We start from the raw sequence: 72,089 nt of genomic DNA, 5'->3' as shown, positions 1-72,089 counted from the left end.
AGGCAGAGACTGGGGTTATGCAACTGCAAACCAAGGCACACCAAAAATTGCCAGTAAACCACCAAAAGCTGGGAAGAGGCAAGGAAGGACATCTCTGCAGTTTCAAGAGGAAGCATAGCCCTGCTTACACCTTGATTTTGAACTTCTAGGTCCCAGAACTGAAAAGACAATGAGCATCTATTGTTTTGTGGTACTTTGTTATGACAGCACTAGGAAACTAATACATGGTGTGTTTTACCCATTTCTTGTTGCTCTGGTTCATTTCTAAAAGAGATGAAACTTTGGATCTAAGATGTCATCAAGTTCATAGTGTCAACAATTCTCCACATTTGCAGTAGAGTTATGAGATTAGAATTGTCTAAATGATTGCCCTAAAAGGAATGGGTTTCTATTCCATCTACTAACCCACAAAAGATCCTTAATAAATATATATGAGAAGAATTTTCATATATGGAGGCAACTAAACTTCTCCATAGTGTGTGACTGCAATTTGGAAGGTGTTTGAATTATTGTGAGATCATTTGTGTCCCAGCAAAGTTTTTGCCTTCTTAGAAACAGAGGCTCCCCGTAAGTAAATATAACCAAGTTGTGCTAAAAGTCCATGATGCCCTCCCAGTCCCATATGGGGACACAGACTTATGATGTTAGAGAAATGTGGAATTCTGTTTTCCACTGAAGACTGTGGAGGCCTCAATGTATTCACTGTTCTGTACCTTTCTTACACTCCCACTACTCCCTACAAGGAGTAGCTCATTGGAGGGTGAATATTTTATAAAAATGTGTACTTCTTGAGGCTTCAACTTTACATAAAGAAAGGCAAGAAGTGGAAGGTGCCCTTTCAAATGTGGCTTGACTGTTCTGAATCATGATGACACTTGGCTTGTGTAAATCCCAAACATCCATTGCTTAATAATAACATTCCCTTCTAGTTACTTTCCCATTTCTCTTCTCAATTTTTAAAAACTAGAGGTGGATATTTGTGTTGCTTCCACCTCTTGGCTATTGTGAATAATGCCACAATAAACATGGGTGTGCAAGTATCATTTAGAGACCTTGCTTTCAATTATTTTGCATGTATACCCAGAGGTGGAATTGCTAGATCATATGGTTTTTCTAATCTTTTGAGGAACCTCCATACAGTTTCCCGCAGTGGCTGTACACTACCACCATCAATGCACAAGGGTTACAACTTCTCCACATCCTCTCCAACATATATTATTCCTGTTCTTTTGATAGTGGCCATAATGATATGTATGAGGTAATACCTCATTGTGGTTTTGATTTCCATTTCTTTAATGATTTGTGATATTGAGCATCATTCTGTGCATTTATTGGCTATTTGCATATCACCTCTGTAGAAATGTCTGTTCAGGTCCTTTATCCAGTTTTAGCTTTATTATTATTTTTTTTGTCGCTGAGTTGTAAGTTCTTTATATATTCTGGATACTAACCCTTTATCGGGTACATGATTTGCAATTATTTTCTCCCATTCCACAGGTTGCCTTTCACTGTTTCCTTTAATATGCTAAAGCATTTAAGTTTGATGTAGTTCCATTTATCAATTACTGCTTTTGTTGCCTGTTTTTGGTGTTGTATTCAATAAATACTTGCCAAATCCAATATTCTGAAGGCTTCCTAGCATAATTTTCTAGTTTTTTAGTTTCTAGGAGTTTTATAGTTGTAAGTCTTAGAGTTCAGTCTTCGATCCATCCTTTTTAATTTTTGTATGTGGTATAGGGTAAGGATCCAACATCATGCTTTTGCATCCAGTTTCCCCAATGCCATTTACTGGAGATACTCCTTTCCCTATTGTGGAAAAGTGTGGTCTAGATACAGTGTCAAAGTTCATGAGCCATATGTACAAAAACTTATCTCTGGGCTCTCTAATTTGTTCCATTGTTTTATATATCTATCTTTATGACGTCATCACATCATCTTAATTGCAGTTTTTGTGGTATGTTTTGAAATCATTTAAGTGTAGGCCTTCCACTCAGTCCTTTTTCAAGATTGTTTTGCCTATTTGAGGTCCCTTGAGGATCCACATACAATTTAGAACTTTTTCTATTTTCTGTAAAAAATGCATTGGGATGTTGATAGATATTGCATTGAATCTGTAGATTGCTTTAGGTAGTATGGATATTTTAACAATATTAAGTCTTCCAAGTCATGAGCATGGGCTCTTAATCCATTTATCTGTATCTTCTTTGATTTCTTTACAATGTTTTGTAGTTTTCAGTGTACAAGTCTTTCATGTCCTAAGTATTTTATCCTTTTTCATGTTATAGTATATGGTATGTATTTTTAATTTCCTTTTCTGATTGGTCACTTAGTGCATAAAAACTCAAATGACTTTTATGTGTTGACTTTGTGTCTTGCAATTTTGCTGAAATTATTAGTTGTAATTTTGTGGTGTCTTTAGAATTTTCTAAATATGAGAGCATACTGTCAGCAAATAGAGGTAATTTTACCTCTTTTCCAATTTGGATGTTTTATATTTCTTTTTCTTAATAGCTCTTGCCAGACTTCCCACATTAAATATTAGTGGTATTAGTGGCAAGAGTGGACTATCTTGCTTTATTCCTAATCTTACAGAAAAAGCTTTCAATCTTTCTCCACTGAGTGTCATATATGACCTAAATATACATATATATAAAGAGAGAGGGTCTCACTATGTTGCCCAGGCTGGAGTACAGTGGCTATTCACAGGCGTGATTCCACTACTGATCAGCACAGGAGTTTTGACCTGCTCCTTTTCCGACCTGGGCCAGTTCACCCCTCCTTAGGCAACCTGGTCGTCCCCTGCTCTGGAAGGTCACCATACTGATGCCCAACTTAGTACAGACACCTGATCAGCATAGCGCACTACAGCCCAGAACTTCTGGCCTCAAGTGATCCTCCCGCCTGCCTCAGCCTCCTGAGCAGCCAGGAATACAGGCATGTGCCACCATGCCCAGGGGACCTTTATTATATTGAGGTAAATTCCTTATCTGCCTATTTTGTTGCTACTGAATCCAAAATGTTGGTCCATAGTTTTCTTGTGTTTTTGTCTGTTTTCGGTATCAGGGTACTGCTATAGACCTCTCTCTCACTTCTACTTCCACTGCATTCCATAAGTGTGATATGTTGCCTTTTTATTTTCATTTGTTTCCAGACAGTTTTTAAATTCACTGTTTTCTTCTCTGACCCATTCATTAAGAGGGCACTGCTTAGTTTCCACAAACTCGTGGACTTTCCTTCTGCTATTGATTTCTTGTTTTATTTCATTGTGATTGGAGTAGATACTTTGTATGATTTCAATCTCCTTAAATTTGTCAAGATTTGTTTTATGGCCTAACGTGGTCTATCTTGGAGAAGCCTCCACGAGTACTTAAGAATGTGTATTCTGCTGTTGATGAGTGGACATCAGTTACAGCCAACTGATCTATACTGTTGTTCATGTCTTCTGTTTTCTTGTTGATCTTCTGTATGGTTGTTCTGGCCATAAATGAAAGAGGTGTATTATGTCTCCTGCTATTATTGTGTTGCTGTTAATTTCTTCTTTCAGTCCTGTTAATGCTTCACCTATTTGGGAGTTCTAACATTAGATGTGCATATATTTATAGTTGTTATATGTTCCTGATGAATGGACCCCTTATCATTACATAACATCCTTTTTTGTTCTCCTGAGTTTCTACTTAAAGACTATCTTGTCTAATATTACATATGGCCACCCGCTCTCTTTTAGCTTCCCATTTACATGGAACTGTTTTCCATCCCTTCACGTTTAGACTTTGTGTGTCCCTAAGTCTAAGGTAAGTCTTTTGTAAAAAGCATACAGTTGGATCTTTTTTTTTTTTTTAAATCCACTCAGCCAATCTGTCTTTTAATTAGAGTTCATCACATCTACCTTTAAAGTAATTGCTGATAGGAAAAAACTCACTATTGCCATTTTGTTGTTTTCTGTATGTCATGTAGCTTTTTTGTCCCTACTTTCTTCCACTGCTTTTTTGTTTTGTTGTTGTTTTTTGTTTGTTTCTTTTTTTTTGTAGTGACATGCTTTGATTCCCTTCTCATTTCCCTTTGTGTATATTTTATAGGTATTTTCTCTGTGGTTGCCACTGCAATTACATAAAACACCTAAACATTGTAACATCCTATTTGAAACAGCTAACAACTTCATTCATGTATAAAAACTCTACTCCTTTACATCTCTGCCCCCCTCCACTTTGTAATTAATAACACAATTTTCTTTTTATAATGAGTATCCATTACTCAGATATATAATTACTTTTTACACTTTTGTTTTCTGTATTCAAAACTGGTACCTGGGCATGGTGGTGCACACCTGTAGCCCCAACTACTCAGAGGGTAAGGCAGGAGGATTACTTGAGCCCAAAAGTTCAAGACCAGCTTGGGCAACAAAGCTAGACCCCAACTTTAAAAATAATAAATAAATTCGATGCTAGAATTAAATGTAATTTACACACCTACATTACCATATTATAGGACTGTATATATTTCTATGCATTTACCTTATCAGGAACTTCTATACTTTGAATGTATCATCCCATTCCCTTCTAGTCTGCAAGGTTTCTGCTGAGAAACATGCTAATAATTGATTAGGAGCCCTCTTGTACATGATGAGTGCTTTTCTCTTGCTGCTTTCATGATTCTGTTTTTGATAGTTTATTATAATGTGTCTTGGTGTGGTCTCTTGAGATTTATCTTTGCTGGCATTTTCTTAGTTTCTTTTATATGTCAATCTCTCTCATATCTAGGAAATTTTTTGCTGTTATTTCTTCTAATAGGTCTGTGCCTTTTTCTCTATTTTTCTTCTGAAACTCCCATAATGTTGTTCTATTTGATGGTGTCCCATAAGCCCCTTAGGCTCTCTTTATATTTTTTCATTCTCCTGTGCCTCAGCAATTTTGAAAGTCCTGTCTTTGAGTTCACTATTTCTTCGGCCTTTCCAAGTCTGTTCAATCCCTCTAGAGATTTTTTTTTCAATTCAGTTATTGTATTCTTCAGTTGCAGAATTTGTTTGGTACTTCTTTACAGTTTCTCTTTGATGATATTCTCAATCTGTTTATGCATGATTTTCTTGGTTTTGTTTAGCTATCTATGCTCTATTTTAATTAAGCATTCTTATAATGGTATTTGTTAATTCTCTGGCACCTCATTTACCTCCATTTATTTCAAGTTGGTTTCTGGAAATTTAACTGGTTTCTTAAATGTGCCATGTTTCCATTTCTTTGTTATGTCTCATTAATTTTTGTTGGGATTTTAGTATTGAAGAATCAGCCAGATTTTCTGGTCTTGTTTTCTATATCAAAGACTTTCTCCATTCAGCCTGGCTAGAGATTCTGGAGGCTTCTTAAGCCTTTTCTGGGACTGCATCCTCTTTAGGCTTGTGTGTGAATTCTACTTGAAGAGGTTTGCAGGGTTTCTAATCAGAAGTTCCTCTGCAATACTGTGGCGTCTTGGGTGCTATAGCAAGTCATGGTACTGGAGCTTCGCCTAGTGTCTGTCTGTGGTACTGCAGACTCCGGAGCAGTGTGTTCCCAGAGCTTACAGCTGGTGCCCCCTTGCTGTGCTCAGATTCAGGCAAAAATACAGAAAGCGGTCCCTCAGCCAGGTCCCTAAAACTTAGAATGTTGGATATATGTTCTAGTCCTTTTCCTCTGCAGATAGAAGTTTGAAGGTTTCCTCCCAATTGCTCCACGCTGTGCAGAGGTTGGGGGCTGGGAGGCTCTGGCAAGCGACAGGTAGTTGAATTTTCCTACCTGGCTTTGATGCCGTTGATTTTAGTCTCACTTGTGGTAAAGCAACCTGTAACCGGTTTCTGGATTTCTCACAGAGGGATTTGGTCTATCATTGTTAAATTCATTTATCCATGACAGAAGAAGGGTCTTGGGCTTCCTGTTCCATCGCCTTGCTGACATACTACAGTACTCTTCTAAAGACCATTTCTGGGATGGGCACAGTGGCTCACGCCTGTAATCCTCACACTTTGGGAGGCCAAGGCAGGAGGATAACTCGAGTCCAGGAGTTCAAGACCAGCCTGGGCAACATAGTAAGGACCTCATCTCCAAAAAAAGTTTTAAAAAATTGTCAGGCTTGGTGGTGAATGCTTTTAGTCTCAGCCACTTGGGAGGCTGAGGTGGGAGGACTGCTTGAGCCCAGGAGGTTGAGGCTGCAATGAGCCATAATCACATCACTACACTCCAGCCTGGGTGACAGGGCAAGACCCAATCTCCACAAACAAACAAAAAAACTGTTTTCACTATCTCCCCTCTTATTCCCTCCTCAGTTCACTCAAATCACCCTTTTGTCCTCACCACTCCATTCAAACCATACTGCTCAGCCACTACTGAACTTAATTGTCAAATGAAATGGTCAATTCAGTCTTCATCTTAGTCAATCCTTCAGTAGTACGCCAGACACTTAATGTTTCTCCCTCTTTTATGAAACTTTGCTTCAAGGCCCCCCATGCAAATTTAATTTTTTTTTTCTCCTTCTCTCTCAGCTCTCTTACCTCACAGGTTGTCCCCTCAGTCTTATTGAGTCACTCTAATTTTGTCTATCTTAAATATAGGAAAACCCCGGGGTTCAGCCTGCTGACCTTTTAACTATCATTCTCTCAGTGAGCTCATCCGGTCCCACTGCTTTAAATACTATTTATATACCCATACTTCCCACACTTTTTTTTTTTTTTTTTTTTTTTTTTTTTGAGATGGAGTCTGTCTGTCTCCCAGGCTGGAGTGCAGTGGCACGATCTCGGCTCACTGCAACCTCCACCTCCTGGGTTCATGCCATTCTCCTGCCTCAGCCTCCTGAGTAGCTGGGATTACAGGTGCCTACCACCATGCCCAGCTAATTCTTTTTTTTTTAGTAGAGACGGGGTTTCACCGTGTTAGCCAGGATGGTCTCGATCTCCTGACCTCATGATCCGCTTGCCTCGGCCTCCCAAAGTGCTGGATTACAGGTTTGGGCCACCACGCCCGGCCCTATACTTCCCACAGTTCTATCTCTAGCCCTGACACTGACCTTGAATTCCCAATATGTACATTCAGATCACTACCTGGTGTGTCCACTTGGTGGTCTGTTTTCTCAAACTCAACATATCCAGCATGAAATTTTTGATACCTACCCCCTCAAAAGTTTCCACCCCATTCCCCAGTCTTCTTTCATTATTAGATGACTTATTTTTTCCTTCTTCATTTTCTTAGGTCAAAAACTTTGGAGATGTTCTTTATTTCTTTTTCTCATATTCACCTATACAGCAACAGATGAAGTTAGCTTTACCTTAAAAATAAACTCGGAACTTTGTTTCCACTGCTATTACCCTAATCTAAGAAACTATACTTTTTTCTCTTACCCATATTAAAGCCTTTGCTTTAATTCCACTTAGTCCATCTGCTTCTGGAATTGTTCCCTAACAGCTTATTTTTCAAATAGTAACCAGTGATAAAATGTAGGATTATACCTTATCTGCTCATATGCTTCCAAATTTTGTCATACCATGAAAAAACCTGAAATCTTTACCATTCCCAATAAAGCCCTACAAAATCATGTCCCCAAATATCTTCTTGAACCCATTTCTGACCATTCTTCTCTTCCCTCATTCTACCAGCCTTTTGATGCCTCAATTAGGGCACTTGCACTATTACTTCGGCGAGAATGTTTTCTCTGGCTGGGCATCATGGCTCACACCTGTAATCCCAGCACTTTGGAAGGCTGAGGTTGGTGGATCACCTGAGGTCAAGAGTTCGAGACAAGCCTGGCCAACATGATGAAACTCCCATCTCTAGTAAAAATACAAAAAAATTAGCCGGCATGGTGGTGGGCACCTGTAATCCTAGCTACTCAGGAGGCTGAGGCAGGAGAATCGCTTGAACCCGGGAGGTGGAGGCTGCAGTAAGCCGAGGTCGCGCCATTGCACTCCAGCCTGGGTAACAAGAGCAAAACTCCATCTTAAAAAAAAAAAAAAAAGAATGGTTTTCTCCCTGATAGCCACATGACTATCACTCCCTCTCTATATTTTCATCTCTGTTCAAACCACACTTCATAAGGATCTTCCCTGACAAACATATATAGTAATACCTTGCTTTATACTGGTTAATAATTTTTAACAGAAACTGATATATTTGATCATTGTCTGCCTTTCCTCACTACAGATAATCTTCAAGAGATGAGGGATGTTATGTTACATTCATGGCTATATTCATTTTGGCACCCGGATATGCGACCAGAATATTTGTTAAATGAATCCTACCTGAAGAGAGATACTAACTATATCTTATCTGATTTAGATCCCATAATGACCTCACATAAACTCTTCTTCCAAGACATAAGACATCCTGAATACTGCAGCACCACCTCTTTTTGGCTAACCCTGAAAAGTGCATATATGTGAAAGCCCAAAAAATGAAATTCCTGAGCTACGTCTTTTCTAAGTTATCTCTATGAGATTCAACAAGATCTCAGACATAGCAGATTGGGAGCCCTACAGATCGAGCAAAATCAGTGGCACGCACCTGTGGTCCCAGCTACTCAGGAGTCTGAGGCAGGAGGATCACTTGATCCTAGGAGTTCAAGTCTAGCCTGGGCAACATAGTAAGACCTGTCTCTAAAAAGATTAAAATATCCACTGCTTCACGCAAATATTAGCTAATCTTGAGGTGGAGTTTTTAGTTTGACCCTAGCACAGTGCCTGACATCTAATGGGCAACTCAGTAATTCTGAATGAATGAATACACAGAACCCAATAGTACTTAAGGTTTCTCAAATGTTGGAAGACACTATTCATCACCAAAATCCTGGCTTCCCCAACCCATCTTGGCAAGCTGTCATGTAATGGTAGTTGCTTTCAACAATGCTAAGGTTTAGTCTGTCCTGGAATGACTCTGGTTCTCGTAACCTCTACCTTGGCCAATTTCTCCAGGAAGCAGGCTCCAATTGAGGTCATCATTCTGACATCTGAGAGCTAGCTGTTAGGACTCCGAAAAGTATTTGAAAAAAATGAGATATCACACCACCATAAGGGCAGAAATGGTTTGGCACAGGTAGATTACCACCAGGTGCAAACGTGTCAGGAAGATATACAGGCTCACCAGAGTGGCCCCAAGTTGCGTGAAATTCTACAGCAGTCTGCTTCATAAGGGAGGATGACTGTTAAGTCCCCATTCGGGTACATTACTTGTACTAATCACTGTGTCCCAACCAAGACAACAAATAGAGAAATTTTTGTGTGGCATCAACTGCAACTCAATGTTTCAAACTGTTTATCTTGTTGTGGACCTAGAGATACCATAATTGGTAACTGAAGTCCTCCCAGCCCCCAGTCCAGTACTTGGTACACTGGTGACCAGGCCCTTGGCTTCCTCCACCTAGTGCTGTATGAAGACTAATTTTATGGCTATCTGGAGAGAAAGTGGTGTTAAGCCTTACAATCTCCTTTGATATTATTTGAAAGAAAATATATCAAAGCAATAATAGTTTCAAAATATGCTTTTTCAACCTACATGTTCCTCTCTTTCATGTTGAGATTCTCTGATAGAGCAGAAGACTCTTTATAACATTAACTACTTGTTACTTCCATGCCCTCATTGGACTATTATCTCCCATTTCAAGTAAAATGTACTAAAACAAAATTTCAGATAATATAAATAGAAAATTTTAAAGTAGTATTTGACATGTTTTTGGAAAAACACCTAAGTATTATTTTAAATATTTATTACTATCACCTTCTAGGTATGATGGTCACTTAAACGATCTAGAATTCAGCTAGACTTATACAATAGTAAGCATATTTCTATTATTTTGATTATAAAATATATCATACTTGTGTATTAAAATATATACCGTCCAAAAAGTAAAAATGCTTGGATGCCAGCAGTTCTGGTTGGTTATGGCACACTAGATGCCCTGTGAGACTTCCTCCTTGATTACATCCCTCTACTTTCTTGCCCCTAGAAAACTATGCTGAATTTTATTAATGATTTCTTACGTTGCTTTTCTAATGTCTCTAAATGTTAGAATCTCTAATATAAATGGAATACTGTGTGAATTAGTCCGTGACTTGCTTATTCCAGTCAAGATGTTAAGTTTTTTATTTTTATTTTTTTTTTGAGATGGAGTTTCGCTCTGTTGCCCAGGCTGGGGTGCAGTGGTGTGAGCTCGGCTCACTGCAACCTCCGCCTCCTGGGTTCAAGCAATTCTCTGCCTCAGCCTCCCGAGTAGCTGGGATTATGGGCACCTGGCACCATGCCCGGCTAATTTTTGTATTTTTAGTAGAGACGAGGTTTCATCATCTTGGCCAGGATGGTCTTGAACTCCTGACCTTGTGATCCATCACACCCTGCCAATGTTAAGATATTTTTATGTTCATGTAACTAGTTCTTACATTTGCAGGCTCCATACTATTTTATTGCATGAATGTCCTACTATTTATCTATTCTATTGGTGGCTATTTGAGATGTTTCCAGTTTTCTATTACAAATGATGTTGCTATAAACATTCTTGTAAATGTCTCCTAGTGTAAAGATATGAGTTCCTCCTGGGGATATATGCACATTTACTTTACCAAGTAATGTTAAACTAGATTCCAAAATCGTCGTATGAATTTATACCCCTTCCAGCAGTATTTTCACTTGCACCGTATACTAGCCAATACTCAAATTACATTTTGAACCTTTTTTTTGCCAATATTGTAGGTAAAAAATGGCACCTGTGATTTTAATATGCACTTTCCAGAATAAAATTAAATTTTATTTCATATATTTATAAACTTTCTTCTGTGAAATGTCAGTTCATGTCTGTTGCCCTTTTTTTTTTTAATTTTCTTTGGGGCAGATCTGTTTATTACTAACATGGTGCACTGTAGTTTTAGCAAATTTAATTGTTTTAGTTTCTCAGTGACAATAATACAGATGGTCAAAAATAGGCAACAAAATCTCTTTTCTAGTTCCTCTACCTGGTCACCATTTTAAAAACACAAGTTCTTCATATATACAGATATATTTATATATTACTGTATGAAAACGCATTTTAACAGACTTTACAGCTCATTTAAAGCTTCAGTTTATAATCATTCATGTGAAAGATTTCTACATGGAATGTTCACTTAGAATTCCTCATTGGGATTCCAGTGTTCTATGTTAGAAATGCAGAAGTCCTTCTTCAGTGCAATGCTAGACATTTTACCTTTGTTCATCATTTACTTTCATTCAAGGGTTTCCTAACCTCACTTTTGTACCTTCATTTTTGTTTGCTTGACTAATTTCCTTTAGTATATTTTCAGGTAAGGCAGGTTGATATCTGTACAAATAATCATATAGACGACGATAAATGAGGTATCCTAACTCACGCATAGTTGTAGAATCAACATAGTGAAAAGAAACTGCAAGATCAGAACAAGAACCAGGACCCTCTACAGGAGGATAACTGTTGTAATTCCAGTGCCAAAAGGTTCTGGGTAAATAACCTTTAATTAAATGTTCTGGCATAAAGGGATGAAAAGTTTCTTTTCCAGTGGTATCTCTGGAATCTCCTGCTTCCACATTTATAATTTCCATGCATCGCCCCAGTGCTGTCTTCAGTGGAGGAACTAAATGTACACTTGTCTGTTTCAAATCCATCAACAAATCTCTTCAAGGCTTCTTTGCTTAGCACATATTCTGCTCCTCCACTCAATGTAGCCCTGCTTTACATATAGGGTTTTAATTTTCTCCCAAAGTAAATGGGTTCTTCAGGGTAATATTTTGAAAGAAGCCATCACAAATTGTCTAGTATGACATACGTGTCATCATCTGCTTTCAAAAACCAATCAGCATCTTCTAAATAATGTTCATGAACATACTGAAAAGCTTTGTTTTCCAGTATAGCTGATCTCTGCCTTCTTTGGTTTTCAATCCCACAGTAGGGAAGTCTTTATTTTCTTCTGAACTCATAACACTTTGTGACAATGCTGGGCCCATGTAACTTTGATAAGTTTGGCCTTTTTCTCTAGGTTTTAAGGGCTTGTCATAACCCAGCAAAGAATTTTAACTTTCTGATAGAGGTTTTCAGCGATGTCAGTGTTCTCATCTTTATGTTGGCTAGAATCAGCATTGAAGTTCATTTGTCCTTCTAGATGATTGTGCCATTATCATCTGAATGCCTCGCATGAGGATCATTATGAAGAGTATTAGGCTGGGTGTCACCCTATTCTCCCAAAATACTAAATAGCTGAGAACATTTAAAAACCCCCAAAAATCCTATTGCCGATCCACAGAGGAAGGCTAAAAAATTCAGCCAGGATTTAGAGGCCATTTCCCGGAAGTCTATTTCTCACATCAACCGCGGCTCCCTCTCGCTCCTCCCGGGAGCAAAGAGGAAGATGACATGGGATCGAGGACCTCTGGTTCTCTGGGCAGCCGCACAAGTGGCTCGTGGCCAAGAGACGAAACCGCCGCTGCAGCTCAAATGATTCAGCGGCAGCGGCGGCGGCCCGAGTTGACCATTTTTCTATTGGGTTTCTATTGTTCTCATATATGTATGGTTTATTATCTATTCTTGATAACAGTCCTTTGTCAATTATCTGTGTTCCAATATCTTCTCCTAGTCTGGGACTTTTCGTTTCACTCTTTTAATAATCAGGAGTTCTTATTCAAATTTATCAATCTTTCCCTTTATAATTTGTCATTTTATGTCTTAAGAACTCCTTCTCCAATCCAAGGTCATACAATTACTTCCTATAATTTATTCTTAAGAGTCTGGCTTTGCCTCTTACATTAAGTCCACATTTAATCCACCTAGAATTGATATTTATGTATGAGATTCCCATTCTATCATAAATCTAGTTTTCATCATATGTGGTTTCTAGTCTCTGTATATTGTTCCATGGTCTATTCCTGCATCAAGTCTGTATTATCTTACTTACAATACGGCTTAGTATCTGGTAAGGCAAGTCTCACTCCACCTCCCTCTTGGTTATCATTTGTTTTTGAGCTTCCATATAAAATTTAGAACTAGATAGTCATTCAGTAACAAAAACAAACTTCTTGGGATATTATTCTGATTTGCATTGATGCTATAGATTTGGGAGGAGCTGTCATATTTAATGATACTGATTCCTCCTACCCAACAACAGGAATATTGATGTCAACGATGCCAGTCTGTAGAACACACTTTCAGGAGCAAACAAATGTCCACTGATTTGAGTCTATCTTAATGTCTTTCAGTAAAGGTTTAAAACTTTCTACAAAGAGAACTTTGCACACCTTTTATTAAATTTAAAACTAGCTACATTATATCTGGCTTCTAAATTGACTTTGTATTCATAGATCTTGCTAAATTTTTAAGTCTATTAATGTATCTGTAGATTCTTTCACAATATACATATCACCTCATATCTTCAAATAATGACCTCTAAGAATCAGTTCTACCATCACATTCTCTGGGTTGGCTTCTCTGACTCCTAACGTGGATCACTGCTCTGCTACTGAATCTTACAAAATACCTTACCTCACCTGTAAACAAGGAATCCCAATAGGACTGTTTTTAACACTTACATGAAATAACATATGGAAAAGCACATATTAGTCTCTTTAGTTCCTTTCTTCTGGACAGCCAATTGTTTTTTCTTTGTATGCTCAAGGTATTTTGCACATTGCAATCACTTTGAGTTACTCACTGAATGGAAATTATTTTATTTCCTGGCTCCTAAAAAAACAGAAGTAATATTCACTGGCTTTGTATCTCCTTCCTGAATACCACACACAGACATTCAAATGCTACATATATGTATATATATATATTTACATATATAGCCTATAATAGGCTTTCACCTAGGGCTAAAAACAAAAACAAAAAGCAGCATTACATAGCTAAGTAAAATTAAGACCACTTTCTTACACCTACCATGAGAATTCTATTCAGAATGTTAGGATACTATAAATTTCCTTTAAAAAAAAAAATTAAATGTATTCTCAGGCCAGGTGCAGTGGCTCACGCCTGCAATCCCAGCACTTCTGGGAGGCCGAGGAGGGTGGATCACTTGAGCCCAGGATCCGAAACCAGCCTGGGCAACATGGCAAAAACCGCCTCTACAAAAAATACAAAAATCAGCTGGGTGTGGTGGTGCACATCTGTAGTCCCCGCTATGCGGGAGGCTTGAGCCCAGGAGGTTGAGGCTATGATGAACCATGATCATGCCACTGCACGCCAGCCTGGGTGACAGAGTGAGACCCTACATAAAAATAAAAGTATTATCTAAGGATTCTCTAAGGTAACAATCTAAATACTAAATAACTTCCTTTTAAATGACTCTCATTATGTGCACTAAGTAAACTTAGAAACATTTTCAGTATAAGAATGGAAATAAAAAGGGTTTGATTTGATTAGCTAACTCCACCATAATAGAATATATTAGGTTAATTCTGGTTTGATAGATTAGAAAAGGATCTTTCAGATCTTTCTTGGTTCCTAAATCAGATCTTCAGTTCCTGGGTCTGCCCTTTACTGGTTGTATTACTGAACTGTTTCCTCAATTATTAAAATGGAAATACCAAATCATGATTTACCGATTCATTTCTTATGTACGCCTATCTCTAGATGGAAGCACACAACTAACATTTAAATATATTTAAGCCACTCTAACAATCACGAAATAGTTAAAAATAAGATACCCATCTCCACCACTAAAATAGATTTTTTAAAGCACTAATTACTGAAAAGAATGTGGAGAAATACACATTTTCACATACAGCTGGGGTAAAAGTAAATCGGGACAATTTATTGTGTCAAAAACTCAAATATTCATACTCTGAATCAAGCACTCCAAGAAATTCATTACTGGAAAACAGATATTTGCACTAAGATTTACCTATAAGGAAATTCATTGCAGCATCCTTTATAATACTCAAAAACCTAGTGAAATAACCTGAACACCCAGTGGCAAGAACTGGTTAAAATTATGTTACAAGTTGAAACACCAGGTAGCCATTAAAAGTAGTTTAAAGGCACAATTTGTCAATCTTTAATGTGCATACAAATCACTGGGATCTTGCTCAAATGTACATTTTGATTCCGCATGGTACATTCTGCACTTGTGACCAGTTCCCAGACCAGGTGATGCCAACGTTGACACCCTGCAGACCATACTTTCAGGAGCAAACTTAGAGCATTTAAGAAAATGTCAATATTCTAAAAGCCCTCAGTTGGCCCCACATAACCTAACTATACATTCTCTCTATAAAACTGACTTAGTCACACAAATACATCATATCCAAGAACTCATGCTACTAGTAATGTTTAGAGTCAGCTGTTTATTTCTATACTATGTCAATGGTAATTTTGCTTGTGATTTCATCTCAGTATTATGTAAACCAATGAAACATTTGAGTGCAAAAGAGAATTGGTTCAATGAAAACTAAGTTTACTTTGGTTTTTCTTTTTTGAGACAGGGTCTCATTGAGTGTCTGTCGCCCAACCTGGGGTGCAGTGGGACAATCTTCACTTGCTGCAGCCTCGACCTACCACGCTCAGGCGAGACTCCCACATCATTCTCCTGAGTAGCTGGGACCACAAGCCTGTGCCACCACACCCAGCTAATTTTTGTATTTTCGTAGAGATGGGGTTTCACCATGCTACCCAGGCTAGAACTCCTGAGCTCAAGCGATCCACCCGCCTTGGCCTCCCAAAGTTCTGGGATTACAGACATGAGCCACTATGCCCGGCAAGTTAAGTACTTTGTAAAGTCTCCATAAAAATGAGCTGCTTTAAAAATTGCCATTAACAATGAAATAACCACTTGTCCCCATTAGGATGACTACTATCAGATAAAAAGAAAAGCATAAGTATTGTTGAGGATGTACAGAAACTACAGTCTTCATGCACTGCTGGTGAGAACGTAAAATGGTATAGTAGCTGTGGGAAAGTTTCATGATTCCCCAAAAAGTTAAACATAGAATTACCATTACCCAGCAATTTCACTCCTATATACCCAGAACTGAAAACAGGGACTTACAGATAGTTGTACACCTATGTTCATAGTAGCATTATACACAATATTCAAAAGGTAGAAACAAGCTGTCCACTGACAGATGGATAAACATGTGGCATATATGTACATAAAATGGGATGATATTCAGCCACATATTGACACATGCTACAACATGGATGAATCTTAAAAACATACCAAGTGAAATAGCCGGGCGCAGTGGCTCACACCTGTAATCCCAGCACTTTGGGAGGCCGAGGCGGGCGGATCAAGAGGTCAGGAGATCGAGACCATCCTGGCTAACACGGTGAAACCCCATCTCTACTAAAAATATAAAAAATTAGCCGGGTGTGGTGGCAGGCACCTGTAGTCCCAGCTACTCGGGAGGCTGAGGCAGGAGAATGGCATGAATCCGGGAGGCGGAGCTTGCAGTGAGCCGAGATTGCACCACTGCACTCCAGTCTGGGCGACACAGCGAGACTCCGTCTCAAAAAACAAAAAACATACTAAGTGAAATAAACCAGAGCCAAAACACAAATATTGTATGATTCTGTTTATATGATGTACCCAGAATAGGCAAATTCAGAGACAGAAGTACAATAGAGATGATCGGGGACTGGGGCTAGGATGGGAATGGGGAGTTTGTTTGGGATGATGGAAAAGTTCTGGAAATGGATAGTGGTGATGGTTGCAAAACACTGTGAATGTATTTAATGCCACTGAATTGTATGCTTAAAAACTGTTAGAATGTCAACTTCTATATGCTTTACAATTCTAAACATGCCGACGCAGCTCTTACAATAGTTGCTAACAAGACAGTGAGGCAGAACTACAATTCAAGATCGCTCATTCAAATATTAACATTTGCTTGCCACAAGCTGATGTAGACACTTGGGATTTAACAGAAACTACAATAAGATCCTTGCTTTCATGGGACTTTATATTTGAACGAACAAGCAAAATACATAGTGCTAGGTCATAAATGCATGGGAAGAGTAAAGAATAAAGCAGTTAAGGGAGGTAGCAGTTTCCATTCAATAGAATGGTAAAAACAAACCTCACTGATATTCTCCTCAGGCAGCTATCTCCAGCATTCCAGGCAGGGGAAATGGCCCACACAAAGGCTCAGACACAAGATGATACCTAGCCTGTTTGAAAAACAAAGCCAGAGTGGCTAGAATGGAGTGAGCATGGGGAAAGGTATTGGCAGATCTGGTCAGAGGTAAGAGAAGCCAAATTGGTTGGGCGCGGCAGTTCATGCCAGTAATCCCAGCACTTTGGGGGGCTGAGGCAGGAGGAGCTTGAGTCCAGGAATTTGAGTCCAGCCTTGGCAAGATGGCAAAAAGCCCATCTCTACAAAACTGACAAAAATTAGCCAGGTGTGGTGGTGCACACCTCCAGCTACTCAGGAGGCTGGGGTGGGAGAATTGCTTGAGATCAGGAGGTGGAGGTTCCAGTGAGCTGAGCTCATGCTACTACACTCCAACCAAAGTGAGGGTGAGACTCTAATCTCAAAAAAAAAAAAAAAAAAAGGGGGGGCGGGAATGGGGGAGCAAATCATGGAGAGACTTTTGTCAGGACTGCCAGGACTGCAGCTTTACTCTGATAGAAATGAAGAGCGGGCTGGGTGAGGTGGCTCAAACCTGTAATCCTAGTGCTCTGGGAGGTTGAGGTGTGAGGAACGTTTGAATCCAGGAGTTCAAGGTTGCAGTGAGCTACAGTCACACCATTGCACTCAAACCTGAGTGACAGAGATCCTGTCTCTTAAGAAATGGGGCAGCACTGCAGGATTTTTAAGAAACAATATAGACTGACAGCTATACTGACAACAGACTGTGCAGTGGCAAAGGCAGAGAGCAACCCCAGCATTACTAAGAGGTCCCAGGTATTTTCTGGTGGTAGAGACAAAGTACTTCCCTGTAGATGTAGGGTGTGGGGAGTCAAGAGTGATCTGTTTTGGGCCTACACAACTAAAATGATAGTATTTATATTCGCTGTTGGGTAAGACTGTGAACGGTAGATAGTAGGGGAGAGGAGGGGCTGAAATATTAGCCCATCTGAATTGGAAATATAAATTTCAAAACTGACAGCATGTAAATCCTACAGCCATGAGACTGGGTAAGACCACCAAGTGTAGAGACTAGTCCCCTGGAAGTGCCCTCAAAAATTAAAAGGTTAGGGGAGAGAAACAGCAAAGGAAACTAAAAAGAATAAACACAAATTTGACTCCGTGTTTTTACCTTTCCTATTAACCGATCAAATAACTAGTATCGGCCAAATCTAATTAGAGGGCACATTCTGTCTGCGTGTGTAAGCAGAAGAAACAACTGTCAGAAGATAAATTACTGTAGATAACTTACTGCCCAGGTACACATAATAGAGATAAGAGGAGGTGGGCCATACGTCTTTTAGTGTTCATTCATAGTTAGATGATTTAGTAAGTCAAGGAAAACATAAAATGGACTGCTATAGAAGTAGGCAGTCTCTCACTGTGCACAAGCATACACAGCATGTGTTTACAGTGTGAAATATAAAAGGCTCAAGTTTACACACTTGGAGTAGAATGGGCTGCCAGTATCCTTGGATCAATTTCTAAATTGTATAAAAATGACTTCATCAGAAAAGTGTTTATAATACATAACCTAAGATATACTATTGTGAAAAGGCAGCCATCACTAAAATCCTTTAATAACTTTTTTTTTTTTTTGAGACGGAGTCTCGCTCTGTCGCCCAGGCTGGAGTGCAGTGGCGCGATCTCTGCTCACCGCAAGCTCCGCCTCCCGGGTTCACGCCATTCTCCTGCCTCAGCCTCCCAAGTAGCTGGGACTACAGGCGCCTGCCACCACACCTGGCTAATTTTTTGTATTTTTAGTAGAGACGGGGTTTCACCGTGTTAGCCAGCATGGTCTCGACGTCCTGACCTCATGATCCGCCTGCCTAGGCCTCCCAGAGTGCTGCTGGGATTACAGGTGTGAGCCACCGCGCCCGGCCTACCTTTAATAATTATTAGCTCCAGTTTTCACGTTCTACAAATAACTTCTGACGGTATTCTTAGGTTAGATGCCTAGGTAAGATTCTTGCATTTTGTGTTAAGGTAATTTTTTCCCATTACTTGAGGAAAGTTGAAGAGGTCATGATGCAAAATGATAACCTATTTCAGGGGGAATAAAGAGCTAAAGTGGTACACGGGACTGGTTTCTATACTGTAATGGGGAGGGGGTCCAATTTCTAGACTCAGTGCCTACATTTTCTGCATGTTAGACCCACCTACCTCATATCTAACAGCTATAGTAATTGTGTAGGTAGAACCTGTATTTACATGAGACAAGATACCACACTAAAATGCTATGGCCTATCTTACACAAAAGTATCTAACACAGTATCTTGTAGAGTAGGTGCTCAACATTTGTGCAAATGAAAATTTTAAAGTAGTAGGTTCCTAAATGGTTAGTTTGGGTATCAGTAAAGCTTAAAATCTTACAGTGGTGGTGGCTCAGTATCATGACATTCAGTAAATAACTGAAAATTTAGAATCGTAAAATCATTCTAACCTATACTCACTATATTCTGCTAGTCATAACCTTTCAGAGCCCATTACCTCCCTTTTAAAAGTAGAACACTGGCCAGGTGTGCTGGCTCACACCTATAATCCCAACACTTTGGGAGGCCAAGGCAGGAAGATTGCTTGACCCCAAGAGTTTGAGACCAGCCTGGACAATATGGCAAAACCCCATGCCTACCAAAAATATAAAAAAGTTAGCCAGGCATGGTGGCACGCACCTGTGATCCCAGCTACTCAGGAGCCCGGGGTAGGCTGCAGTGAGCCATGATGACACCGCTGCAGCCTGAGTGACAGCAAGATCTTGTCTCAAAAAAAGAAAAACAAAAAAAGAATACTAACTGTCTTATAGGATAATTAAGAAACTAATGAAGCAATAAGTACAAAAACAATTTTTTAAAAATGTCGATGGCTGACCAGGCACAGTGGCTCACGCCTGTTATCCTAGCACTTTGGGAGGCAAAGCCAGACTCATCACTTGAGCCCAGAAGTTCAAGACCAGCTTGGCCAATGTGGTGAAAAGCCATCTCTACTAAAACTACAAAAAAAAAAAAAAAAAAAAAAAAAAATTGGCCGGGTGTGATGGCTCACACCTCTAGTCTCAGCTACTCGGGATGCTGAGGCTCAAGAATCACTTGAACCTGGAAGGCAGAGGTTGCAGTGAGCCAAGAACGCGCCACTGCACTCCAGCTTGGGTGAGAGAGCGAGACTGTCTCAAAAAATAAAATGTTAATAGCAATCCCCTAAAAAACAACAGGACAGCATCGGTGATTGTGTTCTTCAGCTGGGTTGACAACCGTTAAAGTGAAAACTGATGAAGACAATTACTGCCTTCTCCGTCCCATAGCTTGATCCATCTACCCTCTCCCAGGGGATGAATGTGTTACTAGATGGACTGCCACCATAAAAATGGGAGCCTTATCTTAGATAGCAAATCCTGACAATCTCACAGATAAACACTGTTACTTCTGAACTAAGCCATGCCCACACCACAATGCCCTCAATTTCTATTTCAAAGAAAACATAAGTCACTAAATATGACATCTTAAAATTTCTACCACACACCTACAGCCCACAAACTTCTATTTTCATCTGTCCTTATCTTCTCTCCTGACAGGAAGAGGTGTTTCTCTTTTATCTATTCTTTTATCAATTTAATCTGCAGCCAAGAAGCTTTTTGAAATGCTGATTATGACACTTCACACAATTCAATGATTCCACATGACTCTTAGGACAATCTTTAATGTGACCTACAAGCTCCGGAGAGCCTAGCCTTGCCAACTGCTTGAGCTCCACACATAGGCTATGTTCTTCGCTCCCTGCTTCAGCCAAACTGGCATTCTTTCAGTTCCTACTAGCATGCTCCTCTTGTCAAAAGCCCTTTTTGCAAGTCTCTGCCTAAAAGGTACTTCTCTTTCCCATTCACCAAGTCATTTTTTTCCTACAGATCTCAGTATAACATTAAAGTAGTAAATTTCGTTTTTTAAAGTTTTTCTATAAAATGAATATAGATTTTTGAAAGGTAAAGTATATATCATTTATCTGGAAGTGACAATAGTTTATCAGAACTGATGTACCACACAAAAATCCAAGAACTGTTAATGAACTATAAATGGGAGAAAAAGACCAACAACAGCATTGGAAATCATTTCTAATAATTATTGTTTCATGGTAATGGCTCTGAAACAAAACTAGGAAGACTGGGAAAAATCTGTCCACAAATCTTTTGTAAAAAAAAGCTTCTCTCTTTCACTAAATCAGGTCTTGAACTGAGTCATATGTAGTGTGGCATCTGGCCAAAAAATATTCCTAATGATCTTCTCTTAAAGTTAAATGACCTCACAGGGTAGGGACGAGAGACTCAACTAATTCAACACAAATAGGGATTGATCAATGGAAACATATAACAAACAGTAACATGAAATCTAACAAAAACCTGAACCACAATTTTAGTGGAGGCATGGAAAGGAATCCCAGTGATGGTAGTATTATTTCTCATGTTCATATTCACTTGTTTAGAACTGTTACCTTTAATACTCTGAAGCTTGCAGGTAAGAAATCTGAGGCCTGATATTAATACCTGGCACAGAAATATCTACTGAAATCACTGAAACTGAAGTCTGTTACTGTTTCAAAAGTACGCCATAATGTTTCCAAGCTAACCAGGTAAAATATTTTTGCTACAAACATTTTTACTTGATTAAAGTCTAGTGAGGTTAATGATCCTCTAAAACTAGACAAATGCTTTCTGAATCTTCCATTTAAAAACCATGTAACAGCCTGGAAATCTGTCAGGCCTCTTAATCCTAATTTTAGCCCAATTATCAGTCGCTTTAAAGAGCACCAAAATGTCAATACACAAGAAAACCACCACTATGTGGCTTAAAGATAGAATACAGACAACAGTCCAATTTCTGCTATACTGCCTATTGCCAATAAACATTAACTACTTAAAACCATACACAATGGTCACCAAATTACAAATTAAACAAAAAAGACAAACTGCAAAGTCTTATCAAAAGTTTGTTTTATTTTCAATACAAGATAAATACCATGCTTGTTACTAGTGCAGTTTAAGGCCGACAATGGCCATATATCAAACTGCCGAACAGTCACCTAAATGCTAAAGAAAGGAAAGACAAAGTAAACATTAAACACAAAATTGCAATTACAAACATTTTAATAAAATGGAATGAGCTTTTTAATTGAAGCTAATATGAAGTCTAATTCTCATGGACAGCAAAAAAAAAAAAAAAAAGTCTATTAGATCAATTATCACCTTACCTTTTTGCACAGAAATCTTATTGTGAAGTCACCATAGAGTCAACAGCTAAAATTTTAAGACTTTCTTTGGCCTTCTGATATTAAACAAATTATTTACAAACTGTGATCAGTAATTCGTGGATATTGGTAAAATGATACAATTTTTTTTGTTGTTGTTAAGGGCTTTCCATTAAAAATTGTAAAACAACTTTGTAAGGCTGTACAGGGCTGTAAACTACTTTGCTAATATACCATGGGATGCAGAGGAAGGAATAATAGACCTTTTTTTAAGGCTAAAGTTATCAATATTATAGATGCATTCCTTAAAATACATTATGATTTATACCCAAAGGATCCTTTCCCATTAAATACCACCTGAGTACTACAATTTTCAAAGTAAAAAAATAAACATGAATTCACCAGTTATTTTAAAATAATTTAACTTACAGAATGTTGAGAAGTGTTACGCAGTAACAGTGCGACAAAAAGAACACACTTTCAAAACAAAATGTTTTCGCTAAATGCAGGGTCTGTCCAATTATGAAATTAATGTAAAACATTTACACCCATGGCAGAGTTTTAGGATACTCCCACGTGAAAAAAACTCTTGGTAGTATTTACTATGCAGTTACCACTTCAAGATGTGTGTGACTTCAATTAAATTCAACCTAGTATTTAAAAGACTCCATTACAATATGTTAATACAGCAGGAAGTCTTTAAAGACATTAAAATCTGTCGTATATAATCAAGTATTTATACGTCCCATACAAAAACCATAGTAGCTGCATACTCAGTGAATGCCACAACCTGAAATTCTAAAACAAGAACATTGGTTAAGACAAACCTAAATCAATCTGAACAGTGTTGCCTGAATATTTAGAATATTCACAAAAATTCATATTGCTTCTTTCTAATGTCAAGAAAGAAGAGTATAAGAACTTCCTCCCAGAAGCCTAGACATTTTAATACATTTTCTATTTCAACTTACAATGAAACTTTAATCCTGAATCTTGATTTATCTACATCAAAAATCTCACATTACAAACACAAGGAATGCCATATGTAAGGCCACATCTTAATAAATTTATAATTTTTGGTTGAATATTTATTGAAAAAATCAGTCTAAGGCTTCTAAGAGTCAAGTTGCTTAAAAAAATAAAACAAATACACCAGTGTTTAAACTGAAGTTAAGGTTAAAAAAACACATACACACACACACACACACACACACACTGTAAGAACAGAAAAATAGAATGCTTTGCTACAAAAATCCCACTTAATATATTTTAGCACAAAAATTCTAATATACACTGGATAAGCGTGCATTTACATACATACAACCAGGGGAAACATTTACAGAGGGCTACGGGATGCAAATGAACTTAATGAGTAATAAAAACCAGTTATCATCTGTAAAACAAAGAATCTCAATACTGTATTCTCAGTCAAGAATTAGAACATAAACTTCCTCTTAAGCTGAAGCTTAAAACACAAAATTGGAGCCATTTTAGAAAATACAGAAAATGCAATGATCATTCAGGTATGAAAACCAAAATGTCGAGAGCACTCCAACAGAAAAGTCTTGTAATGCATCTCATTGTATAAAACAGTATGTATTTAGATTGGCACAGTTAAATACATAAGGGAAAGAGAAAGTCTTTGCCCTTTCCACAATTTTCCTTCACTATAAAATATTATACAACATTCATTAAAACCTCCATGTTTATTTTAATAACAGACCTGAAACTAGTAAAAAATAAAGCAATATTCTCCACAGGAGAATTAAATGAAAATAGTATCTTAAGCTACAAGTTATCTGTGTATTCCAAATTGTCATTAACTGCTTAAGAACATTCTAGGTAAAAGGACCATTAAATGGGCTAAACTATGATCAAAAGCCACTGCAACTTACTCCAAACCTTATGAAAATTGACAAAAAACCACACATCTGCAAATTTACACTGGAATATGCTTTCCACAACATAGTTCCTTTAACCAAAAGCAGCACTTTCAATCCAAAGTGTTGCCTGAGAAGCAGTACCATTCAGGTACTGTATCACTCATCTGTTTAACTTTACTACTGGCTGAAAGGAATGTGACTGTATAGCACTAATAAATGCTATGTTTTAAAATTCAACTCGTTTGTTTTCATATCCACTACAGTTATTAACTAAGGAAAAAATGAAAAGGTCTCCGAGACACTGTTTTTGGTGTCTATGCAAGGATTTATCTCTTTGGATTGTTTTTACACATTAAAAAAAGGAAGAGTTTTCAAATAACATCAACCCATAAACAACTGAAGGGGGTATGAAGAACGAAACAAGGCTTGCAATTTTCACCTTTACTGCTATACATTCACGTGTTATCAGGTAGAGAAGGACTTTGCAAAATTACTTGGTCAAACCAAGAAGTTATTTCCTTCTGACAACACTTAAAATAACGGATTAGCAGCAAACAAATCTAGTAGTACACTCACACTGTCTGCAACAAAAGTCATGTAATGAGATCAGCCAAGCAAGGAGAAGAGTGATATAGAAGGAGCAATTAAAAGGTTCCATTGATAAAATATGAAAAGGTAAATAAAGGATTTAATTAGTATAAAATTTCCAGTTTCATTTCAAGTGCAGTTAGATTTTTGTGATTCCATTTTTAAACTGTTCAAAGAAAATTTTATTTTCATGGACATTTTACTTACCTTTTAACCCTTTACTATTAACTAATTTCTCTTGTAATATTTATATGTCCATACTTCTTCGCATTAGGGCATTGTAGTCAAAATATTAAAAAGCCAAGAAATGACAAAACAGTATACAGAAAACAGGAAAATTCTGATACAACTCTAAAATAATGTTAAAAAAGCAACCGCATTTTCAACAAAATGCTTTAAAAAATCATTTCTGAAAGCAAACAGTTCTGATAAACATCAACGATCCCATGCACAGATACTTCAAACACAAAATATTTTAAAATAAAACTGGCAGTGATATGGGTAATTCAAAACAGCTAATTTTGTCAGAAGTGGTTTGATAGCAGACAAGATGAAAGTGAAGAACAGCAGTGGAAATTTCTGGAGGGTTTCTACAGTTGCACATAACATAGTATCTAGGGTATTTTAACACTTTAAGCATTGTCCTAGAATTTGGGTACTCTTTAACAACCAATGTGTATTAACAGAAGATCTCTCAAAGATAATCAGATCTTAAAAACATATTAACGTGCTCAAGAATTTTAAGTCAAATTTCTGAAGTAGTGATTTCAAATTACATTCCCATAAAAACACCTAATCAAGTTGACACCCTGCCTCTGCCAATTTTGCAATCAAGAACACATGCTAGTCAGGTGCTTTTAAAGTGGGCCTATATGTAAGGCAGGTTTGAAAAAAATCTTTGATTAAGTAACTATAGCATGAATCAATATGCTGCATGAATATACATAGTATTCCTTAAACTGTGCAGACACGGTTTATCTGTAATTTCCCATTACAAATACTGAGGAATACAACTGAATGTTAATGAACATCACATCCTTCAAAAATTTATACCAATTGGAAAATATAAGGCTCTCTTTACTCACATTTACCTGCTGCAGGGCTGTATTTACACTGACTATGGCTTAAGAAATAAACCATAAGATCAATAAAAACAGCAAGTAATTGCAGCATCAAATCAGAATTGTCAAAATTTCTTCAATGTTAGCGGTTCACAATTAGTGTTTCGGTAAATCTGTGTTGTAATTAACCTGCATTACACATCAAATATGTACGGGTTTTTACTTATGTGTTAAAACCTCTGTTTTTTTGACCCCTTACACATTGACTAGATTGCTATGTCTGTCAAATCTCTATTTTTACAAGTTTACATACCATTCAGCAAAGTCACAAGCTAACTAGGTAAAAACAGCTAGAAAAGCAGAATATAGAAATATTAAATATCCATGTAATCACCTATTCTAATATCAAAATCAAGGGCAAAAGACACTTAATTACTATGTTTAATTCACTGAACGCAAGATTAGATTGAGGCATATCCAAAAACGCTATTGCAATGCTTTAAAGGACAGTAAAAATGTTGTCATAGTAACATTATCTTTAGATATTGCTGAACACAAGACTTTCCCTGAGGTGTAAACATCAAATAACTTGAACAGCTTTACACATCAGCCCCATTAAACAGTTTATTACAACACTACATCTATTGTAATCAAAGTGATGCTGTTTACAGACATTATCATATAAACATTTTTAACAAGAACAAACTACTACAAAAACAAGCATTTACTTGACTTTTTTTCCAATTGCTTGCACATCATAATGGCCAAATGTATATAACCAGTAATAAAGTTGCAAAAGCTATAACTTTTTAAATCACACAGGTTTCCTTCAAATAAAACAGTTAAGCAACATAAAAAATAAAAGTAGAGCTACTGGTTACCATTTATGCAGATTTGCTTTATTCAGATCTAGTCCTGTTCATTTTATCCATGAATCCTTACAGGTTCAGTTCAATCACAAGAAGCAAACTGCTGGACAAGCGTCATTTTTCCCCCATGAAGACTGTTTTGTCTTGGAAGGTGATCCTCTTCCTTCAGCTGTAATGTGTCAAAATTTGTGATGTAGATTTTGCTATTCCCCAAAATACACAGAAAAACGCTGGCTTAACTATACATACACAAGTCGTGCATCTACTTCACTGTTATGTATTCTAACACAAAATAAGAATTAACTGAAACAGTAGCTGCCTTTGTGGTGGTGAAATGTTCCAATTTACCTGATGATTAAACTGAGACATTCTGATTTCATTCTTCTTAAATATTATTGCCTTATAAATTTAATGACTGAAGCAGTAATGAAAATATAGCAGCTACTGTTTCTGTGATGATGGAAACATTCATAAGTCATTTTCTAAAATATGCATACTACAAAAATAAATGGAAAATGCTTGGATGATTTTAATGTAAATATTTTTCATTCACCCACATATCAAGTCTATAAACTCATTTAACAATTAAATGCTGAACTAAATATAAAATGCAAAATTATTTTACAAATTAATTTATTTAACAGCATACAGGAACTTCTGCAAGTATTATAAATCAAATGGTGTTCCATGTTACAAAATTTGTAAGTAAGATTTATAAATAGAGTATGGACATTTAAATTAATGACATCCACGTACAAATCTTTAGACGTAATACAAATTTAAAACATTTACTTTACTTTTACTCTATTCCACCTATATAGAAATACCTAACGTAGTATTATAAACTAACCAAAACAAGCTAAGTGGGAATCCACAATGATAGAGTTCATTTAAAACTCACATAAAAGAAAAAAAATAGAATAAAGTTGATAAACTAAAATTTAAAGAATACATATATATGCAAACTTCAGGTAGAGGTTCACAAGAAACATTCAATTAACTTGGATATAAGTAACCACTGAAACAGTAGGTAATGAAAGTATAAATGACAAGAAACCACTTCAATAATAAAGTGACTTAAGAGTCAAGAGGGCAGAAGGTTTTTTAAAATTTTTTTCAGTTTGAACATGTTCATAGGGCACAGTTTAGTGATATTTTGAAATAAAAATAACTGAAAAATACTTTTTGCTCTACAATTAAGAGTTACTTCTGCCACTGCTATAAATTTTTCTATTATGTCCTTTCCTAGGTTGTATCTTAAGAGCATCAGCACATATATGCATTCACACTGCCTAGCAGTAATAACTTAAAATTTTAAAACTGCAAAAGAAAAAAAAAATACAATCCAGACTTCTCTTTTATATATATAGTTTCTATATGCCTGTATCTTTCAGATAACTTCAGCCATTACTATTGTTATCTTTTATTGCACCTTCATCTTATGTTGATGAAGCTATTTAGTGAAACTATTTAATGGGAAAAAATCTAAAATGGCAGCTTTCAAATGTTTTATTTTTATTATCTGCACTACACTATTAAAAAACAGGTTTATGTATTAGAGAGAGACAAGGCATATGTTCTAATCTCAAATAATAATTACTGGGAAATTAATAAATCTAACTGCAAAAGAATGCTATCTCCCTAAATTTTCTGTTGCGCTGGAAGGGATAAAAAGTCATTAAGAGGGAAAAACTATTTAAAGTCATAGCAAAACAAAAATATTCAACTCTTCCATAAAACATATCACATACACTGCATCTTTGTATCATTATCACTCCAGTGGAGAATTATACTATTTTTATATAGAGAATCCCATTTGTAAAATTGCAACACACATCTTTTCCCAGGACTAATGCACTCTTTTGTTTGATTATACTTCATAGATAGATCTTTTCTATTAATAAATCTAATTTTCACCATACAGACATAAAATATGGGGGATAGTCTAGCAGTTTTTATTTCTGTTTCTAAACACTTTACATTTTATGCACTTGGAAATACAAATTTTACAGTCTTAAACGAAAGTGAATTTGAAGGCAATACAACCCATTTCCAATAATCCAATTCCATTATACTCTCAAATGTCTAAGTAGGCAACTACATCAACAAAGATATCAAAAAGAAGCTTAAAAGTGACAAATACATTCAACGTCCATGTTTTCAATGTATCATTTGGTAAAATCTGTAATGTCAAAGCCACGCAATTACTTGCTTTAGCTATTAATTATAAAAGAAAGGCCTATGTAAACAGATGTTAAAACAACTAAGATGATAAATGGAATCTACACCTTTTTAATAAAGTCTGTAAACTAAAGTGAGCACTAAGTAAAATTTCAACACACAGAGAAGTACTTGTATTTTAAGATACTATATCAAGCCATTATTAACAACTCAAATTATAACTGTTTCTGTTAGAAATTTATCTATGCACATTTGTTAGAATTAGTATTTTAAATTCATGGTAAATTCATCTTTTAAGACTTAAATAAATACTTGATAGGGCACTTTTATAGATTTTCACATTAATATACTGAATTAAAATAATTCTCATAATTTTAGAGATGTACTACTAACTCAACGAAATAAAATTCACTTTTCTCTATCTGAAAATTTCTCCTTAATAAGAGGAATGGAAATGAGGTGGGCAAGTGAAATAATTATCTACATATGAGTTAACTCTAAAATCAAAATTCCTTCTTGTGTTGACTAGAACATATTACATAAAAACAATTCTAGTTATTGTAGATATTTACAAGAAGTTCTTGCTACCAAAACATTTCATATTTTCATCCCTCTACCTCTGTACATAGTACTTACCTCATTTTAAGTAAAGCATTTTATTACTCTATAAAACACATACATAATTGCTCTTACAACCCAGTAAAATAGAAATAAACTTAATCACATTCAAAGAAAAATGAGGTTTGTTCCCAAAAGATTTACAAAATGAACATCTCAAAATAACCTGTTATTTATAATTCATGGAGAGTCAAAACATGCTACCACAAATTCATAAAATTTGGATAGCATAAGTGGCACCCTTACCCCTTTTTGGTTATTAGGTTTCTTTAAACAACGTTAACTAAATATTCATTCAAGACAGAATTTACTCAAAACAATCTATTTTACAAACTAAAACAATGGTAGTAAATTTAACACTTAGATGACGGTGAGAGAGCAAGATGACTCACACTGGCATTGAATTTTTTTTTCAACAGGGAACATTAATCATTTGTAAACAAAACTATATTCTTAAACCACAGTGAGCAAAACACACTATACATTCATTCAAGGGATCACTTCCTACTCCCTCTTGTAACTTCAATTAAGTCAGCTGTGTAGTGAGACAGGTTTTGTGAATACTCAAAGTAAGAAAAATCAGAGCTAAAGCAATGAAAGCTAGCATACATATCCAGATGAAGCAGAGCAGTTAGGATACATGGGAAAACAAGGAAACAGGGCTGGGCGCTATAAGGCAGACCTCACATAACCTAAGAGCTGCAGAAACAATTTTAAAATCTTATTATAACCAGTATCATTCACCAGGTAATTAAGAGAATTTAATTTTCACATAAGCCTCAAAGCAACACTAAGAAGAAAATGAAACATCTTTAACAGTAAGAATTTGTTTTATTCTTTTGGCTTTTTTTTTTTTTTTTTTCAAATGAACACAAAGCTAATAAGCTGAATACACAATGCAAAGCATCCTAAATCTTGGGCAATAACAAAATCTAAGATCCTAAGATCATGATATTTAAGGTAGGAAAAAAGTAATCAGACAAGACTGGGCGCAGTGGCTCACGCCTGTAATCAATCCCAGCACTTTGAGAGGCAGAGATGGGTGGATCACCTGACGTCGGGAGTTCGAGACCAGCCTGACCAACACGGAGAAACCCCATCTCTACTAAAACTACAAAATTAGCCGGATGTGGTGGCACCTGCCTGTAATCCTAGCTACTCCGGACGCTAAGGCAGGAGAATTGCTTGAACCCAGGAGGTGAAGGTTGTGGTGAGCTGAGATCGTGCCACTGCACTCTAGACTGGGCAACAAGAGCAAGACTCCATCTCAAAAAAAAAAAAAAGTAATCAGATAGCAAAGGCAAGTTATTTAATCCAGACCCCATACCCAATGCTTAAAAATTGTCATGGATAATGATTTGAGAATTGTAAAACCTCATAAAAGGGAGGGAGGAAAAGCCTGAATAAAGAGTATTTTAAAAAAACATAATTTGGTTTCAGTAAACAAAGAAAAGCTGAATTGTTAACACAAATTTGCTGAGTAGGGATGTTCCAAAGAAGTGACAAGAGGAATGTAACCTTTTAAGTAACTCAACTATGAAACTAGAATTATTTCAGTAAAAAATGTACAATCGTAAAGCACTGAACTACTTTTATTTTGCTCAGAGTGGTCTGAGAATAGAGGTAGAAATTACAGAATATGAAGCACAACGTATTTACATACTGAAATTTACAATACTGGTATTTTCTCATTGAAATATTATCTATTTGAACTTAGATATTGAATACTTTTAGAAAAACCAATACATTTTAAAATGAGAGAATGCAATTAACATTACCAACAGTTCAAACACAAAAAAAAATTAAGATGGGACAGACATTAACAGCTTGCCAAGATCATTACGTTTCCAGTTAAAAAATTAAGAACTTGCCCTTTTAGCCATTCATCATCACTTTAATAGATTACATTAGTATTTTATTTGTATACAGCCTTACTAGTGACATTCACTTTGGCTTTCAAATCACTCATTCCATTTGGTCCATTTAAGATTTACATGAAAGCTCAAAAGGACTCATATTTTAAAACTTCTAAAAAGGTCAACAGACCTTATTATGATGGTGATCAAATTTGCAGATAGCTTTTGTTTTAAAGTTTTACTTGAATATATTTAATCCCAGTCCCCACCCCTTTATTCAAGTCTACATCCACAATACTGTTTGATATAGCAAACGTACAATAATCCAGGATAACAGAATTTTTTGCACTAGAAATGCTTATGTAAAATTTTTCTTGGATGAAGGCACATACAGTATTACAACTCAATTCTGATTAATGTACAAACAAAACATGGAAATTCTGGTATGGTACATCAGTGATTAAGAAAAATGTCAACAATAGTTTGCACATTAGGAATTTGTAGTTAATGTCTGAATGTAATGAAACTCAAGTCATGATATATTTAGGTGTACCCATTACTAGAATGTAATGTTAGCTAACTCAAATAAGATTAACAATGGACTTTGTTTACTTGGTTGACTATGCTAGTTTTACTAAAACCAGTAGAAATTGTAATTAGTTAACTTTGGGCTTAAATTGGTTTAGAGGCTCCTTGATGGGCACATCCAATTTTGGAGATGAATTCAAGTTTCATTATCATGCCTTTACTAACTAACAAGAAGCTTGCTGATAACTTACAAGAAGCTTGCTGATAACTTATAAAGTCCAAAAAAATAGGTAACTTACAGAACCTGTAGCTTTCTATAATGGAAATGACTGACATAGATAAGCATTTCAACTAATAACCCAGTCACAATCCACTTAAAGCAACTGATGGATATTGAGAATTTTTTCATTAAGATGGGATCAGATGTATTTAACTCAGGGGAAAAAAGTGCTACATCTTTAAAATTTAGTGTTTAGATTTACATAATACAACATTCAATTTTTACATTCAAAAACAATATCAATTTCAATAAGCTTAGTTTTAAAAGATTTTTTTGCCTCATATTAAAAGAATGTTTTGAGATTTATATTAAATTTTGTAATACATGGAAAACTACAAATTAAAGTTTTGATATTCAATCTGCATATTCAAAATGCAAAGTATCAAAACCAGCCTTTTAACTTAAAAAGCCCTTAAAATTGTAAATAGTGTAGGAGCTTATATCTGTGTTCCATAAAAATAGCATGCTTATTTTCTAGGCATTTAAGGACCTCATTTGCATATCTGTTATGGTTAAAGAAATTGGTATTCTGTCACAGAATTACATACACTTGATAAAACCTTTAATTTTGCCCATAACAATTTAAATACTAACAATTACCATGACTGAATTTTCAGTAAGTTTCCCATGATTACTGAAAATAATCACATAAAGAGTATTTACCTATGAGGGGTTTGTTTAGCCTTAATTTAATTTGAATATGCCAACCAACATATAAAGAAAAAATATTTTAATTTACAGAATAACCTTTGTGTCACATGCATAAGCCTTATAGTGCCCTCCCCCAGCTCTTCACATGAATAAATGCTATTAACAAATATAAAAAATAAAATTACATGTGAAAATGAAGCATAAACAGACAACTCTTCCCACTTTATGAAAAATGTACACAAGAAATAGTTTTAAAATACAGAAAAAAAGACAATGATTATGATTTATGAATGAAACATCAAAGAAAATTATTTCAAGGTATTCTAAATTTGGGTATATGGCTTGACACAATTTAAAATTTTTAGATATAAATCAGTGCACCCTAAACCCATTTTAATTGATTAACTTTTACATCTTCTTTGCAAATTAAAGGATACTGTTTCTTTTAAAAACAAAAAGCAGATGTCAGGCTAGTGTCTCTTCTAAAAAAAAAAATTTTTTTGTTAAAGGAAAAGTCTATTTGAATGTTGAGAAAACACCCTCCTGTATTATAAACTATTATTGTGTTAGATTTTCTCATAAATTTTTAGGGACAAATAAAACTAATTCAAGAATAGTAACTTTCCATTTATTTTTAAAAATCCAAACACATAATATATATGTGAAATAACTCCCTGTGTTTTGTATTTTAAATTGCATGCAACCTACCTATGTGATACAAGAATCCCAATTTTTAGATTTTAGAAGTACACAATGAGTCCTCTTGATTATTTCCTTGCTTTGTTAAGACCATTAACTATTTGAAACCTGAAAGTGATAACTCAGCAATAAAATATTCATAAGATAAAGGGTCAAAATTTACCTGTCATTACTTACCTATAATTTGTTTCAGATGTTTCCAGAAGACTAAATCCACAAGTAGTTGGACCACTTAAAATGTAGGTATATACTGTATAAACAGTAGCCTTGGAGTTATAGTTACTGTTAAGAATACACACACATTTAACAGGAACAAGGAATACCCACCTTCTAACGATGACGATATTCGCGCTCTCGGTCACGCTCTCGGTCACGGTCTCGGTCACGATCCCGGTGCCTCTCTCGTTCTCTGCTTCTCTCTCTATAATAATCGTCATGACGGTCTCTACTACGGGATTTATGACGTCGACTCTTTTCTCGTGATCTACTATGGTCCCTCTCTCTTGATCGTTCACGTCTTCTAAAAGAAATTACTGGATTAATGCTCTCCATAATTAGATAGCTTAAAAATATTCAATTTTTTGATGTCTAAAAAAACTTAGGCAGCAAAAATTCTTTGTAAATCTGGTTTAAACTTACTATCCTGAGCTGCCAATAATGACTTACCAACTCACCAGTAAGCATGAACCAGAAATTTCACTATTAAAAACATTAACAAAAAAATCAGCAACCAGACACATCACAGAAATGCATCACATCATCTATTTAAACTAGTAGCCTAACACAGACGTGTAGTATTTACTGAATGCACAAATAGAAAGGTAAAGGGAAAATTTCAAAGCACTCGTGTTTCAAGCTAAAGAACATCTACAATATGGTTTTTTTAGATATAAAAGTCATGAAATCACAACACACAATGGGGCTTTAATACATGAATATGACAACCTCTTAACATATGGTTCATGAGCAGCATCCAACACAAAGAAACTTTCTAATACGCATGTTATATTCAGGGCAGGAGAAGAGGCATGGGAGAGGGCTAACAATTATGACCGGTAGCAAGAATAGATATAGTATTCACATTGTATTTAATAAGTAGAAATGTTTCATGAACTGCCATTTTTTAAAAACAAATAATTTAACCAAAGCTTACTACCCAAAAGACTTCTATAAATTCTGCTAAATTCACAGTAAGGAAATAATAACTGTCTACGAAGTAATATTTATGTCTTGTATTTCTGCACCAGACAGCTAAGCTTAGCAAACATTAGGTGCTAAAATCCTTGATCAAGACGTAAGTTATTACTTTGTTTTTTCAAGATAGGGTCTCTCTCTCTCTGTCACCCAGGCTGGAGTGCAGGGACATGATCACAGTTCATTTTATCCTCGACCTCTGAGGCTCAAGCAACCCTCCCACCACAGCCTCCCAAGTAGCTGGGACTATAGGCATGCACCACCAGGCCTAGATATTTTTAAAAATTTTTTGTAGAAAAACTCCCTATGTTGCCAAGGCTGGTCTCAAACTCCTGGGGCTCACGTGATCCTCCTGCCTTGGTCTCCCAAAGTGTTGGGATTAAAAAATTATTACTTTGGACTTCAAAACTTAAAAAGATGATACAAGATAACTATATCTATGACAAATTTGTTTAGACACAAAGATTCTTACACTGGGTCAAAAAGGTAATAATTACAAAACTGGGGACCATGTCAAAGGCAAGCTCTTTTCTCTTAAAGATTACTACCAGATAGAGTACACTAAAGACATATCTAAGAATACCAAGTGAAGATTAAAGGTCTGCCTTTCAAAAATATATAAAATTTCAAAGTTAGCAGCAATGCTAAAAAGAAAAAAAAGAAACTACCTAAAAGATAGATCATTCATTCATTCAGTCACTCCCTCATTCGAGAAATTTTTATTTAGCACTCATTCTGTACCACACACTCTGTAGGCATTAGAAATATTATAACGAGCATGGCTGAGCACAGTGGCTTATGCCTATCATCCCAACACTTTGGGAGGCCAAGCTGAGAGAATCACTTGAGCCCAGGAGTTCAGGACCAGCCTGGGAAACTTAACAAGACCCATCTCTTAAAAGAAAAGAAATATAGTAAGCAGGATAGATAAATCCCCTGCCATGATTCAACATGTGTTCTAATGAGGAAAAATATGCCTTATAACAAGAATTGATTATGGTAAGTACTATGGAAGAAATAAAAAGAACAATATGGCAGACTAACTTGGGAGAAGCCCAACCCTAAGAAGTTAGAATGAGACGTGAAGAATAAGGAGCCAGCTATGTGAAGAGACAGGGAAAACTGCTCCCAGCAGAAGGAATATAAAGTGAGGTGGTCAAACATTTGATGTACCTAAAGAAAAGGAGAAATATGGAGAAATAATCACTGGAGAACAGTGAGTAAGGGGAGAGGTACAAAATGAGGCTAAAAAGATAGGCAGGGGCTTTATCACACAGTCCCTCAATCTTTACAGTCTTGCTTTAAGACTGAGTAGGAGCCTTTAAAGGGTTTTAAGCAAGCAACTAACATTTAGAGTTAAAAAAAAAAACTGCTGCTAAATAATCAGTAAGTAAAAGCAAAGTCCTCCTTTTAAAGTCTCACAGCATTTTTTCCATTTGTAAACTAACAGTTTTTTTAAACGGAAATGAGACAGGAAAGTTTTACCTTGATCCAGAACCATAAGACTTGGACTCAATTCCATGAAGGCAATCTTGTAAAGAACTAATAAGAACTTTGCAACGATCATCAGCGGATACTTTGGATTGTTTAATTAAAGAAATTGCAGTTACCAGTGTCTCAATAGCACTCCCATAATCACCTGTGAGGGAAAGGAAAGGGTCTGAAGTCAAACAAATTTTGTTTTCGAAACACCATCAAACCACTTGGGATAAGAGTGATAAGGCATTTTACAAAAGTACTGTGCTATAAAATAACTATGCAAGACAATGTCTTCTTTCAGTGTTTCACCATTTGCAAAAGCCTTTCATGCTCATGATATTAACTCAACTTATTATAGGTGTGTGAAGCACACTATCATTTTGCAAATATAAGAATAAATAAGGTGTCATGAGGCCCCTGAACCATTAAATGTCAAGGGTAAGACTTAAATCTATACCAAATAACTTAAAATTTGGATTTTCCCCACTACACTGTGACACACAGCTTTTTTCAATGCTTTTTAAATAAATCGTAGGTAATGATTTGGGAATATAAAAAGAACTACTACATGTAAATGACCTATCTTCTAGATTGTACTTACATTTTTAGGTCATTCCTAATAACATAAATAAGAAATATTAATACAAGAAATACACAAACCAGCACTGGCATCAGACACAGCTCTCGAAATAGCACTGCTTGAGATTGCCCTATTTCTATTCATGATTTCTTCAAATTCAGCTTCACTCAATGGCGTTCTTGCAGTATCCATTTCCCTGTAAAACAAAAACATAAACCTTAACTCATACTCAACAGATTTCCTCAGTTAGTCACAACAGTGTATAGCAATTCATACTAGCTGCTTCTGACATGTGCTTTAGAGATAGTAGTTACTTTTCCATATTGAAGCATGCTACTTTTCCCACAAAGAGAACACGTCTAAAAATTCTCCTATACCAGTATCTTTCAGCTAAAACAGGGTAGCAGCTTAAACACCTCATCTTCTTGGAAGGCAGAAATAACATATTTATATACCTACAATCTAATATTTACAGTCATTGTTCCTATCTTTTATCATCAAGTACTTTCACAGATACACACTAACTTACCTTCCAGGGGGGCCATAGTCACCCCTATCATATGGCGGAGGTCGCCCATATGGATCTGTTGGTGGTGGACCTCGGCTATCTGATGTAGGCATGCCACTGTTAGTTGGTGGAGGAAAGAAAGCTGGGTTCACATGCGGAGCTGGCGGTGGGGCACCTGGAGGTGGTCCAGGAAGATGCGGAGGAGGAGCTAGTGTAAGGGGTGGCCCAAGTGGACCGGGTGGACGAGGTGGAAAGGGGCCTGGAGGTGGAGGTGGTCCCTGTTGTGGAGGTGGTGGGCCAGGAGGGGGGCCGTAGCCTGGAACTGGAGGTGGAGGGCCAGGAGGAAGTGGACCCAATGGAGGCTGCCCAAAAGGTTGTCCAGGAAAAAGAACTGGTGGTGGAGGGCGATCTCCTCGATTAGGAGGCCCAGCTAGAGGAGGAGGCAGAACCTGACCAGGAGGTGGAGGACCTGGTGGACCAGGTGGGCCTGGAGGACCTAAGGGTGGACGTGGTGGAGTCTGTCCAGCTAAAAAACAAAGGAGAAAGAGAGAAAAAAAAACACTTCACTAATAAGATATTTTAACTTTTATATGCCAAGATTATACTTTAAATGCATAAAGCATACACCAAGTCTTTGTCTTTAAATAAAACCCGTATGGTAAATGTCACACTACCAACTACAATGAAGTATACCCTTACAAATTTAACTAGCTCAATTTATGCTTAAGAAAAATTATTGAAACGAAAACTTTAATAAAAAAAATTACAATGCCTAGAGATATTTTCCATCTTTCCGTGTACACACACTTCTTACAGTGAAATCACCCACCTTATATTCTACTCTGATGCCAAGCTAGAAAGTGAAACAAGGAAAAATGATCTTGAAAGGATTTTTTTAAGAGGTAAGAAAGTAAGACGGATGTAAATATTCTATATATAAGTCAAGCAAGTTTGGAGAAAAATAAAGACCTTTTAGGCCAAAAATGGGTATTTCCTCTATGCTGTGCCCCATATGCCATGGAATCCTAGTTTCCAGGAACAAAGGCCGAGTTCCTTTAACAAGATGCTTGATCAAATTTCCTGGATTCCAAAAATAGCATAACAAGGAGAGTAAGTCACATTAATAATGCATTACTTGAAAAAGAGAGAAAAGGAAAAGAGGTATTAGGTAGACATGTTTTATCCATGGTAATTTAAGAAAAGTTTTACCTGGAAAAGGTGGGGGTGGCCCTCCTGGTCCTGCTGGCCCAGGAAATCTGTCCCCACCAGGAACAGCCCCTGGAAAACGGCCCCGTCCTCTACCACCTTGTGGAAATGCTGCACGGGAACTGCCTCCTGGAGGACCAGCTTTACCTTCCCCAGACATTTGTCCTGATTGTGTAGCTGCAAATATCCAAATACTCATAAATAGCACTTATTAAAAATAGTTTTCTGAAATGTAACCACTGTTATTAAAAACAACTCTATTTCTAATATATTAACTTGCAAATGCCTTGTGCCTATGCAAACTACATGAGAAAGTATGGTTTAGGAAAACATTCACATCTATTTGGGTACTTTTAAAGACTCAAAATATCCAGGTTTAAATATATTTTCCATAGGTAATCGTGAGTTACTTTCAAAATACCAGCACTCTGCAGCAGCCAAGACCGAAATTCTTCAACAGAGATCTTAATTTCAGTATTACATCATTTAAATTTTGTAACACACTTCTTCAGTTAAGTCTTAAGTGCTAAAACATTAAAAGAAAAGGAACCACTTGAATTTCTGTTAATTACATGATCATCCATCTCATCTCTTTAAAGATAACGTACTTAAATGTATAATGACAAATCTTTTCTATATTCAGTTTACCAAGTGGTGAAAGGTCTTGTTGCCAAGCAGAAAAATCAATGAACATTTTCTGGGTATCAGTGATCTCTCCCCCACCATAATACACATCCACATAGCTCTCCTTCAATCTAAGAATTAGAATGTAGTTTCTTTCTGTATCTAAGATGGAAATAATAGGACAAGAATGGCAGGGCTATAGAACTTGCACATTGTTGTATAGTATTGGGTCTGTTACATCTGGAGAAAAATGGAACAGGAGTAGGTTTCTAGTACACAGGCCCACAGTCATAACCAGTGATTAAATCTAATTCAAAGCATGGACTTTGTGAAATGGAGTTTCTAGTGAGCTAGTATTAAGATGACTTCTCTAGTATAACACCTAACAAATGCACTGGTTAAAATGTACATATTTTAGTAAAAGCCTCTGAGGATTGCTTACTTTTCCTGGACTGCATTTCAAATTGACTCAGGAACTGTTTATTGCATGGAGTTACAACAGGATTCTGACCATGAAGTTCTCTTTTAGGCAACAGATCCATTAACTTTTTTGAAGATGCTTCAGATCCAACACCAACAAGGGCAAACCTAAAAAGTGTTTAAGGGGTGAGGATACAAAGTAAAAAGAGATCAATATTATTACTGTTATTCTTCTGTAAAAAGGTCTTAATCTGCTTTTATCTAAAACAACAGCTGGGCACAGTGGCTCATGCCTGTAATCCCAGCTGCTTAGAAGGTTGAGGCACGAGGATTGCTTGAGCCCAGGAGTTTGAGGCTACAGTAAGCTATAATCACACTACTGCACTCTAGCCTGGGCAACACAGTGAGATCCTGTCTCTAAAAATAAATAATTTTAAAAACTATTTCTTAACTATACGAGTACACATTTTTGTTCATCCTGTATAACATACCATAGAATTCAGTCATTCAAAATATATAATTCAGTGGTTTTTAGTATTTCACAGTGTTATAACCACTACCATAATCAATTTTAAAACATTTTCATCACCCCAAAAAGAAACTCCATATCCATTAGCCATCGCTCCCATTTCTTCCCATCCCTGTACCCTATGGAACCACTAAACCTAATTTCTGTCTCTGGACTGGCCTATCCTGGACATTTCATCTAAATGGAATCATACAACAGGAGGTCCCTTGTGACCAGCCTTCTTTAACTAGCATGTTTTCAAGCTTCATCCACTGTTACAGCATGCATCACCACTTACTTTTATGGGTGAATAATTTTCCATTATAAATATACAACATTAAAAGAAATGTATCCATCAGTTCATGGACATTTGGGTTGCTTCCACTTTTTGCTACAATAGAAAGATGTACAATATCATTAACTATTGGGGAAGTGCCAATCAAAACCACAAGATACCACCCCATACCCACTAGGGTGGCTATAATCAAAAAGACAAGTATTAAAGATGTGGAGAGGCCGGGTGCAGTGGCTCACGCCTATAATCTCAGCACTTTGGGAGGCCAAGGCAGGAGGATCATGAGGTCAGGAGTTCAAGACCAGCCTGACCAACATGGTGAAACCCCGTCTCTACTAAAAATTCAAAAATTAGCCAGGCATGGCGGCGTGTGTCTGTAGTCCCACGCTGGGAGGCTGAGACAGGAGAATCGCTTGAACCTGGGAGGCAGAGGTTGCAATGAGCCAAGATCGCGCCACTGCACTCCAGCCTGGGCGACAGAGTGAGACTCTGTCTCAATAAATAAATAAATATGTGGAGAAACTGGAACCATTGCACGCTGCTGATGAGCACGTATTAATAAAATGGCACAATGGTTCTGGCAAATAATCTGGTAATTCCTCAAACATTTAAACATAGAGTTACTATATAACCCAGTAATTCCATTCCTAGGTACACATCCAACAGAACTGAAAATACATGTTCACACAAAATGGGTACACAAATATTCACAGGGGCAGTTTCCTTAATAGCCAAAAGTGGAAATAACCTAGACGTCCATCGACTGATAGATTAAAAGAAAAAAGTGCTATATCCATGTAGTGGAATATTAGCCATAAAAAGAAACGCTGATGCATGCTTCAACATGGATGAACCTTAAAATCATTATGCTAAGGAAAAAAGCCAGTCACATAGGACTACGTATTTTATGATTCCATTTAGATGAAATGTCCAGAACAGGCATATCCAGAGCACGTTAGCGGTTGCCAGCAGATAGGAAGAGAGGAAATGGGAGTGACTGCTAACCGGGTACAAGGTTCCTTCTTGGAGTGATGAAATGTTTTGGAATGAGACGGTGGTAATGGTTGCTAAACTTCATAAATATAATAAATATCACTGAATTGTACATTTAAAAGCCTGCATTTTATGGCATATGAATTATACCTCAAAAAGAAAAACAAATTTAAAATAGTCAGAATGATTACCAATTCGTATAGTTACAGGATATTCTAAATTATTTGAGGGAGGGAGGGTCTTAGTAGCTTAAGAAGCTTAAGCTCCTTCCCCCCTAATGTTCAATACGATCTTTTAAATTATACTTCTTATTTTAGTCAACAAGTTCTGCTGTTTGCACCAGGATTATCTTGGGTCACAACATTTAGAAAAAACTAAATTAATTTAACAAATATTTATTAAGCACCACTTCTTATACGCAAGGTACCATTCTAGAGCTGGAGATGTAATAGAGAACAAAACAAAATCTCTGTTCTCATTAAGCTTAAAGGCTTGGAAGAGGAGACAACAAACGAGTAAAATATATCAGAGCAGAAATAAAGGAAACAGGATAGGAAGGTGCTACTTTGCATAAGATGGTCATGGAAGAAAACTCTTAAACAGCTGGAGTCCTGAATGAAGTGAAAGAGTAAGCCATGTGGATATTTGAGGGGGAAAAGTAAACCAAGAAGAGAAAACAGCTAAAGGTCCTAGGTAGGAATTGGTCTGGCAAACAGCAAAGAGACTAATGTGGCTGAAAAAGAGTGGTAGGATACGGTTAGAAAGGTGGTGGGAAAACAGACCAGAAAGTACCCTGTAGACAATGGTAAAGAATGAGACAGACAGGAAACCATGAGAAGATTGAGTAGAATGTCATTTTTTTTTTTTTAGAACTTCTGTTATGTGGAGTACAGACTGCAGAGGGCAGTCTATACTTCCAGTTAGGAAGCTACTGCCAAAGTTTAAGTAAGAGATGATAGTGGCTTTGACCAAGTGGTATAAGTAAAGTTAGTGAGAAGTGTTCAGACTCTGCATACATTTTGAAAATATTCTCAGTTTAGTATAAATTGGTATAATCTTCTAAGATAAGTAAGCAATGTAAGAAATAAGCATATTCTTTATTATTGTGCATCTAACAATTTATCCTTAAAAGAAATTCCAAAATCTGTACCAAAAGACTTATACAAAATGATGTCTGCTGCAACATTATTTACAATAGGCAAAAGTGGAAACCACCACGATAACCAAAAATAAGAAAGGTAAATTACAGTGGCATACCAGGTATGATGCAAAAGAATTAGACATTAGAGAGGATGTGTGCTTATTTTTATTCCTTATATCAAACATATAAAACACATGAATTATAATTCCATTATTTATTTATTTATTTATTTTTAGGAAAAAGCCCAAAAGAATCTTCACTAAAATGTTAAAAGTAAACATCAATGAATGGTAGGACAGTGGTATTTTATTTTCTTACTTTTAGATATCTGTATTTATAATGTTCTCATGCTGAGGCTATCCCACTTGTATAGTTTAGTAGTGAAATAAAGCAAAATATCCATGTAACACATTATTCAGTTGCCCATCTTCTCCCATCTCTTAATCACAGGGAGAGTAATGGTTCTTAAACTGTCATTTCAACAACCATTTCAACCACAGATAGAGAAAACTTGGGAAAAATAGAAAATACATCTGTCCACATTTCCACTCTACTGGTTTTAGTGTGTTAGGTAATAGGGTAAGTAAAATGAAAAGTATCAATCTTTGCCCAAGAACCTCCTTCCAATGTAAACAATCATGTGTTGTTTGTATACATGTGTAATTAACATTAACTTAAAGGAAAGTTAACTTGTAAAAACTGTATCACTAGCTACTAAATCAAAAGAAAGAAAAAAAAAACTTACCCCTTTGACTGGCCATTTGCCCGATTTTCAAAAAATTTTATCTCCAAAATATCATTTACTCCCAAAGAATGAACTGCTTCAGTTAAGTCTTCATCTGTTGTCCACTGCAAGATATTTTCCCCCTCATTAACCATTAAAATATAACCAAGATTTTTATTATCCCAGTTTAGTTTTTAAGGGGAAATTTGAGACATAAAAGAGAAAATAAATGCTGAGTGCAAATCTAAGTCTAGTTACGGCCAGTCAGGCTCCAATTTTTAAACAGCAAAAAAAACATCTGGGAACCTAACTTCATTCCCTGATAAGTATTTCAGAAACTAGAAGGTATATACCCTTGGGGTTACAATAAGATTTGACTCTCAAGAGTTTCTGGTCCCTTACAGCTTTAAACTGCTATGATTTTAAATTGTGAATAAAACCAATTTCACTTCCTCCCATTAAAGGAAAGTATTTTGAATTTCATCTTGTTTTTGAATTAAAATGCAGATAAGAAAAAACTAACATGTATTTAATATCTACCATATACTTTATGTATCAACTATTTAACTCTTATAACAACCATATAAGCCCTATTATTATCCCCATTTTACACATGATACAATAGAAGTTAAAGAGCTTTAACTCTTTAACAAGGTCACAAAACTAATAATAGATGGTGGAGCTAAGATCCAAATATTTACTTAGCAACCATACTTTCATAACTACACTGCTACTGTCTCCAATTTTATAGAATACTCAGACTGGGTGGTGGGAGATCTGTTACATTTAGTTTTAAAAGAAATGTAAATAGGCTGGGCACCATAATCCTAGCACTTTGAGAGCTTGGTTAGGAGGATCACTTGAGGCCAGGAATTTGAGGCCAATCTGAAGCAATATAGCAAGAAGTCAGCTCTACAAAAGTGTTTTTTTTGTTTTGTTTTCAATTAGCCAGGCGGAGTGACACGTGCCTGTGGTCCTAGCTACTTGGAGGCTGACACAGGAGAATCACTTCAGCCCAGGAGTTTGAGGCTTCAGTGAGCTATGATTACACCACTGCACTCCAGCCTGAGTGACAGAGTTTTGCAAATTCTGTCTCCCCCCAAAAAAAGAAATGTAAATAAAACGTTTAAAAATACAGTGTTATTAAGGAAATGCAAGGGTGCCAAGTTTTATTGATTTTTGGATATACAAGTTTTTAACTTTCAAGTATACATATAACTAAGTAGAAATATAAACATTCTATAGGTCTATTTTAATGATACTTAAGATGTAATATTAATAAAAAATAAATATACATATGTGCATTTAATGAAGCTCTAAATCAATAATCTTAGTCTCATGACAACCCAAATTAAAATATAATACACACAGCAGTGCTTCTATAAATCAGATTTCAAATTTAAGGGCAGAAATAAAACTCAAATTTGTAACACAAATTAAATAATGAACACTATTTTTAAACCAGGAGTGATACTATGTCTCTTTCCTTTTACACTTGAATCCTGGTTTGAGACCCCATGTGAGCATTATTTTTAGTGAAACTGGGCTATCTGAAGCAAGGTAAAGTGGTAGCATAAAAAAGGTAACTGAAGACAAAACTAATTTAACTATATTTAACTAGTATCTCCACCAAGAAAAGTTGAATGACCACAAAACTCAAAACTAGAAGAATTCGAATTAATGATTATGTTGCAAAGATATTTGTATTTCCCTCCTCATTGGACAAGCAAACACATATAAAAAAACACAGTAACTTCAAACTTATAAAAATCTGGAGAAAAACATTAATTACTAGAGCAGTTCAAAATCAATTACCAATAATTTAATTCTTATGTTAACTTCACTTACCCATGTTAGATTTCCAATATATAATGCAATTCTCTTTCCAGTATACGTATAGACAACATTTGGTGCTGCTCCTTTACCCACATCATCACCAACAGTCGGTGGGAGAGTATCCATGTAATCCCGGTCTTCTGGGGCATCTCCATTATTTGCAGATGGAGATATGACATCGTCATACAAATCTATCTGATCATGCCCACCATATTCAGCTTCCTGAGATACAGAAATAATGCTCTAGATTATACAAAAGTCAAAATACTACTAAAATAGATTTGAATACAAATTCAACTTTTTGTTTTAAAAATCTGATAGAAAAAGGCCAAGGATTTCAGTACAAATCTTTTTCCACTTTATGCAATAGATGTATTCTTGAACCGGCCTAAAAAGTGAATTTCTTGCCGGGAGTGGTGGCTCACACCTGTAATCCCAGCACTTGGGAGGCCGAGGCAGGTGGATCACTTGAGGTCAGGAGTTCGAGACCAGCCTAGCCAACATGGTGAAGCCCTGTCTCTACTAAACATACAAAAATTAGCCAGGCATGGTGGCACACGCCTGTAATCCCAGTTACTCAGTAGGCTGAGGCAGGAGAATCGCTTGAACCTGGGAGGCGGAGGTTGTAGTGAGCCAAGATCGTGCCATTGCACTCCAGCCTGGGCGACAGAGCAAGACTTCATCTCAAAAAAAAAAACAAAACAAAACAAAAAAAAAAACAAAACAAAACAAAAAAAGGGGGTTTCCTTTATTTCTTTTCTTTTTTTTTTTTTTTTTTTTGTAGAGACCAGGTCTCGCTACATTGCCCACGCTAGTTTCGAACTCCTGAGTTCAAGCAATCCTCCTGCCTCGGCCTCCCAAATATAGGCTTGAGCCACTGCACCCAGCCTAAAGTTAATTTCTATATAATGAATCCTACTTTCCCACTGATATTTATTATAATATAAAAAATAAGTTGTTTTGGAAAAAGACATGGAAACAAATTAAGTAACATGAAGCTTTCCTTGGAAAAATACTCTTAACTAGAAGTAATAACACACAAATGCAAATAGACAAGTTTTTTTTAAACTGACAGTAGAAAAATCACCCCCAAATCCAAAGCCATTATATCTTTAATATGACCACAGAAAAATAGTTATTATTTTCTATAGTATTCAGATCTTGTTTTCCAACCTTGAGGAAGCTACCAGTATTTAAAAAAAGCATAGTGAGCTGAGCCATAAAAGAAAGAAGAAATATGGGTACGTAAATAATTCAAAATGTCATAATAAATGAACAAGGTAAAGAGAAATAAACGAAATACATGTAGAACGATCCAAATTAATTATCTTGCAAGTTGTATCATTCTCAGTGAACAAAGAGCTAATGCTTACCTGAATTCTTAGTTATCTAGTCAAGCAAATTAGCAAGAGAAAAGCAACAGACAACAAAAAGAGTATAGTAAAGCTTTGGCACTGTCACCAGCAGAATTAAAGCAATGCTACTGGGTGTCACTTACATGCCTAAATGATAATCAGGGAAAAGGAAAAGTAAAATGAAACAGAAACAGGAGCAGGAAAAAAAATAGAAGAGGGTTCAATTTGTAACTAAGTACATGAAAAATGAAATGCAGGTAAAAGCAGAACACTCAACACTATTTAATTGCCTTTGATAACCATTACTAGACCATAAGCTTGACTAAGCCTGTAGCACAGGAAAATCTCCATTTTATCTTCTACTCTCCCTTTCCACAACTAAGTACTTGTATTGGTGTGAACCATTTTATTCTTATGACATAGAACATCTGACATAAGGAAAAAGACAATTATAAGACAACCTGAAAGTTCAGACATAACTTACAGATTCTCCCATTAATACAATTTACTAAAGAATTATACAAATGGCATATATGGAGGAGCTAATGGTTTTAGGGACTATTAGCCAAAATAGTCCCTAAATGGATAGAGAATGACCCAGAGAAAAGCATTTGTTATATGATGGTAAACAGAGCAACAAGACATTATGGGCCCGGGCTACTGTTTTGCTATTTAAAAGAGAGCCAGAATAAGATCTTTTTTAATTTATTTTGTATTTTTTTAATTTTTATTTTTATTTATTTATTTTTTTGAGACGGAGTCTTGCTCTGTCGCCCAGGCTGGAGTGCAGTGGCGCAATCTCGGCTCACTGCAAGCTCCGCCTCCTGGGTTCATGCCATTCTCCTGCCTCAGCCTCCCGAGTAGCTGGGACTACAGGCGCCCGCTACCTCGCCCAGCTAATTTTTTGTATTTTTTGTAGAGATGGGGTTTCACCGTGTTAGGCAGGATGGGTTAGCCAGGATGGTCTCGATCTCCTGACCTCGTGATCCGCCCGCCTTGGCCTCCCAAAGTGCTGGGATTACAGGTGTGAGCCACCACGCCCGGCCCAGAATAAGATCTTTTTAAAAGAAAAAGAAAAAAGCCTAGAAGGGGAAATATCATTTATATACCTAAATAAAGGGACCTCAAGTAATCATCAGGTAATCGTTTATGTAATTAATGACTTATCCAATTTACTAGTTACAGAATCTTTACATACCAATTTTACTTGTTATGAGGGAGAATGTCTATAAGACTTATTTAATAAGGGGTCTGGGATCTCAAGGTTAAATCAAAGAACAAAGCTAAATTTAACAAAGGGCAGAAACTAAGACCACAAGTCACCGAATAATGCCATAATTTTATTCTGTTTGTACAGCAATACTAAAATAATCTTTAAGAAATGAGTTTTTGTTAAACAAAGTAACATGCTCAAATTGCAATGACCACAGAAATTAGGAAAAAAGAGGGTAAGTTTTGTTATGAAGTTTCAGTGTAGCTGAAGCTTCAGGCGGTGTGGCTGCAGCAGTAGTTCCATGCACTTAAGATACTAAAAAGTTTCCCACAAGGGGTGTTGGGCACTTTAAACTCTCTTGCAATCCGGTTCTGAACATCAAGTAGAATTACTAATATTATTCAAAGGGAGTTGAGTTTCCATCCTCCTCAGCAGAAACTATAATCACAATATATGGTCTGAGGGAAAGTAAAAAAGAATGGAAGGGTTATTAACAGCAGGACTAAATGTATTTTTAAATTTACACTTTCACTTACATAAATAGGTGAACAGATTCTTTGTTTTCTTCTATTAGCTACAAACCTGTGAAAATGTTTACATAAGTAGACAAAAAATTTACAAGCATAATTGCAGCTACACTAACCTGGTATATCACAATCACTTACTATTTTTGTCCATCCATGAATTCCTATGTTGACACAAACCAATTTTCCACATTGATATGATTCTACCAATATTTAGGATCAGCCATTTTGTCTGGTAGTTGTACTGCTTCCAAGTGGTTGTAGTACGATCCTAATTAAGACCATGGTCCTGGGGTTTGATCTCCATGTGGACTAGTTAGCTTCTCTCTGTTCCAAGGCCACAGCCTGTACACTTAGCCCCAATGGTATACATTTAAACTTTGTGAAAAAACATAATGAATCTGAATACATTTGCTGCCATTACTAAAAATGAAACTCAAAGCACACTCTTTTGTAGTTATCAGTAACCTTCCTTTTAATCAGCTTCATATCACATCAAGCCTCCGGCGTAAAAAAAAATACAGAACATACTGAACTTTGTTCTTACTTCATAAAGTGCGAAAATATGCATGATGTTTGCATGAGAAATTATGCAAAATGTATATCACAGGTCATATGTAAATAAAGCTCTGTGAGCCTACTGAACAAACTAAAAAAAAGGTTTCCAGTTTGTCAAAGAAATATTTCACAGTATCATTTTTTATTACATGAAGGGTCTTTTCAATTATTACTTTTAATTTTAATGGCATTCAAAAAAGAAAATATCAACATCATTCCTCTAATTATCTTTGATACCAAATGTTGCCCAATCTTATCTGCTGTTCATAGTAGCTAGCCAGCTACGTTACATAAAGCTTGGAATAAACAACAGCTTTTAGGATTTGTTAAAAAAAAAAAAAAACTCACTAATTTTTTTCATTCCCTACCATTCTAAATCACTACAATCATTCTTCAGACAAGGTATTCTCTCAACATTTTACACAACAAGATTATGTTCCACATGATATACAAATATCTGTTGCCAAGCCAGAGAAAATGGATGGTAAAATGACCAAAATCCTATTAGTTCCCTTAAAGTATGGCTTCTCAACCTTTTCATTATCCCTGTCTCCTCCCTCCCTTCAAGAAGTTACTTTTAGACATTTTTTCCCTAATTACCCCTCTTACAATTTTAATATCACAGATATACGATACATACTGTATACCACTATTGGCATGAACTTGTTGGCTGTCAAAATATTCATCATTCTCCCTGACAGGCCTGACATTTTTTTGATGGTTCTAAAATTACAGTAATATCATTCGAGGCTAGGCATGGTGGTTCATGCCTGTTAATCCCACCACTTTGGGAGGCCAAGGCAGGAGGATCCCTTGAGCCCAGGAGTCTAAGACCAGCCTGGGCAACTTAGGAAGATCCTATCTCTACCATAAAAATATATAAATACATACAAAATTCGTGCATTATATGATACTATCAGTAAATGCACAGCAAAGGCCACTTGTTTCAAAGCCTATTTTAAATTATTTCCATTTAGAGAAATATATGAAGGGGGGAAGTTACATTTTGCATTTACAAAATATATCCTATACCTCGGAAAAGAAATACTAGTATGCAAAATCCAATAGCAGATAACCTAATGCATACATTTTTAAAGAAAATATATCATTTTCTGGTTTTATCTAATTATGTTCTCAGTAGTTATTAAAACTGGCTAGTAATCCCTGTAAAAATCCCTTCCTTAAATAATGGTAAGGAATTTGGTACTAAAAATATGCCACATAAACCACAGTGGACAATTCACAGGCAACTAAATTAACTGCACCCATAAATAACAAAATAGAGAAGAGTTCTAGCTTCCCTGAACATTTCTATCCATTTTTCTGAATCAACTCTACCTAGCTCATTCTCAACCTGACAGCTTTATTTCAGATGGTTTTCTACTAAACATAAATAAATCATAAACAATGTTTCTCTGATATTTGTCCAAGAAACTTATTTTCATTAATTGGCTCAACAATTGGCTAGAATACATACATAATGACTGAATGTAAAGCAAAATGATTCATGACATAAAAACTGACTTATCGGATGTCCAGGTCCGTAACTCCTAAGTGAATTCTTTGTTCCAACTACCACCTCTATACACCTCCATTCTTTTAAAAGTAATTAATCTATTTTTGTGTGTGACAAAGTCTCGTTCTGTCACTCAGGCTGGAGTACAGTGGCCTGATCTCAGCTCAGTGCAGCCTCTACCTCCCAGGTTCAAGCAATTCTCCTGCCTCAGCCTCTGAAGTAGCTGGAATTACAGGTGTGCACTATCATACCTGGCTAAATTTTGTATTTTTAGTAGAGACAGGGGTTTCGCCATGTTGGCCAGGCAGGTCTCAAACTCCTGACCTCAAGTGATCCACCTACTTCAGCCTCCCAAACTGCTGGAATTATAGGCATGAGCCACCGCACCTGGCCTACACTTCCATTTTAAAGCTGGGTGGTCAGATTACTAAATTTGTGCTATCGGTGACGGCCTGACAGAGCAGAAACTAAATTCCACATTAAGAGTTTCTGACTCCCAAACAAGCAACAAAATACACTACTTCAATGCAAGCAGTGTAAGTTTCCCTAAAGTTCACAGAATTTTTTTGACTTTCCTCTCCAGATCAACAAAACTTTACACATAAAACATAAAAGAATGGTAACTACAATATAGGACCTGTCAGTGTGCTATAATTATAGTAGTCCCCTCTTATCTGAGAAGGATATGTTCCAAGACCCCCAGTGGATGCCGAAAGCAAGGAACCCTACATATACTATGTTTTTCTTTATACATACCTATGATTAATTTATAAAGTAGGCACTGTAAAAAATAACTAATAAAAGAGAACAATTTAGTCATGCATGACAATGTTTTGGTCCAGGTGGTCAGATTACAATGGAGCTGAAAAATTACTATCGTTTAGTGATCTTAGCCCAATGCATTCCTCACATTTTGGGCTGGTAATGCTGGTGTAAACAAACCTACTGTGCTCTCAGTCATATGAAAGAATAGCACATACAATTATGTACAGTACACAATACTTGACAATAAGCGACTGTGTTACTGGTTTATGTATTTATTATACTATACTTTTTTGTTTTTACACTTTTTTTTTTTTAAATAGAGACGGAGTTTCGACATGTTGGCCAAGCTGGTCTCGAACTCCTGGCCTCAAGCAATCTGCCGCCTCAGGCTCCCAAAGCGCTGGGATTACAGGTGTGAACCACCACACCAAGGCCAACTATACCATACTTTTAATCATTATGTCTAGTGTACTCTTCCTACTTCAAAAAGTTAACTGTAAAACAGCCTCAGGCAAGTCAGTCCTTCATGACATATTACAGAAGAAGGCAGTTATCCTAGGAGATGACAGCCCATGCATCTTACTGCCCCTGAAGACCTTTCCAGTGGGACAAGATGCAGAGATGGAAGACAGTGATATTGATAATCCTGACCCTGTGCAGGCCTAGGTTAATGTGTGTGTATCTTAGTTTTTAACAAAAGCTTAAAAAAAAAAAAAAAAAAAAAAAAGACCAGGTTCAGTCGTTCATGCCTGAAATTCCAGCCTCCTTTGGGAGGCTGAGGCAAGAGGATCACATGAGGCCAGGAGTTTGAGACCTGGGCAACACAGTAAGACCTTGTCTCTTCTAAAATAAAATTAATTTTAAAAGTTAAAAAAAAATTTAATAGAAAAATTTTAGGCCCGGTGTGGTGGCTCATGCCTGTAATCCCAGCGCTTTGGGAAGCCAAGGCAAGAGGATCACTTGAGGTCAGGAGTTCGAAACCAGCCTGGCCAACATGTGAAACCTCGTCTCTTACTAAAAATACAGTAATTAGGCAGGCATGGTGGTAAGTGCCTGTAATCCCAGATGAGGCAGAAGAACTGCTTGAACCCAGGAGGCAGAGGTTGCAGTGAGCCAAGATCGCGCCACTGCACTTCAGCCTGGGCAACAAAGCAAGACTCCATCTCAAAACAAAACAAAACAAAAAAAAAGAAGTAAGTTTACAGAATAAGGATATAAAGAAAATATTTTATATAGTTACACAATGTGTTTGTATTTTAAACTGTTATTATTGAAGAGTCCAAGTTTATAAAGTAAAAACGGGCCAGTCACAGTGGCTCACGCCTGTAATCCCAACACTTTGGTAGGTCAAAGCAGGAAGACAGCTTGAGCCCAGGAGTTGGAGACTAGCTGGGACCTCATCCCTACAAAAAAATTTGAAATCAGCCAGGCATAGTGGCACATGCCTGTAGTCTCAGCTGCTCTGGAGGCTAAGACAGGAGGACTGCTTGAGCCTGGGAGATAAAGGCTTCAGTGAGCCACAACTGCACCACTGCACTCCAGACTGGATGACAGTGAGAAAATGTCTCAATCAATCAAGTGAAAACATTACAGTAAGCTAATGTATTATTGAAGAAAAAACTTTAAATAAATTTAGTGTAGCCTGAGTGTACTGTACAGTGTTTATGAAGTCTACAGCAGTGTAATGTCCCAGATCTTCACATTCACCCACCACTCACTTGCTGACTCTCCCAGAGCAACTTCCAGTCATGCAGGTTCCTTTCATGAGTGCCCTAAACAAGTGTGCCACTTTTTATCTTTTATACCAAGATTTTCACTTACCTTTTCTGTTTAGATATATTAGATACACAAATACCACTGTGTTACAACTGTCTACAGTATTCAGTACAGAAATATGTTGTACAAGTTTGTAGCCTAGGAGCAACAGGCTACACCATATAGCCTACATGTGTAGTAGGCTGTACCTTCCAGGTTTGAAATCCAAAGCACTCTATGATCACAAATGACAAAAGCACCTAAGATGGACTTCTCAGAACATACTGCCATCGTGAAGCGACACATGATTGTAGAACAGTTTACTGTCATAAAAGTTAGCTAAATATAGTATCTCTCAAACTACCTTACTGTATGTAATATTTTCAGACCTCAGAACCACGGGTAACTGAAACCACAGAAAGTGGAACTGTGGATACGTGTGCACTACTGTATGTAGGTATCTCTCAGCTCCCCTACAGTGTACTCTAAGGGTAGAGACTACCTAAACTTTGTATCCCTCGTTGTTGGCACATAACAGACACTCAAGAAATGTATTTTGAACAATTCAATTTTTTTTTTTTTTGAGACACGGTCTTGCTGGAGTGCAGTGGCCAGATCTTGGCTCACTGCAACCTCTGCCTCCCAGGTTCAAGCGATTCTCCTGCTTAGCTTACTGATTAGCTGGGATTACAGGCAGGCACCACCACACTCGGCCAATTTTTGTATTTTGATAGAGATGGGGTTTCACCATGTTGGCCAGGCTGGTCTGCAACTCCTGACCTCAAGCGATCTGCCCACCTTGGCCTCCCAAAGTGCTGGGATTACAGGCATGAGCCACCACACTCGCCCTAAACAATTCAACTTTTAAATTATTTAGTTTTGGCCAGAATTTTAAAATCTACAATTACTAAATATTGGGCTAGTAATTACTACACTTGAGTATAAATCCAGTTTAAACTGAATTGATACACTACTGTGAGACAGAATCACTTTCTTCTCAACTTCAAGTAATAGGGAGGTTTGGAAGATGTTCAAATTCCCCTTCCAGCTGTTCTCAGCTTGGTGACATCCAAAGACCTCTAAGAACTAAAGAGAACCCATAAGGAGTAGCCAGTCCCTTGTGCCTCCTCCCCCTTCATTCTCCATTCTTAAGTTCACCTGGTGAAGAAAGGCACTCTATTAGAGCTTCACTAACTTATTATTCTCAATCTATCCCCAAATTAGTTTCTGCTAAGACTGTTGAATGCCTCACTGTTTTCTACTTCAATAGATGCAAATCACTTTTTGAAATAATACTGTGCCTTACCAAAATAAAAAAAGCTTCATAAAAGTATGACATTTAAAACAGAAGACTCAGCAGGATACAGACAAAAAATAGTAGAAAATGGAAATAAAGACTATCCCGAATTTCAAAGTATACAAATCCAATGAGAACTGCAGTTTACACTGGAAAACAAAGATTTTTTTTTTTAATGTTTACAACAGCTTTGAAGCCAAAGTAAGTCAAAACTGGCTACTACTTAGTATTTTACTCAACGACAATAAAACAAGAGTTCTAGTCTACTATAGCAACTAGTAGAAATAAGGTCACCAGCTAGTAAAGATTAAATCAGTTGTAAATTATTTTGTGGTTGCCTCTAATTCTGGTAAGATTTTGGAAAAATATTTCAATGACAGTAACATATTTTTAAAAACAGGATAAGCTCTGAAAATAACCAACTATCCTTTTGTGACTTTTTTTTTTTTTTGGTACAGAAACTACCACAGCAAGAAGCGGTAATGTAAAAGGATATACAAATCAATCAATCATTGATTGGCCAATGATATGCAAAGTAGCAAAAACAATGCCTCTATCCTCCCCATTAATCTATTCAAACATATAAAGATTTTACTGGTAAAATTATACAACTGTGTTAGACGTAATGCGGTAGGTACCTTATACAAATCATTGAAAAGTTACATTTAAAAGGAGTCCCTCATTGGGTCCACAAAACTAATCTCTTTTTACCTCCTGCCCAGTCAGCACTTGCTACTGCACAGGGATAAGAATCCACCCAGCTATCCGGATAAGTGAGATGTCCCTCTCAAATTAAGTATGCAAAAGCCTAAAAATACTTCATTAAGAGGTACTGAAAAAAGCTTAACTTCTAAAATTGAGACCCAATTCTTCTTTTATTGTGCATAGAAAGGTGAACCAATGTATTATCTTGTAAGTAAAGCTAATAAAGGCAGTCTTGAACACTTAATCGTTGTTCCTTGCAGTTACGGCCCTCTTTTAAACGCATTGTTATATTCATCTGATAAATAAAAGGAAAAAAATTTCCTAGAGGTCTTATAAGCGTTAGAACCTGTGTTGCACTCGAGGAATGTATCTGATTTGTAATGGACACAACTCAAGTATTATTATTTAAAACATAAGCACAATTTTAAAAACACAAAGATTTAAAAACTTAACCTTTGATTACAACGTGTTACATTTAAACAAATCCAGTCTTTAACTGAATAGCAAACATTTAAAGCCAACTGGTATTTTTCTGTTTTCTAATATTTAAACCAGAGGCACAAAGTCATTCCTGAAAAATAAAACAGTAAAGATCTCTTGAGTTTCCTTGTTTTTTAAAAAGCCTGAGCAACTAGTCACGAATATGATGGTTAACGGAGGGGGGAAAAACCACATTAGCCAGTAATATTTCATTAAGCTTCTCATAGGGACCTGGGAAATACAAAATAATAAAGCTTTTAGGAACATTGCAGTTAAGCACAATTTAATTGTTTTAAATGTGTTACTACATAAAATGCAGTAGATACGAACAGCAGGTTCAAACCTTAAACGTCACTACTCTAGCAACAAACGACATCTTTTGCAAGGATGCCCATTAACAGACATCACAGCCCCGCGTTACCTCTAAGCAACGTCGTTCAGGAAAACCTTGCATTCTCACTTTCGCTCAACCTTTCAAAAGGTAACACAGGGCCGGGGGGTGGAGGTGGGGGGATTTAACACTTTGTTTTCGAAAATAGGGTCTTATCTATAACTCTTTATTTTTAAACCACATCATAAGGGTTTGGGGTGAACGTTCTTTCATTTTAATCACGATGAGATCTGTGGGTGAGCTAACATCTTTTAGTCCCATCCAACCATCGCGCTTCCAATTCTTCCTTTTGGTCCCCGGCCACTCATCTTCACAGGTATTTTCATCACAAAGGCCAACAACGACTGGGCTTCAAAGCACTGCAAGCCCTGGATTAATGAGGCAGGACCAGCGCACCGACTTTAATCTGTGGCTCCAAAAGTCAAAGGACTTGTTGCAAATGAGCCTGCACCTCAGTCGCCTTCAGAAAGTGTGAGGGGAGGAGGAAGGCGCCACGCCGAAACCTGTCGCAAACCCGAGAAGGAGAGCCCCGGGGACTGGGCGCGCGGGATACAAAGGGCCGTGAACGCGGCCTTCCATGAGGCGACAGTGCGCGGGCAGGGAGACAAAATGGAGCGATGGGAGGAATCGGAGCCCGAGCGGCAGCGGCGGGGAAGGGGCGGCGGCGGCGGGCACGCGCCCCGCCAGGGCTTCCTCCTCCGGCCAGCGACGGGGGAGGGGGCGCGGCGGCGGCCAGGTCTCTCCGCCGCTTACACGCGGCCCCACCGCCCGGGCCTAGCGCGGCGGGAAGCGCCAGCCGGGTGCCGCCAACAATAGGGAGCGAGGCAGCGCTGGCGAGGGAGGAGCCGGCGGCAGCTGCACAGCGGCCCGCGTCCGCGCTCCGGGCCCCGCGGCGGCTCGCCGCGCCCGCGGCCCGTGAAACGACGCGGTAGAACGAGGGGCGGGGGGGCGCCACGCCAGGGGTCGGCGGCGCGGCCCAGAGGCGGCAAGGGCGCACAGTCTGCAGTCGCTTCGGCTCGCGGCCGCAGCGGGCCCCGGGTCAGCTTCCCGGCCGCAGCGCCGCCCGCGTCGGCGGCGGGGACCTGGGCTCTCACGTACCTGGTTGAACTCTTCGCCGACATCCGCGTAAATGTCTATGTGGTCCACGCCGTCCGCCATCTTCCTTCAGCCTCGGCCGCCGCCGCCGCCGCCGCCGCCTCCTCCTCCTGCTGCAGGTCCGCCCGCCGCGGCAGCAGCAGCGGATCTAGCGGCGGTGGGGGGGAGCTTGCGTCACTTCCGAGGCCCGAGGGATGGAGGCGCGGGCCACAGGGGCCGGCCGGGGGCGGGGACTCTGCAGGCCAGCCGCTCTGCTGGCTGAGGAAAGGCTGCGCCTCTGAGGGCAGAGGACGTTTCTTTTGTGTCTGGGTGAGGCCCGGGAGTGGGGGCCAATTTTTTTGTCCTACTCGCGCATCCAGCTTAGCAGTGGGTCCCACCTGTTTCCACACACCGTCTTTTCACGTGGCCTCTGGCATACTCAGACGTTTTGTTAATATTTTCATTTATCCGTTGTTCTTATCTTTCTCACATCCAGGACTTTTAAAGGTGGAAGTTATATGTCCGTGCTTAAGTGCAAAGTGTAACCCCCGGGCATTCTGTGAACGGCTGAAGACCAAAAGCAATGTCTTGTTTCTGCATCCTCAGAGACCAGCAGAGTTTTATTTGCATCGTAAACGCTAGATACCCGTCAGTGGTTATCTTTGCATGCTGTTTATGTTGCCATTTCCATCTCTAATCTTCGTGGGCTTCTTTCCCCCCACCTTCCTCTCGCATTCATTGCCATTCATTTTTTCTTCCTTAGATCTACAGTAGGTTGTCTCTGGCATAGTTCAGATGCTTCTAACATGAATGCAGTCATCTTAGAGCACACCCAAGAGAGTGGAGGTATCTTGAGGCCAGGGGGGCTTCTCTCTCAGAATCCTAGAATGTCCCAACGGGAAGGGAACTGGAAAGGTGTCCTTAGGTCCAAACATCTCATTTTACAGAAGAGAAGACTGAGGCCTAGTAGAACCTAAGTGATTTAACCAGGTCACATGGTCAATAAAGGTAGGAACATTCAGCCACCATACTTTACTCAAAGATGTCTCTCCAGTTTGAAACTTAATTTCTTTTTCACTCATTAAAAAATATACTATAGTAGAGCGTGTTTCCTGAGAAACTGGCCAGAAATCATTCATAGAATAACCCAAACAACATCTGTAAGGTTGGGCATCTCTAATCCAAAAATTTGAAATGCTCCAAAATCTGAAACTTTTTGCACACTGACCTGATGCCACAAGTGGAAAATTCCACACCTGATCTTATTTGCCAGGTCGCAGTCAAAAATGCAATCAAAACTTTTTTTCATGCACAAAATAAAGTATTGTATGAAATAATCTTCAGGCTGTGTGTATAAGGTATATGTGAAACATAAATGAATTTCGTTTAGGCTTGGGTCCCATCTCCTGGATAATTTATGTATATGCAAATATTCCCAAATCCCCTCAAATCCAAGCATTTTTGCATAAAAAATACTCAGTCTGCACTTGGTATGGTGGAAAAAGCATGGTTGCAGTCCTGGAGACCAGTCTGGTGATCTGGGTACCCATTTCTAATCAGATATTTTATCAGCTAGATGACCTCAGTCAAGCTTTCAACTCTCATATTCAATCTCAGAATCTTTAAAATCCAAGCAATAATATCTACCTCACCAAGGTTGAAGGTTGGTGATACTTTAAATGAGTTAATATGAGTTAATATGCAAAGTGCCCTGTCCTGTTCCAAGAATCAGTATTTAAATACTGATTCACTTTCTTTCATGGGGCATTATAGAAGAAAAGAGACACTGACGTTTAAAGGTGAGAGTATTTTCTAGATTGGTGGTGTGGTAGAATAATGGCCCACCATAGATGTTCATATTCTGATCCCTGAAATCTGTGAATATGTTACCTTTGCAGATATGATTAAGTTAAGGATCTTGAGGTAGGGATAGGGATACCTTGACTGTCCGGTAGGCTCAAAGTAATTTGCAAGGGTCTTTAGAAGTGAAAGGGAAGCAATAGAATCAGAGAAGATGCAAGGATTTCTATTGCAGTTTATTTTCTTTCAATACAATTAAAAACCATTCCAGCCAGCATGGTGGCTCATGCCTGTAATCTCAGAACTTTGGGATGCCGAGGAAGGAAAATTGCTTGAGCCCAGGAGTTTGAGACCAGCCTGGGCAACATAGGGATACCTTGTCTCTACAAAAAAATTAAAAAATTAGCCAGGCATAATGGCGTGCACATGTAGTCCCAGCTTACTCAAGAGGCTGAGGTGGGAGGATCACTTGAGACTGGGAGGTTGAGGCTGCAGTGAGCCATAATTGCACCACTGCACTCCAGCCTGGGTGACAGAGTGAGACCCTGTCCCTCCCAAAAAAAAAAAAAAAAAATTATTTCAAGGCTCTGACTTCTATCGTTGTCTGTTAAAAGTCAGCTGTCAATTGACTATATTGCCTCTTTGAAGTGAATTGGTCCTTTTTTTTCTGGTTGCTAAGATTTTTCTTAGATTTTAGTTCTCTGTTCTCTTACCATGTGTGCTTGGAAGTGTATTTCTTGTTATTTGTGATGCTTGGGATTCACTGAACCTCTTGAATATATAGATTGATGTGTTTCATGAGTTCTGGAAAATTCTCAACCATTACCTCTTCAAATATTGTTTCTGCCTCCACTCTCTTCTCTCCTTCCCTGACTCCAATTAAATATATGTGGCTGGGCACAGTGGCTCATGCCTGTAATCTCAGCACTTTGGGAGGCTGAGGCAGGTGGATTGCCTGAGGTCAGGAGTTCAAGACCAGCCTGACCAACATGGTGAAACCCCATCTCTACTAAAAATACAAAATTAGCCAGGCATGGTGGCGCATGCTTGTAATCCCAGCTACTCAAGAGGCTGAAGCAGGAGAATCGCTTGAACCTGAGAGGCAGAGGTTGCAATGAGCCAAGATCGCACCATTGCACTCCAGCCTGGGCAATAAGAGCAAAACTCCGTCTCAAAAAAAAAAAAAATATATATATATATGCTATATATATTTTAATATATAATATATATGCTATATATTTAATATATAATATATATGCTATATATTAATATATATTATATATGCTATATATTATATATATTATATGCTATATATTAATATATAATATATATGCTATATATTTAATATATTATATATGCTATATATATTTAATATATAATATATATGCTATATATATTTAATATATAATATATGCTATATATATTTAATATATAATATATATGATATATATATTTAATATATTATATATGCTATATATATTATATATTATATATGCTATATATATATTTTAATATATAATATATGCTATATATTTTAATATATAATACATATGCTATATATATTTTAATATATATGTATGCTATATATTTTAATATATAATATGTATGCTATATATTTTAATATATAATATGTATGCTATATATTTTAATATATAATATGTATGCTATATATTTTAATATATTATATATGCTATATATATTTTAGTATAAAATGTACCTATACATATGTATGTGTGTGTATTTTAGATCTTTTTATTCTATCCACTATTTCTCTTACCCTCTTTTTAAAAGTTTTCCGTCCTTTCCTCTCTCCATGCTTCATTGTAGGTAGCTTTTTTTCTGATATATTTTCTAGTTTACTAATTCTCCCTCCTATGGTGTTAATCTCATCTACTGAGACATTAATTTTGTGTTTTTTGTAATTTTAGATTCTAGAATTTCTACTTGATTCTTTTAAAAAATCTCTTAGGTTCGTTTTTATGGCATCTACTTATTTCCCAAAATTGTCAGTTTTGGCTTTTATCTCTTTGAATATAGTAGGCATCACTGGTTTACAATCTGGGGTTTTTGATAATTCCCATATCTGGAATTCCATTGGGATTGTTATGTGTTATATATTCTGGCTGTGGCCCACTTCCAGCAATTAAAATAATGTAAACTCAAATATTTAAGATGAGCAGGAAAGAGGTTGGAAAGCAGTAATGTTCTAAGGTTCTCTGTATGTCTGCTTTTTCTCTGTACAGAAGAGCTTTCTCTCCTTTTCCATGTGCATGGCAATGCAACAATGCAACCTCAATGCAAGTTCCAGGGTTCAAACAACCACCATTTAAGCAAATATTCAGCAGTCTTAGTTTCAATTACAAAATCTAAGGAATGCCAAAGTAAGGTTTTCTGTGCTGGAAGAAAAAATCTGAGGAAAAAGGAACTGTTTAACCCAATTTTTATGATATTCTACTCCCATGCCAATCAAGGTTTTTAAAGGGAATGGAGTCCAGAGTAAAAACATGGCTGACAAATCCTATCCTGTAAGTCAGGAAATGGTGGAGAATTCTCAGTGAAAGATGGTAGCTTTGAGCTAGACAGACATCTCAAAGAATGTCTGACATATTCTACTTATTAGACAACCATATATAAAGTCATCATGGTTAGGGAAGACAAATGCAAATCCATAAATATTTTACACTTGCTATCATTCCAGTTTATGCCAATAAGTCAATGCCGTAATATCCACAGGAACATGATTTGCATTCCAGTATGCTACAGGCCATAGTTTAGCCCGGTGGTCCCAAACTTTAAAAAATACTCACTTCTAGTCAGGCACAGTGGTTTGCACCTGTCGTCTCAGCTGCTCGGGAGGCTGAGACAGGAGGATCTCTTGAATCCAGGAGTTTGAGGCTGTAGTGAGCTATGATTACACAATTGCACTCCAGCCTGGGTGACAAAGTGAGACCTCTTCTCTAAAAACAGAAAAGAAAATTAAAAAAAAAATTTAATCGCCAGGTGCGGTGGCTCACGCCTGTAATCCCAGCACTTTGGGAGGATGAGGCAGGCAGATCATGAGGTCAGGAGTTCGAGACAAGCCTGACCAACATGGTAAAACCCCATCTCTACTAAAAGTACAAAAATTAGCCAGGCATGGTGGCATGCGTCTATAATCCCAGCTACTCCGGAGGCTGAGGCAGGAGAATCACTTGAACCTGGGAGGCAGAGGTTACAGTGAACCGAGATCATGCCACAGCACTCCAGCTTGGGTGACAGAGCAAGACTCCATCTCAAAAAAAAAAGAAAAAATTTAATTAAAATACCTGTATCAGTGTAACATTTGAAAACATGCAGCCATAATATATGTAAATTTAAACATTATTTTATTAAAACTTATGTTGACACTATGAACACAATACAAACATACAATTTTAAACCATGAAATGAGTTTTTTAATATCTTGCCATGCATAAAGGCCTTATATTATTATTAGTGGATTTAATCCATATTTCAAAGTCTTCATTTTGATTTTTTAACATTTTAATATTTTTAATTTTTGTGTGTACATAGTAGGTGTATATTATTTATGGGGTACATGAGATGTTTTGATGTAGGCATGCAATATGTGAAATAATCACATCATAGAGAGAATGGATATCCGTTCCTTCAAGCGTTCATGCTGTGTGTTAAAAAAATCTGATTGTATTCTTTTAGCTATTTATAAATATACAATTATTATTGACTATATAGTCACCCTAGTCAAATAGTAGGTCTTATTCATTCTTTCTATGTTTTTGTACCCATTAACTTATCCACTTTTGACCCCCAAACTCTCATTACCCTTCCCAGCCTCTGGTTACCATCCTTCTATTCTGTATGTCCATGAGTTCAATTGTTTTGATTTTTAGATCCCATAAATAAATGAGCACATGCAATGTTTGCCTTTCATTCTGTACCTGGCCTATTTCACCTAACATAATGATCTCCAGTTCCATCCATATTGTTGTAAATGACAGGATTTCATTTTTTTTTTGTAGCTGAATCATACTTCATCGTATATATGTATTACATTCTCTTCATCCATTCATCTATTGATGGACACTTAGGTTGCTTCTAAATTTTAGCTATTGTAAATAGTGCTGTAACAAAAATAGGAGTGCAGATATCTCTTTGATAAACTAATTTCCTTTCTTTTGGGTATATACCCAGCAATGGGATTGTTGGATCATATGATAGCTCAATTTTTAGTTTTCTGAGGAACCTCCAAACTGTTGACCATAGTGGTTTTACTAATTTATATTCCTACCAACAGTGTACAAGTGTCCCCTTTCTCTACATCCTTGCCAACATTTGTTATCTCCCGTCTGAGATAACAGCCATTTTAACAGGGGTGAGATGATGTCTCATTGTAGTTTTGATTTGCATTTTTCTGATGATCAGTGATGTTGAGCAATTTTTCACATACCTGTTTGTCATTTGTATGTCTTGAGAAATGTCTAGTCAGACTTTTTGCCCATTCTTTAATCAGATTATTAGATTTTTTCTTTGGTTATTTGAGCTCCTTATATATTCTGTTTATTAATCCTTGGATAATAAAGATGGGTAGTTTGCAAATATTTTCTCCCATTCTGTGTGTTGTTATATAAGTCCATTCTCATACTGCTATAAAGAACTACCTGAGACTGGGTAATTTGTGAAAAAAAGAGGTTTAATTGACTCACATTTCCACAGGCTGTACAGGAGGCATTGCTGGGGAGGCCTCAGGAAACTTACAGTCATGGCAGAAAGGCGAAGGGAAAGCAAGCAGGTTTCACATGATGGCAGGAGAGAGCAAGTGAGGGGGGAAGTGCCACATTTTTAAACAACCAGATCTTATGAGAACTCACTCACTATCATGAGAACATCAAGGGGGAAATCTGCCCCAGCAATGATTCAGTCACCTCCCATTAGGTCCTTCCCCCAACATTGGGGATTACAATTCAGCATGAGATTTGGGTAAAGACACGTCACAAACCATATTATTCCACCTCTGGCCCCTCCCAAATCTCATGTCTTTCTCATATTTCACAACCAATCATGGCTTCCCAATAGTACCCCAGAGTCTTAACTCATTCAAGCATTAACTCAAAATTCAAGTCCAAAGTCTTGTCTGACACAAGGCAACTCCCTTCCACCTATGAGCCTGTAAAATAAAAATAAGTTAATTACTGCCAAAATACAAAGGTGGTACAGGCATTGGGTAAATGCTCCAATTCCAAGAAGGAGAGATTGGCCAAAACAAAGGGGCCCCATGCAAGTCCAAAACCCAGCAGGGCAGTCATTAAATATTAAAGCTCAAAAATAATCTTGTTTGATTTCATGTTTCACATCCAGGTCACACTGATGCAAGGGGTGGGCTCCCAAGGCCTTGGGCAGCTCTGCCCCTGTGGCTGCTTTCATGGGCTGGTGTTGAGTGTCTACAGCTTTTCCAGGTGTATGGTGCAAGCTGTTGGTGGATCTACCTTTCTGGGGACTGGAGGACAGTAGCCCTCTTCTCACAGCTCCACTAGGCAGTGCCCAGTGGGGACTCTGTTTAGGGGCTCCAACCCCACATTTCTCCTCTGCACTGCCCTTGTAGAGGTTCTCCATGAGGGCTCTGCCCCTCCAGCAGACTTCTGTCTGGACATCCAGGCATTTCCATACATCCTCTGAAATCTAGGCAGAGGCTCCCAAACCTCAGCTCTTGGCATCTACCCACAAGCCCAACACCACATGGAAGCTGCCAAGGCTTGGGGCTTGTACCATCTGAAGCAATGGCCTGAGCTGTATCTTGACCCCTTTTAGCCATGGCTGGAGATAGAGCAGCTGGGACTCAGGATGCCATGTCCTGAGGCTGCACAGAGCCGTGGGGCCCTGGGCCTGGCCTGCAAAACCATTTTTCCCTCCTAGGCCTTCAGACCTGTGAAGGGAGGGACTGCTGTGAAGATCTCTGAAATGCCCTGGAAACATGTCCCCCATTGTCTTGACTATTAAAATTTGGCTTCTCTTTACTTATACAGATTTCTGCAGCCTTGAATTCCTCTCCAGAAAATGTTGTTGTTGTTGTTGTTTTTCTTACCACATGGTCAGGCTGCAAGTTTTTCAAACTTTTATGCTCTACTTCCCTTTTAAATATAAGTTCTAATTTCAGACCATCTCTTTGTGAACACATATGAGCATATGCTGTTAGAAGCAGCCAGGTGGAAACTTGAATGCTTTGTTGCTTAGAAATTTCTTCCACCACATACCCTAAATTATCTCTCTCAAGCTCAAAGTTCAACAGATCCCTAGGGCAAGGGCACAATGCCATCCATCTCTTTGCTAAAGCGCAGCAAAAGCAACTTTTACTCCAGTTCCTAATAAGTTATTCATGTCCATCTGAGACATCCTCAGACTGAACTTCACTGTCCATATCACTATCAGTATTTTGGTCGCAGCCATTCAGCAAGTCTCTAGGAAGTTCAAAACTTTCCCTCATCTTCCTGTCTTCTGAGCCCTACAAACTATTCCAACCTCTGCCCATTACCCAGTTCCAAAGTTGCTCCCACATTTTCAGGTATCTTTATAGCAATGCCCCACTTATCTGGTACCAATTTTCCATATTAGTCTGTTCTCACACTGTTAGAAAGAACTACCTGGTACTGGGTAATTTATGAAGAAAAGAGGTTTAATTGACTCACAGTTCTTCAGGCTGTGCAGGAGGCATGGCTTGGAAAGCCTCAGGAAACTTACTATCACGGCAGAAAGGCAAAGGGGAAGCAAGCGTGTCTTTACATGGTGGCAAGAGACAAAGAGAGCAAAGTGGGAAGTGCTACACACTTTTAAACAACCAGATCTTGTGAGAACTCACAACTACAAGAACAGCAAGGGGAAATCTGCCCCTATGATCCAATCACCTCTGATATGGTTTGGCTCTGTGTCCCCACCAAATCTCATTCAAATTGTAATCCCCACGTGTCAGGGGAGGGGCCTGGTGGAAGGTGATTGAATCATGGGTGGCATAATTCCTGAAACAGGAGGCATGTCTGGGAAGGCCTCAGGAAACTTATCATTCATGGTGGAAAGATGAAGGGAAGCAAGAGACATATTACATGGCAGCAGGAGAGAGAAAAAGTGTAAAGGGGGAAGTACCACACACTTTCAACCAGATCTCATGAGAATTCACTCGCTTGGTAGTATGGACATTTTAACAATATTGATTCTGCCAATCCATGAACATCAAATATTTTTCCATATTTTTGGTGTCTTCTTTAATTTTTTTATCAGTGTTTTATAGTTTTTATAGTTTTATTTAATTAAATACCCAGGAATTAACTTAACCAAAGAAATGAAAGATCTATAGAGATGTTTCTATATTTTATGTGTGGCTATTATAAATGGAATTACTTTTTTATTTCTTTTTCAGATTGTTCACTGTTGGCATAAAAAATGCTACTGATTTTTGCATGTTGATTTTGTATCCTGCAAATTACTGAATTTGTTTATCAATTCTAATACTTTTTTGGTGGAATCTTTAGATTTTTCCAAATATAAGATCACACCATCTGCAAACAAGGGTAGTTTGACTTCTTCCTTGCCAGTTTGGATGCCCTTTATTTCTTTTGACAGATTGCTCTAGCCAGGACTTCCAGTACTATGTTGAATAACAGTGGCAAAAGTGGGCATCCTTGTTGTGTCCCAGATCTTAGAAAAAAGGCTTTCAGATTTTCTCCATTCTATATAATAGTAGCTGTGAGCCTGTTATATATGGCCTTTATTATGTTGAGGTATGTTTCCTCTACACACAGTTTTTTTAGGGTTTTTATCGTAAAGGGATGTTTAATTTTAACAAATGCTTTTCCTGCAATTATTGAAATGATTACGTTTTTTGTCCTTCATTCTGTTGATATGATATATCACATTGATTGATTTGTGTATGTTGAACCATCTTTGCATCACAGGGATAAATCCCACTTGGTCATGATGAATGATCGTTTTAATATATTATTGAATTTGGTTTGCTACTATTCTACTGAGGATTTTTGAATCAATATTCATCAGAGGCTGGGCAAAGTGGCTCAAGCCAGTAATCCCAGCACTTGGGAGGCTGAGGTGGACAGATCACTTGAGGTCAGGAGTTTGAGACCAGCCTGGCCAACATGATGAAACCCCTTATCTATTAAAAATACAAAAATTAGCTGGGCTTTGTGGTGGGTGCCTGTAATCCCAGCTACTTGGGAGGCTGAGGAAGGAGAATCGCTTGAACTCAGGAGGTGGAGTTTGCAGTAAGCTGAGATTGCACCACTGCACTCCAGCCTGGGCAACAGAGCGAGACTCTGTCTCAAAACAAAACAAAATATATATGTGTGTATATGTGTATATATATATTTTTTATATTATATGTATTTTATATGTACATATATATTTTATATATATATATTTTATATATGTATATATGTATATATTTTATATGTATACATTATGTGTATATATTATATACATATATGTATATATATACATATCATATATGTATATATATACATATTATATATGTATATATATACATATTATATATGTATATATGTACATATTATATATGTATATATGTACATATTATATATGTATATATGTACATATTATATATGTATATATGTATATATTTATAAAATATATATGTGTGTATATATTATATATAAATATATATAATATATAAATATATATATTATATATAAATATATATACCCATCAGAGACATTGGCCTATAGTTTTCTTTTTCTTTTTTTTTTTTTTTGATGTTTACCTGGTTTGGGTATCAAGGTAATATTGGCCTCATAGAATGAGTTTGGAAGCATTTCCTCTGCCTTTATTTTTTGGAATAATTTGACTAAGATTGTTATTAGTTCTTCTTCAAATGTTTGGTGGAATTCAGCAATGAAGCCATCAGGTCTTGGGCTTTTCATTACTGGGAGCTTTTTATTGTAGCTTCAATCTTGTTATTTGTTATTGGTATGTTCTGGTTTTACATTTCTTCCTGGTTCAATCTTGCTAGGTTGTATGTATCTAGGCATTTGTCTATTTCTTCTAGATTTTCAAATTTATTGGCATAGAGTTGCTCATAGTAGCCACTGATAATCCTTTGAACTTCTGCAGTATCAGCTCTAATATCTCCTTTTTCATTTCAGATTTTATTTATTTGTATCTTCTTTCTTTCTTAGTCTAGCTAAAGGTTTGTCAATTTTGTTCAACTTTTCGAAATGCCAGCTTTTTGTTTCATTGACCTTTTGTATTGTTTTCATTTCAATTTTATTTATTTATGTTCTGATCTTTCTTTTTTTCCTACTAATTTTGGGTTTAGCTTGCCCTTGCTTTTCTAGTTCTTCAAGATGCATTGTTAGATTGTTTATTTGAAGGTTTTCCTCTTTCTTGATGTAGGCGCTTATAGCTGTAAACTTCCTTCTTAGTTTGACCTTTTGTATTGTTTCCATTTCAATTTTATTTGTTTTTGTTCTGATCTTTATTTCTTTTTTTTCCTACTAATTTTGGGTTTAGCTTGCTCTTGCTTTTCTAACTCTTCAAGATGCATTGTTAGATTGTTTATTTGAAGGTTTTCCTCTTTCTTGATGTAGGCGCTTATAGCTGTAAACTTCCTTCTTAGTACTGTTTTGCTGTACCCCATATATTTTGGTATGTTGTTTTTGTTGAAATTTTTTTCAAGAAATTTTTCAATTTCCCCTTTAATTTCTTCATTGACCCACTGGTTATTCAGGAGGATATAGTTTAATTTTTATGTATTTGAATAGTTTCTAAAATTCCTCTTATTAATTTCTAGTTTTATTCCATTATGGTCAGAGAAGGTGCTGGATATTATTTGAATTTTTGTAATGTTTTAATACTTGTTTGTGACCTAACATATTGTCTATCCTTTAAGAATGATCCATATGCTGAGGAAAGGAATATTTATTCTACAGCTATTGGATGAAATGTTCTGAAAGTATCTATTAGATCCATTTGGTCCCTAGTGCAGATTAAGTCCAATGTTTCTTTGGTGATTTTCTGTCTAGAATATCTGTCCAATGCTGAAAGTGGGGTGTTGAAGTCTCCACCTGTTACTGTATTGGGGCCTATCTCTCTCTTTAGCTCTAATAATATTTGCTTTACGTATCTTGGTGCTCCAATGTTGGATGCATATCCATTTAAAATGAGTATATCCTCTTGCTGAACTTACCCCTTTATATACCCCATTATATAGTGATATGGTTTGGACTTGTGTCCCCACCCAAATCTCACGTCAATTTATAATCCCCAATGTTGGAGGTAGAGCCTGGTGTGAGGTGATTGGATCATGGGGGTGGATTTCCCCCTTGCTGTTATCATAATTAGTGAGTTCTCATGAGATCTGGTTGTTTAAAAGTGTGTGGTACCTCCTCCCTTGCTCTCTTCCTCCTGCTCTGGCCATATCAGACATGCCTGCTTCCCCTTTGCCTTCTGCCATGATTGTAAGTTTCCTGAGGCCTCCCCAGAAGCAGAAGCCTGTACAGCCTGCAGAACCATAAGCCAATTAAACTTCTTTTCTTATAAATTATCCATTTTCAGGCATTTCTTTATAGCAGTGCGAGAACAGACTAATACATATAGTGACCTTGTCTCTTATAGTTTTTGTCTTAAAATCTATTTTGTCTGATATTAGTATAGCTACTCCCGCTCTTTTTTGGTTTCCATTTGCATGGAATCTTTTTCCATCTCTTTATTTTCAGTCTATGTGTATCTTTACAGATGAAGTGTGTCTCTTTTAGGCAACAGATCAATGGGTCTTGTTTTTTATACATTCAGCCACTCTATCAAATAGTCAAAATTTTGATGTTTTGGGACCAAATCTTGTTAAATCTGATTACATTATCACTTTGATCTCATTATGCAGATGATAAAAATTCATACCAGCAATAGCGTTGGCCATGCCATTTTTTTGTCTTTCACCTGTGCTTTCACTATTGGTATTAGCTATGAACCATGGTTTTTTAGGAATCTGTATAAGATACTTGGGCATGGGCACTTTGTGATGGTTAATTTAGGTAATCTAGAAAATATGGTCTGTAAGTCTAAATATGTGGGCTCTCATAAACTGCCATGTATCATACTACACTGCAAGTGAGATGTATTATGTGCCTGCGTGAGGGAATCACCTTAGAATCCTTTGCTTTGTGGAACTTCTCTTCCCTTGGAATTGCACAAATAACCAGAGGAGGGATTACTGGGCAGCTAAAGTAGTTAATGATTCAAAACTCCTCACTTTCATGGGTACTTTCCACAGTTTATTTAAGACCACTGTTTACTTTCACTCTACTTTCCTCTCTGTCATAAATCCCCTCAAGTAGGGTAGAGTTGGAGGGGCAGCAGCATCTTTTTTGGATCTACGTGGAATTTGAACAAGGGATACATTTACTTTGGGTTTCATAGGAAATATCTGTGTAAGTTATTGTTAGCCATCTTGGTATAGTAATAATTCCCAGAAATATTTTTACTGCGACTGTGCTGACTCACACAGCTTCCGTAACATAAAGATACAAGGCCAGGGATCCTATTGTGATCTGAGTATGCCCAACCATGGTAGACTCTAGAAGTATGTGTGCAGTTGAGGAGAAACTGTTTAAAATGTCTAGAGCCAGATGCTACTAGGTGGAAAAGTAGTTTAATCATGAGACATGCAAAATTGTAAGTGGAAGATATGGTTTTCATTAATGCCCAGTCAAAATGGAAATCTCTAGTGGAGGGAGTACACTAAATAATGGGGCACATAAAATGATCACTTTTTTCTCTTTGTGATAAAATCACATGAAATTTCTGTTTTTTCTTGTTAAATAACTATTTATGTTCATACCTTATTTTGTATTCATTTAAAAAATTCTTTTTCTTTAAGAAAGCCCCCAAAGGATAGAAATATTAGGCCCCATAAAACCTAGATTCATATCTGCCTCATCCCTTAGTGATGTGAAACCATTTGACATCAGTGAGTGAGGACGTCAGTGTCAATTCATATATTAAACTGAATTTTTTAATTTTTAAAATAAAAATATAAAAGTATATAATCGAGTAACTTTCAATATCCTGATGAATAGATTTGTATACCTCACTTCAGAGACAATTGATTAAACCAATTATTTTACTATGGCTAAATTTAAAAAACATTCTAAGCTCGGAGAAGTGTATCACATGTTCTACTGACCCTCCTTGATTCAGTCAATCCCACATTTCAAGCACTACAATTCCTGTTACCAAATTCTGTTAGGTTGAACCATATGAGAGATCAGTTTTTGTTTGTTTGTTTGTTTGTTTTGAGACAGATTCTCACTCTGTCACCCAGGCTGGAGTGCAGTGGTGCTATCTCAGCTCACTGCAAGCTCCGCTTCCCGGGTTCACATCATTTTCCTGCCTCAGCCTCCCGAGTAGCTGGGACTACAGGCGCCCACCACCACACCTGGCTAATTTTGTTTTTGTATTTTTAGTAGAGATGGGGTTTCACCGTGTTAGCCAGGATGGTCTCAATCTCCTGACCTCGTGATCCGCCCGCCTTGGCTGCCCAAAGTGCCGGGATTACAGGCGTGAGCCACTGCACTCAGCCGAGACAGCTGTTTTTATAGCTAAAAATGGTCTAACATTGGCAAATCCAGAAGTTCACATTGATATATTATTTAACATGTATTCAGCTGCAAGTAAAAGAAACAAGACTCAAACCGATATAAACAGTAAGGCGATTTATTGTGAGACTATCAGTGAACTCACAAAATTGACTAAGCAGCTTGAGAACCAAGCTTAGAAAACAGGCAGAAACTAAATGAGGCATAATAGAGTCAAGATCATGCCACAGAGATAAACTGCTTAGAAAGCTACTACTTGTGTCATGTCACTGGACTCTTGATGTCACTTTATTGTTCTCCACCACTTGTGGTCACTCACTGATAGACTGCTGCAACTTTGACAGCTGTAGCCACTTCATATAACTCTGAATTTGGTTCCTTCACACATTCTCTCCAGATTCTAAGTTGGAGGCTGCACATTAAGCCCATATCACATGCTCTTGTACATACTACCAGGGTGATCAGATACTGGCCAAAAGAAAAGTTTATCTCATAAAGAAAATATTGAATTAAAATACATCCAAATGTTGCTATTAGTTTTGGGCAGTGTGATTATAGGTATTTTATTTTCTTATCATTTTTATTTTTAAAAAATTCTTTCTAGAGACAACATCTGGCTCTGTTACCCAGGCTGGAGTGCAGTGGTATGATCATAACTCAGGGCAGCCTCAAACTCCTGGGCTCAAAGGATCCTCCCACCTCAGCCTCCCAAGTAGCTGGAACAACAGGCTCTCGCCACCACACTCAACTAATTTTTTGTAGAGACAGGGTCTCACTATATTGCCCAGGCTGGTCTCCAACTTCTGGCCTCAAGGCATCTCCTGACTCAGCCTCCCAAAGTGCTGGGATTACAGGCATGAGCCACCATATCTGGCCTTATTTTTGTATTTATTTACACATTTCTATGCTTTCAGTATTGTTACAATATATATTTATTGACTTTATAATTTAGACATTTTGTAACTTTATTTTTTAAAATAAAAAAGCATAGACTTGTTATGTTATTATGCATTATAACCATA

The 72,089-nt window shown here is 37.1% G+C and overlaps 1 protein-coding gene and 1 pseudogene across 4 annotated transcripts; both read right to left on the bottom strand.

Moving 5' to 3' along the window:
- Positions 1 to 8,013: 8,013 nt before the first annotated feature.
- On the bottom strand, positions 8,014 to 22,041 carry LOC129525675 (glycoprotein-N-acetylgalactosamine 3-beta-galactosyltransferase 1-like; annotated as a pseudogene).
- Positions 22,042 to 26,443: 4,402 nt separating this feature from the next.
- CPSF6 (cleavage and polyadenylation specific factor 6) lies at positions 26,444 to 56,977 on the bottom strand. Of its 4 annotated transcripts, none has more exons than XM_004053544.4 (11): positions 56,681 to 56,860; positions 45,036 to 45,245; positions 43,209 to 43,312; positions 39,549 to 39,694; positions 38,486 to 38,659; positions 38,246 to 38,356; positions 37,298 to 37,802; positions 36,849 to 36,964; positions 36,195 to 36,348; positions 33,843 to 34,032; positions 26,444 to 26,871 (listed from the first exon to the last, which is right to left on the bottom strand). In XM_004053544.4, the coding sequence occupies exons 1-10, from the start codon at positions 56,738 to 56,740 to the stop codon at positions 33,846 to 33,848; spliced, it is 1,767 nt and encodes a 588-aa protein (XP_004053592.1). In that variant the 5' UTR covers positions 56,741 to 56,860; the 3' UTR covers positions 26,444 to 26,871; positions 33,843 to 33,845. The 4 variants fall into 4 exon arrangements, with proteins under 4 accessions (XP_004053592.1, XP_018894538.1, XP_018894539.1 ...); XM_019038993.3 differs by having other exon boundaries at positions 33,843 to 34,035; positions 56,681 to 56,833; XM_019038994.3 differs by lacking the exon at positions 38,246 to 38,356 and having other exon boundaries at positions 33,843 to 34,035; positions 56,681 to 56,977.
- Positions 56,978 to 72,089: the final 15,112 nt, after the last annotated feature.

Source organism: Gorilla gorilla, chromosome 10 (genome assembly GCF_029281585.2).
Source record: "Gorilla gorilla gorilla isolate KB3781 chromosome 10, NHGRI_mGorGor1-v2.1_pri, whole genome shotgun sequence".
Lineage (NCBI taxonomy): Eukaryota > Metazoa > Chordata > Mammalia > Primates > Hominidae > Gorilla > Gorilla gorilla.
Note: the sequence above shows the minus strand (reverse complement) of the source record. Positions and strands in the feature narration are given on the sequence as shown.

Coding starts and splice junctions, on each gene's coding strand:
- CPSF6 (XM_019038993.3), bottom strand. CDS start 56,740: ATGGCGGACGGCGTGGACCACATAGACATTTACGCGGATGTCGGCGAA. Junction 38,357..38,485: donor GCCACCCCCACCTTTTCCAG/GTAAAACTTTTC, acceptor TTTGGAATCCAG/GAAATTTGATCAAGCATCTT. Junction 37,803..38,245: donor ACCCATTTTTGGCCTAAAAG/GTCTTTATTTTT, acceptor TTTGTTTTTTAG/CTGGACAGACTCCACCACGT.